The sequence below is a fragment of the Chiloscyllium punctatum genome, chromosome 47 (assembly GCF_047496795.1).
Source record: "Chiloscyllium punctatum isolate Juve2018m chromosome 47, sChiPun1.3, whole genome shotgun sequence".
In the NCBI taxonomy this organism is placed as follows: Eukaryota; Metazoa; Chordata; class Chondrichthyes; order Orectolobiformes; family Hemiscylliidae; genus Chiloscyllium; species Chiloscyllium punctatum.
Genome location: NC_092785.1, coordinates 18,848,692 through 18,920,780, shown reverse-complemented (window position 1 = coordinate 18,920,780; position 72,089 = coordinate 18,848,692). Strand labels below are relative to the sequence as shown.

The 72,089-nt window shown below is 43.7% G+C and overlaps 1 protein-coding gene across 1 annotated transcript; it reads right to left on the bottom strand.

Moving 5' to 3' along the window:
- Positions 1-30,899: 30,899 nt before the first annotated feature.
- LOC140468656 (probable G-protein coupled receptor 139) lies at positions 30,900-48,931 on the bottom strand. The gene is made up of 3 exons (XM_072564739.1): positions 48,794-48,931; positions 44,288-44,357; positions 30,900-31,825 (listed from the first exon to the last, which is right to left on the bottom strand). Exons 1-3 carry the CDS (start codon positions 48,929-48,931, stop codon positions 30,900-30,902), a joined length of 1,134 nt encoding a protein of 377 aa, XP_072420840.1.
- Between the last annotated feature and the right edge of the window lie 23,158 nt (positions 48,932-72,089).

The window sequence follows — 72,089 nt, the reverse complement described above, 5'->3', positions numbered from 1 at the left end:
AATTGTGGTCACTATTCCCAAAGAAATCCCCACACAACTTTGACCACCTGGCCTGGCCTATTCTGCAACACCAGGTCAAATATGGCCCCTTCCCTTGTCGGACTATTGGCATACTGCTCTAGAAACCATTCCTGGGTGTTCCTTACAAAGTCTGCCCCATCCAGGCCACCCAGGAAATTAAAATATCCCATCACCACCACCCTATTGCCTCTACATCTTTCCATAATCTGTTTACCAATTTGTTCTTCTACCTCATGCTCTCTGTTTGGAGGCCTGTAATGCACTCCCACCAATATAACTGCATCCAAGACATTGAGTATATTTAGGACAGAGATATATCGGTTCTTGTTGAGTTGGGCGAGCAAGGGTTGTTGAGGGGAAGGCAGGAGAATGGGGTTGAGAAACGTACCAGCCATGACTGAATGGTGGAGCAGACTCAATGGGCTGAATGGCCTAAATGTGTTCATATATCTTATGGTCTTACTGTCTTGTTGACTGTAGCGATTGGAGAAGGCAGCTTACTGTTACTGTCTCAGGGACACTTTGGCAAATGCACTAAAGACTAGGAGGTGTGTCGTGTGGAGTTTTCTGTTCCAGTTGGAGGAGATATGTCACTGAGTTGCTCGGAATTGTGGAACTATTTTCAGAGTTGGAATTTAGTATAACCTGCAATCCATAGTCAGAATAATTAATTACAGAATTAATCTCCCCAAGTCATGAATCAAGCTCTGAGTCTTTGGAACGTTCTGTCACACAGAGCTGGGGGGGGGGGGGGCAGAGCGCTTGTGTATGTTCAAGGCTGAGATTGCTAGATTCTTCATCAATAGGGGGAATACACGGTTGTGGGGGAGGCAAGTTCTACAGACTGCTCAATTCCTCATGGATGATCCGGTGGGAATTCGGATGCTGCATTCTAGCTCCAAACAGGTTGTTGCATTGGCTGATCAGCCATGATCCTACTGAACAAAGGGGCAAGACTGGAGGGACTGAATGGCCTCCACCTGTTCCTATTTCTTACGGCCTTACAGTCTAAATGCAACAAAGACTGGACAGTGACAGCTGTGTGAGAGAGTCTGGAACATCTGGAATGTAATGGCTGACCAGTCATTTAGTGCTGGTCTGAAATAATATGTGATCCAGAGCTGAAACAGATCGTGTCCAATGCAACAACCTGTTTGTAGCCAGAATGCAGCATCCGAGTTCCCGTTGGACCATACATGAGGAACTGAGCAGTCTGTAGAACTCTCCAAGCGAAAATCCAAAATTCACCTCATCACAAAAGGGACACGGCTCGATGGTGTCATGTGTTTGTTCGCAATACTGTGGAGAATTCACATGTTGCAACCACCAATTCCTGTGGCACTCCCACTGTGTTTAAATGGAAGATTCTGGAAAAGTACACCCACAGAGCTTCAACCAGGGAAATCACCAGCATCGCATTGTGACAGGATAACTCACACAGAAAATGCAGGAAGTATTTAAAATCGTCGACAAAATATTCTACTTGATTCTTGCGGTTGTCGGTGTGCCTGGTGAGTAATTATAACCACTTGAGTTGTGTGAGGGAGCTGTTTCTGTTCGATGGCTGGTCAATATTTTATCCTCATGTTCTGGTCACCAATATCTAAATACCTGATCAACTTTATCATCAAGTTCAAAGTTTTCAATTAACTTGGCAGTTTTGTTTTATTTTCTCAAATAAGAATCAAAGGAAAACAAACTGAAATTTACAGCTGACCTTACAGAGACTTCACTATTTGAGTTACTGACTGCTGGGAGGGGTGGGATTTCTTTGAATAGCTCAGTGTTTAAGATTTATAAAATTTATAAATCTTGATTTTTTTGGAAATCGATAAAAGTGAGTAGAGTGATGGTTTTAAAAATGTTTAAATGAGATCTGTCATAAATTCATAGAGCACTGAAACAGGCCCTTCAGTCCATCTCGTTCATGCCGACCAGGTTTCCTAAACTAAACCAGTCCAATTTGCCAGCATTTGGCACGTACCCCTGGAAAACCTTCCTATTCATATACCATCCAGATGCCTTTTAAATGCTGTAACTGTACCAGACTCCACCACATCCTCTGGCAGCTCATTCCATACACGTACCACACTCTGCAAGCAAAACTTCTCCCTTTTTCACTTTTAAATCTTTCGCCCCCTCACCTGAAAGCGATGCCCTGTAGTTCTGGACTACTCCATCTTGGGAAAAAAAAATACCTATCTGTTTATCCTGCCCATGCCCCTCATGATTTTCTAAACCTCTTTAAAGTCACCTCTCATCCTCCGACGCTCCAGGGAAAGCAGTCCCAGCCTATTCAGCCTCTTCCTATATCTCAAAACCTCCAACCCTGGCAACATCTTTGTCAATCTTTATTGAACGCTTCTCGTTTCACAACATCCTTCTGAAGGAGACGAGAGTTGCATGCAATATTCCAACAGTGGCCTAACTAGTGTTGTGTACAGCCACAACATGACCTCCCAACTCCTATACTCAAAGCTTTGACCAATAAAGGTAAGCATACCAAACACTTTCTTCACTGTCCTATCTACCTGTGACTCTACTTTCAGGGACACATGAAACTGCACTCTAGTGTCTCTTTGTTCCGTAATACTCATCAGGACCTTACCATTAAGTTTATATGCCGTGCCCTGATTTGCCTTTCCAAAAATAAGCACCTCACGTTTATCTAAACTAAACTCCATGGCCCGTTGGTTCCCACTGGATTAAATTACTTTACTACAAAACGTTAAGTTATTCTAGAGCAGTGTTTTCCCAAGTGGTAAGGCTGTGCTGATGTCTGGGTCCGTCGATTAAGGAGCTGTGAGATGTTCTTGAATGAAGTGATGTGCTCTTCCTGTCACACGTGGGAGATGAGCAAGAGTCTCCATATTCCTGATGATTTTACTGCAGGAATTGTCTTTGGTTGGGAACCCTAACCGATCGCATGGAAGGATTGGAGCAGCAGTTAAAAGCAGTGGGAAATTTGCAGAAGGTATGGAATGTGATGGATGGCTGGGAAAACCGTAGATAAAGTCAGATAACGGATAGCCTCCAGGAAAGTAGAAGAAGGAAGCAGGTAATGTAGGAATCCCTTGTTGCCATTCCGATCTCAAACAAGGATGTTGTTTTGGAAAGTATAGAGGCTGATGGACTCTCAAGGTAATGCAATATGAACCGCCAATTTTCTGGCACCGAGACTGGCTCTAATGTAACAATGTATATGTCAGGTTCCAAGCGATCGACTGTGACAGGAGAATCTCTATTCAGAGGAACAGACAGACGGTTCTGCTGCTGACAACGAGAAATCAGAGTGGTGTGCTGCCTTCCTGGTATCATGACCAAGGATATCTCGGAGAGGACGCAGAATGTTCTCAAAGGGGAGAGGGACCAGAAGGTGGTCATTGAAAACACTGGAGCTAAAAAGGTAGGAAAAGAATGGGACGAGGATCTGAACGGTGAATATAGGAAACTAAACAGGAGGTTCATAGTAACTGGATTAATCCTGGTGCCGTGTGCTCGTGAGAGGAGGAATAAGAAGGGAGAGCAGATGTATACGTGACTGAGGGGTTGATACAAGGGACAGGAATTCACATTTCTGAATCATTGTAATCAATTCTGGGGTAGAAGGGAGCAGTATAAGAAGGATGGGGTGCACCTGAATTGGAAGGGTGTCAGTATCCTTGCAGGGAGTTGTGCTGATGCCACCGAAGAGGGTTTAAACAAGTCCGCAGGTGGGGTTGGTCCCAGGGAAGTAGTGAGAAAAGGGAGAAGTCATATCCATTCTGTCAGAAGTCACGTGACACCAGGTTATAGTCCAACAGCTTTATTTGAAATCACAAGCTTTCATAGTGGTGCTCCTTTGTCAGGTGAAAGGTCAAGATTAATTTAGGATATCTAGTCTGCATGGACAAGTTGGATCAACAGGTCTGTTTCTGTGCTGTACATCTCTATGGCTGAAAATTGTCAAGGCAATCAAGAGCAAGGCAGAGAACAAGGTCGGACTGATTAAACTGCATTTATTTGAATGCAAGATGCCTGACAGGCAAGGCAGACGAACTCAGGGAATGGTTGGGAACATGGAGGTGGGATATCACGCCAATTACAGAGACGTGGTTCAGGGATTGACTGGACTGACAGCTTAATGTTCTCAGGACAGAGATATGAAAGGAAGGATAGAAAGTTGGATGGTTGGGGCAGAGAGGAGGGGCAGTGGTGTTTTAGCTTTGGGATAACATCACGACTGTACTTAGGAAGGATAATCTTGGGGGTATGTTATTTCAGTGGAACTGAGAAGTAAGCAAGTGATGATCGCATTGTTGTGATTGTACTATAGAATCATCCCCCAATAGTCGGAGGGAAATTGAGAAACAAATTTGTGAGGGTATTGCAGTTATTTGTAAGAATGATAGAGCTGTAATTTGAGGGGATTCTAACTTTATACAAGACAAGCACATAGATTGAGACTGTCAAGAGTTTCGATGGTGAGGAATTTAAGTGAGAATGAGGAAATTTCCTCATTCAGTATGTGGATGTACTTCTTAGGGAAGGAGCAAACCTTGATGTACTCTTGGCCACAGCAAGCGATTGAAGTGACAGTGGAGCAGCATTTTGGAGCCAGTGATCATAACTCTATTTGTTTTAAAATAGTTATGGAAAAGACCTTGTCGAAAAGTTGAAGTTCTAAATTGGAGGAGAGCCAATTTTGATGATATTAGGCACGAACTTTCAAAAGTCGACTGGGAGAGGCTATTCCCAGGTAAGGGCATGGTTGGAAAGTGGGAGGGTTCAAAAATGAGATAATGATGGCCCCGGAGCACTATGTTCATATTAGTGTGAAGGGGAAAGCTGGAAATTGTGGATGGCTAGAGAAATTGGGGCTCCGGTCAGGACAAAAAAAGATGACTTATGGCAGTTATAAATATTGAGATTAGGGAATACCATCCAGGAGGCTGAGGGCAGTAGGAGTTCACACAAAAGGGAACTCAGGAAGGCAAAAGGGTGACATGAGGTAGCTTTCGCAAATTCCCCTTTTAGTAAGGGGAATCAAAAGAGACAGTACAAATACACTAAGGGCAAAAGGTAATGAGGGAGAAAATCAGGATTACTTGAAGATCAAAAAGGCTGCCTATGTGTAAAACCACAGGAGTTAGGTGAGATATAAACCAAGTATTTCCATTCAGTATTCATGGTGGAGAAGGATATGGAAGCTAGAGCACTTCGAGAAATATGCAGTGAGATCTTGACAAGTGGGAGCAAGTAAGGACTGCAAATGCTGGAGATCAGAGTCAAGAGTGTGGTGCTGGAAAAGCACAGCAGGTCAGACGGCATCTGAGGAGCAGGAATATCGACGTTTCAGGCATAAGCCCTTCATCAGGACGTGCTTGTCTTGATAAACCAAATATCTTGACAAGTGTCCATTTTACAGAGGTGGAGGTGCTGGATGTCTTAAAGCACATCAAGTTGGATAAATCGCCTAGAACTGATCAGATGTGCATGAGAACTCTGTGTGGGAAGCTCGGGAAGAGATTGATGGGCCCTTTGCTGAGATAGTTGTATCATTGATAGTCACAGGTGAGTGCCGGAAGATTGGAGGTTGGCTAACGTGGTGCTGTTATTTAAGAAGTGTGGTAAGGAAAAGCCAGGGAACTTATAGACAGGTCAGCGTGCTGTCAATAGTGGTATGTTGTTGCAGAGGATTCAGATTGAGAGGATTTACATGCATTTGAAAAGACAAGGACTTATTAGGAATAATCAACAGCATGGGACATTGTGTCTCACTAACTTGATTGAGTTTTTTTGAAGAAATTCTAAAGAAGATTGATGAAAGCGGAGTGTTGAACATTGTCTCTACAGATGTCAGCAATACGTTTCACGCGGTCGACTGGTTCGCAAGGTTAGGTCACATAGAATCCAGGGAGAGCTAGCCTTTTGGATACACCCAGTCTCACCGCTGTAATGCTGCATATCCCATGGCTAACCCAATTAGCCTGCACATCCCTGCAACACTATTGGGCAATTTAGCATGGACCAATCCACCTGACCTACACACCCTTCGACTGTGGGAGGAACCAAGAGCACCCAGAGGAAACCCACACAGATACAGGGAGAATGTGCAAACTCCACACAGATAGTTGCCTGAGGGTGGAGTCGAACCCAGGTCGATGGTACTGTGGGGCAGCAGTGCCAACCACTGAGCTATTGTGCTGTATTTAATCTTACTAACTAGTCTACCACGCTGAACCTTGACAACGGCTTTTGCCCTTATCAATCTTCTTGATTATTTCCTCAAAAGAAAACTCAGTCAAGTCTGTGAAATGATTTCCCTCATACGAAATGCTGCCATATTGGATGTGCTCATGAGTATTGGTCAAAATGTAGATGATTTTGTTAAGTATTTCGATGGACTCAAAGTAACACAATTTTTAATTTGTATTTTAACTGTAATCTAAGAATAAAGTGTGTTTTCCTTAAGGCCTAATGGTTTGACCAATTGAGTCACATCTGGAACACAGCACCTCGTCCTTGCATTTACAACATAGAACATAGACCATTCCAGAGCAGAACAGGCCCTTTGGCCCTCGATGTTGTGTCAACCTGTGAAACCAATCTGAAGCACATCTAACCAACATAATTCCATTTGTGTCCATAGTAGTATCCAGTGGCATGGTGGTTCAGTGGTTAGCACTGGTGCTTCATAGCAGCAGGGTCCCAGGTTCGATTCTGGCCTTGGGCAACTGTCTGTATGGAGTTTGCACATTCTCCCCGTGTCGGCATGGGTTTCCTCCGGGTACTCTGGTTTCCTCACACAGTCCAACAATGTGCAAGTCAGGTGAATTGGTCATGCTAAATTGCCCATGGTGGTAGGTGGAGGGAAATGGGTCTGGATGGGTGACTCTTTAGAGGGTCAGTGTGGAGGGGTTGGGCTGAAGGGCCTGGTTCCACACTGTAGGGAATCTAATCTAAACTAAATTACTTTAAAGCTGGTGAGTCTATTAGTGTATATTCCCCTACTACTCTCTGAGTAAAGAAGCTACCTCTGTCATCTGTCCTATATCTATGACCCCTCAATTTAAAGCTATGTCCCCTTGGGTTAAACATCGCCATCTGAGGAAGCAGGCATTCATAGTCCACCCTATCTAGTGCTCTGATTATCTTCTGTGTCTCAATTAAGTCACTTCTCAACCTTTTTTTCTCCAATAAAGACAGCCCCAATTCCCTCAGCCTGTCCTCATTTAGGCCTTCCCTCCATACCAGGCAACATTTGAGTAAATGTCCTCCAAAACCTTTCCAAAGCTTCCACATACTTCCCTAAATGTGGTGACCAGAACTGTACGCAATACTCTGAGTGCAACCACACCAGAGTTTTGTACAACTGCAACATGACCTCATGGTTTTAAACTCAATCCCTCCACCAATAAACGCGAACACACTCTACTAATAAAAAAACTGAAATAAGAAAGAAGTTAGGGTCTTAGTAACCTCCTTGATATATTTTGAGGAGGCTTGTTCTGGTCCATAATAATACAGACTGTGTTGGATGCACTGAATGTTCAATCATCAACTTCCAGACCTTTCCTTCTTTTCTCTTACAGTTAACGTATTGGCGATTGTGATTCTTTCCAAAGGAAAATGCGACCTCTCCACCTGCACCACTAATTACCTGGTGGCCATGGCAGCAGGGGATCTACTGGTCATTATCACTGAGGTCATCCTGAACCGGCTCAGGAATTATTACTTCCCACGATGCTTCTTGGATATCACCCCTGTGTGCAGTGTGATCAATGTCCTACTGTGTGCAGCCACTGACTGTTCTGTCTGGTTCACTGTCATGTTCTCCTTTGACCGGTTTGTGGCTATTTGCTGCCAGACACTCAAAAGAACGTATTGCACGGACAGAATGTCAATTATGGTTCTAACAGTCACTGGTGTTCTGCTATTTTTGAGAAACATCCCCTTCTACTTTGCAATTGACCCTGGGGAGGTCATCAGCAACATGCCATGGTTCTGTTACCCAAAGCCAGGCTATTACAGTGAACCAGGTTGGAAAGGATTTGACTTATTCGATAAGATCTTGACCCCGTTGCTCCCGTTTGCTTTAATTCTGTTGTTTAATGCCCTGACAGTACACCATATTTTAGTGGCCAGTCGAGTCCGCAAGGGACTGAGGGGTCAGAGCAAGGGATCAAATCACAGAGACACAGAGATGGAGAGCAGAAGGAAGTCGATGATTTTACTCTTCACCATATCTGGCAGCTTCATCCTTCTTTGGTTAGTGTATGTCATCGACTTTGTGTATTATAAGATAACAGGAGAAAAACCAATGAATTATAATAATGTCCGAGTAGTTTTCCAACGGGTTGGGTATATGCTACAGACTTTGAGTTGCTGCACAAACACATTTATTTATGGGGCAACTCAATCCAAGTTCAGAGAGCAGGTCAGGAACGCTAGGAAATATCCATTTGCTTTAATTACTCATTTCGCTCAGAAAGGAAACAATTAACATCTCCTCATTGTACAGGCCTTGGGTGAAACTTTTCACTGAAATCCCCAACAGACATAACAGTTCACCAGGAGGCAAGAGCTGACAGCCAGAGGATTGGCACTAATGGTGACGGGGCAGAGATAGAGCGCAGTGGAGCGGTGGGGAAACAGCAGCCACAGTCTCCCATTCACCAGTTCCATTCTCGCCTCATCTCTGCTCGTAGGGATTACTTGAAAATACTTTGGCGAGTGCCTCTCCCTTCGAGGAATCAGAGTAAATTCGAAGAGCAGGAGTAGGCCATTCAGCCTCACAGTCCTGTTCTGCCATTCAACATGCTGATGGCTGATCGTTGAGGTCAAGTCCATAAACCCCTCCTCTCCCATATCGCGATCCCCTTAGCCACAAAAGCTATATCTAACTGCATTATAGACATAACAAATGTTGGGCCTTAACCACTTTCACTGGGAATGACCTCCACTGGACAACTCCTCTCTGGGTGAAGATGTGTCTCCTCATCTCAGTCCTAAAGGATTTCCTCCTTATCCTTAAGCTGTGACCCCCTGGTTCTGGATTCCCCCACCATCGGTAACATCTTTCCTGCATCGAAGCCATTTTGCCCTGTTTGAATTTTGTGTTGTGTGATTATCTCCTTACTCTCCTAAACTCCAGTGAATACACTCCTAACTGACTCGACCTCATCTCCTGCTATACCAGGGATTAGTTTGGTAATCCTTTCCTGCACTCCCTCGATGGCAGGAACATCCTCAGATAACGAGATCAAAACAGCACACAATATTCCTCTGGGCTGCTGCCTGAACTGCCCTCACTCTCTGTGTCTCAGACATACTTTAAAACGTCTGGTGTGTGTTCCTCTCTGGACAAGGCCCCTGTGGTCCTTATTTGGGTAAGCCTCATCCCAGGCAAGGGTTTGTGGCCTGGCACAGCAATGAGGACACGATGATTGAACATTCACTTGGTTAGAGCTGCTTAATTTTACATCCTGCTCCTCCAAACGTGGTCTCTCAATCTCTGACTCGCTCTGTCCCTCTCTTTCTCACTCACTCTCTCTCTGTATCTCTTTCTCCTTCTTTTTCTTTTTATTCTCCCTTTGTCCCTCTTTCTCTCTCTCTGGCTCTCTATCCCTCTTTCTCTACCCCGCACTGTCCCTTTCTGTCTCCCTCTCCCTTCATCTCTGTCTCTCTTATGTCTGTCTCTGTCTCTCTCTCTCTCTGTCTGTACGTCATGATGATGTCTCACTCTCTCTGTCCCTCTCTGTTTCTCTCTCTGACTTTCCATTACTCTCCGACTCGCCTTCTCTCTTTCCCTGTCTCTCTTTCTCTCTGTGTCTCTATCTTTGTCTCTTTCTCTCTGTCTCATTCTCTCTTTCTGTCTCTCTCACGACATTTCTGTCTCTCCCTCTCCATCTCTCTCTCTCTCTGTGTCTCTGTTTCACTGTCTCTCTCTGTCTCTTTCTTCTGGCTTTCAGTCTCTCCCCCCCCTTTGTGTCTCTGTTTATCTCTGACTCTCTCTCTGTCGTTGTGAGTGCCTCTCTCTCTCCCTCTCTCTCTCTCTCTATCTCTGTGTGTGTGTGGTCTGGCCAACCTTTGAATGTGTTGCGATTTTCCCAAACTGTGTCCCTGTTCCCTTCTCTCTGTTTCATGGTTTGGAGTTAAATATTGCTTCACAATGCTCCTGCAAATTGCTTTCAGTTGATTTGATGTGGAAAATAAAAATTAAAACTGTTGTTGCTAATTCTGCCAGTTTCCATCACACTGTCTTTGTTTCTTTCTGAGTGTTTCTTTCTTAACTGAGTTTAAAATCTGATATCTCTCCCTAACAATGAACAAAACCTCAACATTAAATGCTATGGGCAAATTCTGACAGCTAAATCTAACCCAAATGTCACCAATCCCACTGAACCTTACTCCTCTCACTATTACATTATTAACCTTCACCCTATCGTGAGAAAAATAAGCTTTTAGACAAATTCCAAACCTGAATATGTTCCTAATCCTAATGTAAACTCTAAATCTATTAATTTATTAACTTGATACAAGTTGGACCAGTGCCCTAACATTAAGCCTAAATGTAAAACTGAACCCAACACGAACCCTGATGCTAAATTTCTAAATTCAAACAGCAAAAAATGCTAAATCTAGTCCTAAACTCAGCCTTAAATAACCCGAAGGCCGACTATAATCTTAACTTTAAAATTAAAGTGAAATGGAAATCTAAGCCTGACAAAAGTCTGTGACCCTCATCGTAACACAACTCACACCATGGCATAAACTTGAACAATATTTCAAACTCTTACCCTAGCATTGAATCTAACCCAAACTTCAAAGTTAATCTCCAATTGATTGAAAGTCCCAGTGGCATTCCAGCTTGCATTGAAATGAATGTGGGGCATGAGCTGACCCGGAAGCTGACCATCCAGCTGCTGTGAAGTGACCGCCTCACTTGTCACATGATGCTGGCCAGGTGGACCTGTGTGACCCCATGGTCATCTCCATGTCAACTACAACTATAGGGAAGGGGCAGGTAAGTGGGTGTGAAGGAAGGACATTAGTTACAGAGATAGACTGGAGAAGGTACTTTTAATTCTCTGGGTGGAGTGAGTTTCGAGAGGAAATTTGATATAGATGTTGAAATTGATAAGAGGTATAAGACTGGAGGAGTGGAGACACTGCTCCCATTGGTGGAGTGATCAAACACCAGAGGACCCAGCTTGAAGGTAGTTGAAGAGAGAAGCAACAACAAAATGACGACAATCTCGTTTTCCGCTTTGAGTGGTTAGTGTCAGAAATACAACACCTGTCAATGTGCTGCACGGAGATTCATTCATGTCGTTTGAAATGAAATAATCAAGTGTTTGAAACGATAATATCTGAACTGAAACTTTGAAGTGATGAGATGTGGCTGGATTGTTAATCCCAGGTAATGTTCCTAGGATCCGGGGTCAAATCCTACCATAATGGAATTGGAATTCAATTTTTAAAATCTGGAATAAAGACTCTGATGATGACCCATGAATCCATTGCCAATTCTCGGAAAACCCATCTTTGACTGCAGAGCCACAGCATCTGACTGACAATTGACTGCCCTCTGGATAATTAGGGTTGGACAATATATGCTGACCTGGCAGTTTTGGGGTCCACTGTCTCAGGGAGGATGTACTGACTCTGGAGGGTGTTCAGAGGAGGTTCACCAGAATGGTCCCAGGAATGAAAAGCTTAACAAATGAGGAATGTTTTACGGCTCTGGGTTCATCCTCGATAGAGGTTTGAAGGGTGAGATTGGATCTGATTGAAACATACAGACTAATGAATAGTCTGGACAGAGTGGACATTGGAAGATATATCCACTAGTAGGAGAGTTTTGGACCAGAGGGCAGAGCCTTAGAGTAAAGGGAAAATCTTTCAGAACGGAGATGAGGAGAACGTTTTTCAAGCAGAGAGTGATAAGTCGGTAGAATTCATTGCCAGAGAGAGTTGTGGAGGCCAGTTCATTGAGTATATTTAAAACGGAAATAGATAGGTTCCTGACTGGCACAGGGATGTAAGGATGCAAGGGAAGAAGCAGGAGAATGGGGTTGAGTAAAATATCAGCCATGATTGAATGGTGGAGCAGACTCGAGGGGCTGAATTGCCTAATTACTTCTCTTATCGTCTTCTGGTCTAAGGAGTGTAGTTGAAAAATCACCAGAGCTAACTGATAACAGGTCTCGGTTTTTAGAGAAAGCACCATCCCTTTACCGCAGTATCTCAGCACTCCATCTAAATTCCTGGCAGAAAGACCGACAGAGAAAACACTCCTGATACAAAGATCAGTGCAGAAGAGACAGAACATTCTGGGAGACACATAAACTAGCGATAATTTTGAGAACTAAATTGTATTGATTTGGGATATAAGTGGGACTTGTATTTATTGGAACAGCATACCATTAGAATCGTGCATTCTTTCGGATAGTTAATAGTTAGAGGGGAATTGTTCAGTCTGTTAATCATGTTCACTGTACAAGTAGATAAATAAATTGTTTCTTGTGGATTGTAACTAAGGGATTTTCTTTTCCCTGAAACATGAGAAGTTTCTGAAAAAGATGGATTACAACCCTCCACACACTCTTTTTAGGCGATAATAGTGTGAGGCACTCCCCTTTGGGCGAATGGGTTTGAATTGTCGGGGGCTGGGGTATCAACCTCCTCTTTGTAACACTTCCCTAACAGCACAGCAGCTCCAGGATTACGTCTTAAGCTGAGGAATTCACTAAAGCAGCCACCTCAGAGAGAAAACCATGTGAAAACAGAATAAGTTAACTAACTTTTAACCAGATCGTTCATCAACCCGCACTCCTGATAAACTGGCAAAAAATCTATACCTTAATATCTTGTGGGTGGCACAGCAGTTAGCACTGCTGCCTCACAGCGCCAGAGACCTGGGTTCAATTCCCGCCTCAGGCGACTGACTGTGTGGAGTTTGCACATTCTCCCCGTGTCTGCGTGGGTTTCCTCCGGGTGCTCCGGTTTCCTCCCACAGTCCAAAGATGTGCAGAATTGGCCACGCTAAATTGCCCGTAGTGTTAGGTGAATGTGTAAATGTAAAGGAATGGGTCTGGGTGGGTTGCGCTTTGGAGGGTCGGTGTGCACTTGGGCCGAAGGGCCTGTTTCTACACTGTAAGTAATCTACTCTAATCATGATCTACTGTGATGTTGGAGCATTGATGGTGAAACTAAAGTATAACAGCGATGTGCTTACCCCCTGCGTTATAGTTCTATTCTGTACTGTGTTTTTTTTAAGGAAGTGTGTTGGTGTTTTCCTAATATTGAGGGATTTCTTGATTATCCAGAATATTTGATCATCCGGCACATCTAATCCATGATGCCAGTTAAATAAAAGGTTTGTTGAACTTGGGAATGAACATGGAGGTCGTACTGGAGCACAGTTTCTGAGGTGTGTAAACAACTCGCAGCAGCATGTGACGTTCACAGGTTTTACTGGTTTCTCCTTCTCAGTTAGCGAACTGAGGCTGCAAAATGTGCAAATTTGCTGGAAGGATATCTTTCCCACGGAACATTGTTGTGTGGGATGTGCTGTATACCCAGACACAAACAGGAAATGGTGAGCTACTGTCTCTAATGGCTCAAAGGGATGTTACAATTACAATTACACAGCATGGCATGGTATTGTTGAGGACTGCCCCTTCAGTGTAAGGTTAGAAAGATTTTAGGAACCATGTTGATGCAAGTGAGCAAATGATAGGTTAGGAGGGTTATTGCGAATTCAGAGACCCAGTTGATGCTGACCCAGGTTCAAATCCTGCCAATGGCAAATGGTAAAATCAGACAGTAATAAATACATGGAATCAATTCATATGATGCAGGAGTGGAATAAGGCCATTCAGCCCATTGAGTCTGCTTTGCCATTTGATAAAGGCTGAAATGCTCCTCACCCCTGTTTCACAGCCTTCTCTTCATAACCCTTCAATTAAAAATCTGCCTCACTCCTCCTTAAATACACTCACTGTCCCAGCATCCATCACAAAGCCCACCCTTTTGGAAATGCAATTTCGCCTCAAGTCTATTTTAAATTTGCCAACCCCTCTCCTGAGCCTGTGACCTCTCATCCTAAAATGCCCACAGCAGGAAGCATCTGCTCCATATCTATTTACCCAAAGATTTGAGTGAAGGAGGCAGGACGGGGTGAGAGAGTAGTTACTGACACGTACAATATCCTCAGCTTTATTCATCAGGGCACAGAGTACAAGAGCAAGGAGGTGGTGTTGAAGTTATACTGGACCCTTATTAAACCTCAGCTGGAGTATTGGGTACAGTTGTGGGCTCCATACTATAGGGAAGATGGGAACACATTGGAGAGAGGGCAGAGGGGATTGACAGGAAGGTTTCCAGGGATGAGAAAGGAATGCTGAGAGATTTGGGAGGAAGTTTCAAATTGACGACTAGCATGGACAGAGTAGATTAGGGGAAGCTATTCTTGCTGACAGAAGACAATATGGGATCAGTTTAAAATGATGTGCAAATGAGGAAAGGGGAGTGGGAGGGAAAAAAAACGTTTCCAATCAGCGAGGAGTTAGAGTGTGGAATGCAGTACCTGGAAATGTGGTGGTGAGTGGGTCTATTGAGGCATTCAAGGGGCGACTGGATGGGCACTTGGATAGGAGTGGTGTACAGGGATATTGGGTAAAGCAGGAGATTGGCACCAGGGGATAGTAGCGGGGCAGGTATGATGGGCTGAATAGCCTGTTTCTGCTGCCTAATAGTTCGGTGATTCTATTGTGTGATTCACCTTCAGGGAATGAAACCTGCCGTTCTCACCTGGTCTGAAGGATGTGTGACTCCAGAGCCACTAGGCCCTGACCTGCCCTCTGAAATGGCCATGGTAAGACAGTCAGGTCAAGGGCCATTAGATATTGGCCATCGAGAGACAACCACATCCCATGGTCAGGTTAACACCAATGCTCATTGCCTCCCCCAACTACCGAGTGGGAACCCTTTTCATGGGGTTCTCCATGAGCTAGCAGGAATCGAGGGAAGGGGCTAGCCTTTGGTTTCAGAGCAGGAGAGGGTTCCTCCATTGTCATGGGCAGACTATATGCTGTTCAAGCCTTCTGCATGTTTGACCAGGACAGTGACAGTGTGCTGGAGACTGAAGGAAACCTGGAGAAAATGTCACAAACAAATCCCTACTTTCCCACAACCCGGGCTGCAGAGAGTGTCCCGACGTTGGGAGGACAATTGAGGAGAGGTCCAGCTGGAAATTTCCCGCTCAACAGTTTCCCGATGAGGTAATGCCAGAGGTTCCTCAAACAGAATGGGCACTGGCCAAGATATCGGGGTGGAGGCAGTGAGAACACAGTGCCCGCTAAGACTCTGCCTGCACCTTCTGAAGGTGCTGGAGCTGAAAAGCTGGGCAGTTTGTCTCGGGAGGTCAGTATTGGTCCCTGTCCATCAGTATCTGCAGATCAGGGAGTTTTACCGCAGCATCAGGATGAGAGATAACAAACTGATCCAAAGTTCAGCAGCGGGAGAGTGTTCTGATCGGAAGGGAGCAAGGAAACAGAACCTCACAAACAAAACTTGGTGGATAGTGTGGACTGCTGTAAGTGTAACAATGATATAAGTACGGGAGGGGCAGGAATGTGGATGATGGGTTTTAACTCTGATAAGTGTGCGGTAATGCATATAGGGAGGTTAAACAATGAAAGGGAGCACACAATGAACGGTAATACACTGAGAGTGGTAAAGGAAGGGCAAAATCTTGGTGTGCAAGTACTCAGGTCCCTAAAGGCAGCAGTACAGGTCGATAAGGTTGTAAAGAAGGCAGAGGTATGGAATGCAAAAGTAGTTATATAATGATCGAACTGTATAAGACACTGATGAGGCCACAACTAGAGTATTGTGCACAGTCCTGGTCACCACATTGCTGTGGGGAGGGTGTAGGGGAGATTACCCAGAACATTATCAAAGTTGGAGAATTGGAACTATCGGGAGAGATTGGGGTGGTGTTCCTTTGAACAGAGGAGGCTGAAGGGCAACATGATTGCTGTCTATAAAACTGTGATAGAGGGCTGGAGGAACCTCAGGGGCGCATTGATTCAAGCTGAGTAACAGAGGATTAGACAGCACAGGAGGAAAAGCATTTGTTCCCACAGAGTGCGGTTGGCATCTGGAATTCACTGTGGAATTGGTTGTCAAGGAAGAGACCGTAAACTCCTTTAAATAATACCTGGATCCGAACTCGACAGGTTCCCAATGAGGTAACGCCGGAAGGTTCTCAAATGGAATGAGCACTGCCCGAGATGTCAGGGTGAAGGCAGTGAGAGCACAATCCCTGCTTAGGCATTGTCTGTAGGTGCTGGAGTGGGGTGGTGATGGGACAGGAAGGTGGGATTAGAAAGGGCATCTGAGTGCCTCAGATGGGCCGGATCAAACCCATCTGTGATGTAACATGTTTATGGATCTATGGGTTACGCTTGGAGTACCAGATGTTATAAATTGCTGAAAACGAGCAGGAAATTCCAAAGCTTTCACTGAGCTTTCACAGTTCTGGGGTGCAAGAAAGCAAGCTTTGAAGGGAAACAACGATTTACTCTGAGTGACAACGGTGTTCACTTTGTGTATTTTACTCGGGTGTGTGCAAGAAGCTGTATATAACAGTGACGTTGCTGTAATCCTACTTTTTAGAAAGAGAGAGAGAGAGAGAGAGACAATTAATGGTGGTTTAACCTGAGGGGCACCATGTTTCAAGTGAGGGGTCATTCCAACAAAACAAATCCACGTCATCTCCCTGTGCTGTAGTACTCCTACTGACATGGTGACCTCTGTCAGTGCAGGGATTGAACCTACACTGGTGGTATTACTGTATATTGCAAACCAGACATCCAACCAACCAAGCTAACCAACCCCTCTAGAATTACAGACAAGACCCTGGGCTGTGTTGATAGTGGGGTCTGCGCATGCTTTGCACATTTTTCACTGAAAAATGATCAAGGGGCCTCTGAATTCTGCCTCAATTCCCATGGGAACCCATTGACCAAACAGCACAGCCTTCCCTGGACTGATTTTAATGAGCTAGTTATGTGTGACAGTTGGTAGATCCAACTGGATCTCCATTCCAACAAAACAAATCCACGTCATCTCCCTGTGCTGCAGTACACGCTCCCATATGGCATGGGCAGAGGTTCCAAACGATTGACAAGATCCCAGACACTGGAGGAGAAGTGAACTATCCAGGATTTTCCCAACAGTAAGTGTTAATGAGAATTGAGGGCATAGCTCTGGGAAAACGTGAGAATGTTTTGACAGAGTTTTAAATGGTGATAACTCAGAAAGCGTCATTGGGGATCTTAATGGGTTCTAAGTCAGTAGGAACATTTTAGAAATCATAAAGACGATTAAAACCACTGATTTTAAAAAATCTAGAGTAGAGAAAACGAGTTTTGAATGATATATGATTAAAGTGTTATATGCATTTATAACACTTTAATTAAAGTGTCATAAATGCATATAAATTATGCTGCAATGCAATGGTGTGTGATAAATGATTATATGTTGTAATAAAGCATGGGTTAAGTGCTGGCAAATAGGACAAAATTAGTTTAGGATATCTGGGTCAGCATGGACGTGTTGGACCGAAGGGTCTGTTTCCCTGTTGTACATCTCTATGACTCTGTGTGGTTGACTCTAATCTGCCCTCTGGGCATTTGGGGATGAGCAATAAATGCTGGCCTAGCCAGTGATTCCCTCATCCTGTGACAGAATTTTAAAACAAAACCAATATATTATGATAAATGATGACTGGGATTGTAAACAATGTCACAGGAATTTTCCAAGAATGGTAAGATTATAATGTGCAGTAAATTGCTCCAGACGAATTTGACTTGTTATAAAGGGTTGTGTGTTGTCGTGAAGTATTAATGGTTATGAAGGTTTGTATTGAACTAAAATAATTCAAATTAATATAAAGGATTACATAAAATGATATATTCTTTGAATAATTGCGAGATTATTAATCAAGTGCACAACTTGACAAAGGAATGGGTCTCGGTGGGATAATATTTGCAGAGTCGGTGTGGACTTGTTGGGCCGAAAGACCTGTTTCCACATTGTAGGGCTTCCATAAAAGAATCAACCAGGCTCCATAAGACAACAAGAAATAAGAATGGGGGTAGGCTGATTGTCCCTCCAGCCTGCTCCTCCCTTCATTTGGACTATGGGTAATGTGGTAAACCCCACAGCTCTCTGTGACAAGGTGTTCCAAAGACTCTCAATCCTCTGAGAGAAGAAATTCCCCCCCATCTCACAAATGAGCTCATCCTGGTTCTATTTCGTAACTTAAGCAAAAGACAATAAAGGGTTGGGAAGTCCTATAAATGATTAACAATTGTTATAAATGGTATAACGTATTTTATATTGCTTATAAACAATTTGAAAGGGTTCTATTGATAAATTAAATAAGGTTTATGTGGAATCATGAGGCATTATAAAGCTTTAAAATAGATGATCATTCTTTGTTCAAAGTTATCATAATCATCGTTGGAACATGAGTGTGGAAACTTTTATAATGGGTTTAAAAATAAAGAATGGTTCTGGTCTTTTTAATGTATTTGAAACGTGAACACGACATTATCTAATGCTATGGTTGTTACAAACATTGCGGGGTCTTCAAAGGATCATGAGAGGTTAGAACAAAATGCAAAGTGCTATAAATGATTGCAATCTTCCTGAAAACCATGCAGAGGGTCATGAATACATTAAAGAAAATCTTGGACAATATTAAATCCCTAATGGATTGAAAATAATTGGACACTGAATCTGCCACAAAAGTTTGGATCAATTCCTTGTGAAAACATACAGAGGATCACTGGAACAGTCATACTGGATCACTGGAAAACTCCTCAGGAATGCAGATGTGATGTATGCTGTATGACACACAGCTGCACAGGTACACGACACAGTTTTGCCTGAGGAGAAGGAGATACATTTCAGACACTTTACTGAATACACTGGGGGGAATCTGATGGTTTGTGGTGAAAACAGCGTTTAGTGTCTGTCCCTTTCTTTCCACTAGATGGTAGCGGTGAGCCATGTCCTCAACAATGACAATGGAAATAGTCTGACCAAAATTCTCTTGACACATTCCTGTGCACTGTACTGAATAAATCCAATCTTTCCTCCCTTTCTAATTCTGCAATAGCAAACATTGGGCAGGACTGATCAACAAGTGACAGTGAGGAGCTACAGAGAGTTGGAGATTCATCTTCCCCACTTACTTGTGATGATAGATGTTGCAAAGATAAGACGAGAAAGAGCAGAGAACCAAAGATCAAGAAGTGGCTACTCTAGAGGGACATTTGTGGGATTGGGACAACAATCGTTCCACAGGCTGCAATCTTTTTTCCCACTTATTGTTCCCTGTGATGTGGTTGTAGCTGGCTTTGCGATATTTATTGCCAATTTTTATGTGTCTTTGGGAGGACAGTGGTGAACCATCTTCTTGAACCACTAAACTAGGTCAGTGGGCAAAACGATGACAGATGGAGTTCAATAGAAGAGAATGTGAGTTCATTCCTTTTGGACTGAGGAAGGATAGATCAGCGACTTTCTCCATGTAGGAGAATAAATATAATGGCTGCACAAAGAGGGTTTAAGCTTCAGGTGCACAGATCTTGAAAATGCCCCACACAGGCACAGAAAATAATCCAGTATGTTAATACAATGCTGGCCATCATATCTAGAGGATTTCAGTACAAGAATGCAGAAGACATTCTGCAGTTATACAGGACCCTGGTTAGACTCCACATAGATTATGGCATATTTGGGTGACCATACCTCAGGAAAAATATATTGGAGGGAGTGCAACATAGGTTTTCATGAACTTTACCTGGACTTCAGGGCTTATGTCACGTGGATAGCTTATGCAAATTAGGAATGTTTTCTCTACAATTTGGAAGGTTAAAAGACAATCTGATCCAAATAATTAAGTATAAACAGGAAAAGATTGAGTAGGTAAGGATAAATGATTCCCACCGGCTGGGGATTCTAGAACAGTAGAAGAGCCAGAGAATTAGGACCTGTGCATTCAGGACAGATGTTAGGAAGTGTTCCCACACACAAGGGATGGTACAGGTCGTTGTTGTGTAAGGTGACAGCTTGCGTTTCTCTGTGACCTCACGCTGTAGAAAATTGCACTGTAGAAGATCACTATAGGAAATCTCTACCCGCTCAGCAGAAAGTTTGTGTTAGTCAAACAGCCTCCACAATCCGTCAATTGTGTTTTTTGCCAATTCGTGCTGATGAAACACGCGTTGCAGCAGAACGACCTGTAGACTTTTGGAACGCACATCCACAAATGGCTGTGGATGCTGCATCAGTTGTTAATTCTAAACCTGAGAAAGATAAATTTCATGGTAAACAAAGGCATTAAGAGATATAGGCCAAGGGCAGGGGTATGGAGGTAGGTCCCTGATCATCAATGATCTCATTGAATAGCAATAGAAATTCGAGGGGCCAAATGGTCTCCTCGTGCTCCTATGTTCCTAAGTCCTATGTTCAGACTGTTGGAACGGGCGATTCACAATTTGGATCCCGAGTGAATGAGGGATTGGGGTTCTGAATGGACACATGGGTGAACAGATGTATGATCTGATTGGCTGTTTAAGCAGGATGGTGCACGTCAAAGACTGAGGTTGGGCTTGAGGAGGGAGACTAGGGATAATTTACCTTCACTGCAGACAGATATGCTGCAAATTTTAATATCACTCAGAAGGTTATTGGTCCTGGAACATGATTTGAGTGACTGGAACATGGCCTATGATGCTAGGGGCAGCAGTGTTTGCTTAATAGAAACTGAGGGGAGGTTGGAGGTGAGATACCAGAATGTCAGGGGTGGAGGGGAGAAGGTGGGTTTCTATTTTGAAATGTTGTGTGATCCCTTTATATATCAATTCAGGAGGCAGGAAGCGGGGGGTGGGTGTCCAGGGATCATTCAGGAATCCGTCAATATCCCAAAGTGGGTATTTACAGATTTTTAGGGAGTGAAGGAGAGAGAGGGAGCAATTCCAGGAAGTGTCTCCTTTATAGAGATGGGTTCATGATCCTGCTGCGAAGGACTATCACGATTTCACACAGGAAGGATGCCAGTGTCTGCCGCATTGTCACTTTGTTGGAAAACTTTATTTCCGGCTTTGACGATGTAAAGAATTAGAATCAAATGGATAGAGAATGGAGGATGTAATATATCTTTTCCAAACGTTATCCTTCCTAGGATACCATGACCCTCTCCTTCCCGCCCCCGCCCCCCTCCCACCCACCCCCCCCCCCCCCCCCCCCCCCCTCAACTTCCCTTATGTCCGATACACCAAAGGGATCGGGGATGGTGACTCAGTGTTAAGAGCGCTGGGTCAGTTATAGAGAGACCTCAAACCCACACACATCCCACCATAGAATTTAAATACAATTGATGAAGAAAACCATTTATAATTGCATTTTAGTCTCTATCATGCGATCTGTCTACGTTTAATCCATTGTTGGGGGAGGACCTTTGAGTAATGTCCAATAGGGGGTGCTGATGGTCCAATTGCTGGGTAATGGGACTAGTATGGGCACAGTGAATGTTCAGTGGTACACGCTCGATGGGCCAAAGGGCCTCCTCTGTACTGTATGATTCCACGATTAGGGAAGGGACTGGTTTGGGTTTCTTTGACTGACAAATCCCTGCGGGAACACGGGAACCCGGTAACACTCCACGGTCCTTCGGAAGAACCAGAAGTTACCAATATCTCTGTCCTTTCCGCAGTATGACACCCCATCCCACTGCATTTACTCATCCCCAATCATTCAGGATCACATCCTGGTCTCTTCATGCTCTCTCCTTTAAAACAAAAACCTTTAAGGGATGCGAAGGTCCTGGGTTGACTCGGCAGTAGTTGGCCTCCCCATCTGCTCAGAGAGTCAAGCACATTGATGCCCCCCTGGAGTTCTGGGTGGTCCTGATTGGAGAAAGATGGGAGAGCTCCTTCCTTGGACAACATCAGTGAACTGGATGGCTTTTATAACGATGGTTAAAAGGTCACCATTAGACCAACTTTTTCCTGCATCACTCCATCAGTTCTTTAGCTCCAGACCTTGCATGTTCAATTCTCAAGCTCTTACCCACTATTCTTCATCATGTGACTACTCCCTTCTCAATCAGGAGTAGTTACTGGCCTAAAGGAGAGGGCTGCCCTCTAACCCTCCCTGACAATCCCTGGGCGTATCCAGGGATCCTAAGCCCTTCTCGTCTTAATTCAATATAGAGACATGAAGGAGATATAAGATCAATCTAAGTTTCCCTTTGCTGGTAAAATTGGGGTTTCTCTGGGTTGTTCCTTTAGTAACTAAGAGTGTCAATAATGCGGATGGATATTTCAACATGCTTTTGAAATGGTCTCTGAACTTGGACTGGGTCACTGTATAAATTATGTGTTTGTGCAGCAACTTTACCCCACCAGCATAAGTCCAGCATGCAGGAAGCTGTGTACAGAACCACTGTAGGAGTTGGGATTTGTTCCTGCAATGTAATAATGTATGAAGAAGAGAACGAATACGAACTACTGGAGCGTAAAGTTGCCGGATAAAGAGAAAAGTATAATCATCGACCTCCTTCTGCTCTCCACTTCCGGGCCATTTTGATTCTGTCTTTGTTCTGATCCTTCAGCCCATTAGGGACACCACTGGCCACTAAAATACATCGGATACTGGATTAGTGGTGCTGGAAGAGCACAGCAGTTCAGGCAGCATCCAACGAGCAGCGAAATTGACGTTTCGGGCAAAAGCCCTTCATCAGGAATAAACTCAGAGCGTTGAAAAACAGAATTAAGCAAATGGGCGCAATGGGGGTAAAACTGCATTAAACAAGTCAAATCCTTTCCAAGCAGGTTCAGTACAATAACTTAATCACACAGAACCACGGTACATTGTTGATTATTTTTACAGGTTCAAATGTCACATAGAAAGGGATATTCTTGATGCAGAGCTGAAAACAAGTCGTTGACAAGAGTCAGACCAGCAGTTTTCGCTGTGCAGTATTTTGCTTTGAGCTTTTACTTAAGGCAAAGATGTATTATTATTTAAGTGATTTATGCTGTAAGTAAACCATAGCAGTGATGTGTACACCTTCTGAATTATGTTTTTATTGCTTAATGTTTGTTTTTACATTGATTATGCAGACCTCTTGCATATCTAGAATATTTGATCAACTCCTGGTCTCATAACCGTTGGCGAATCATGGTTTACGGTCTTTATAAAGGCTGTACATTTCTGACTACATCGATTTCACAGTGACCTGATTCAACCCATACCACTCATAACGCCCCCTACAGTGAGTGATCAGAGCCTTCACCTGTGATCCAATCCATTCTGGGGATCGGAGCAATGGAAGAGATCATCAGGGATCAAACCAAGTTTGGGATTTAGGGACAATAAGGACTCCTGCGTTTGTATTTCTTCCTGCATTTGTTGTTCCTCGAATATCATCCCGCACCCAAACACATGCAACATTTCACCGTACGTCATAAACAATTCCTGATGAAGGGCTTTTATCAGGAATGTCGATTCCCCTGCTCCTTGATGCTGTCTGACCTGCTGTGCTTTTCCAGCACCCACACTCACGACTCTGATCTCCAGCATCTGCAGCCCTCACTTTCTCCATATGGGCCAAGGGTTGGGAAATGGATTATAACAGTTCAGTGGTTGTTTTTGGCCGGCACAAACTCAATGGGCAGAATAGTCATTTTCCATCTAAACCTAAGTGCCAGTGCCCAGTTCACTGGATACAAATACCCATTTTCAGGTGGTAGTAGACCTGACCCCACAATGACTAAACAGAATCTCCTCCTTTCTCAGAGGATTTTAAAAATCTGGAGAATTAGACAGGGCAGACTTCCAAAATATGAAATTACGCTTCCATGGTTCTACGGAGAACCAAAATTACACAAACCTGGCGACCAATAGTCTCCCTACTTGGTACACCAGCATACAGACTAGCCAAGGAATTCTACCAGAAATTAAAACACCTAATTGAAGATTCACACAACTCCGTTCACTCCACCCAAGATTTCATGAACCCCAAGACACCAAGATAGAAGAAGATGAAATAATGGTCTCCTTTGATGTTACAGCCTTTTTTTTACATCAATTAACATCGACCTGGCCAAAGAAATACTGGCCTCACTGCTCGGATAACCAGGGCTACAAACTCCAGACAGTACCAACTTCATCAGCAAAGATAACATCCTCAAGCTCGTGAACCCGTGCCTCACCACCCATTTCACATTCAATAACAAGATGTACAAACAAGTCAACACCAATATCAGGGCCCACAGTGGAAAAAAATAATGCAGAGACTTGAAGAAGCTGCCCTCCCATCCATCCAACCCCCAAATTTTGGGTCCACGACGTGGGTGACACCTTTGTCATCACGAAACGGAACAAAATAAAGGAAACATGCAACACTGTCAACCATACCCTGACGGGCATGAAACTCACAATAGAGGAGGAGAGCAACAACAGACTCCCATTCCTAGACCTGACTGTTGAACATACATATAATGGAGAGCTTCAAACCAGCATCTAAGGGGAAAAAAAGCAAACACAGACCAAATACTTAACTCCAGTAGCAATCATCCCAACACCCACAAACCAAGCTGCATCAAGGCATTATTTCAACGAGGTACATCACACTGCAGGACCCAAGAACTACAAACAGCAGAAGCAAAACATCTATACAACGCTTTCAAGAAAAACGGGTACCCAATAAACACAATCTGCCGATTCCACAGAAACAACTCAAACAAGCAGCCAAAACACAACCAAAAAAACTATTTGGTTGCCCCTATTCGGTACGAAAAGTTTGCCCCTCAGGACTCTTTTCGATCTTTCCCCTCTCACCTTAAACCTACGCCCTCTAGGTTTGAAACCTCCCCCCTGAGGAAAAGACCTTGTCTGTTTGTCTTATCCATGACCTTCATGATTTAAAAGGTGATCTATAAGGTCACCCCTCAGCCTCTGATGATTGAGGGAAAAAACATCCCAGCCTATTCCATCTCTCATTAGAACTGAAACCTCCAGCCCCAGTAACAGACTTGGTTGGTCAGGGGGCTCGATTGTTATGGAGACAGGGAGGAGAATGGGGCTGAGGGACATTTCAGACATGATCAAATGACAGAGTAGGTCTTGATGGGGGCTGAGTGGCCTCATTTGCTCCTGTATGCTATGGTGTTTTGGATTGTTCATGGTGTGTTAATGTTTTAGCATATATCAGATATTGTATTCTTTCATCAATCTCATTATTAACTGTACTCTCTGCCTCAGACAGACTCGCACACATCAGACCCATCTGCACACCGCACATTCTTTTCTGTGATAATACAATGTCATAGAGTCATAGAGATGTCCAGCACGGAAACAGAGCTTTCGGAACAACTCGTCCATGCCAACCAGATATCCGACCTAATCTGGACCCACCTGCCAGCAGCCAGTCCATACCCTTCCAAACCCTTCCTATTCAAATGCCCAGGCAGATGACTTTTAAATGTTGCAATCGTACCAGCCTCCAACCTCCTCTGGCAGCTCAGTCTATATACCTCACACCCTCCGTGTGAAAACGTTGCCCCAAGGTCTCTATTATATCTTTCCCCTCTCACCCTAAACCTATGCCCTCGAGTTCTGGACTCCCCGACCCCAGGGGAAATACTTTGCCTATTTATTCTATCCATGCCCCTCATGATTTTATAAGCATCTATAATGTCATTCCCCCCCACCCCAGTCTCCAACCCACCAGGGAAAACAGCCCCAGCCCTGTACAACCTCTCCCTGCAACTGAAATCCTCCAACCCTGGCAACGTTCTTGCAAATCTTTTCTGAACTCTTTCAAGTTTCACAACACTATTCCAATAGAAAGGAGACCAGAATTGCACGCAGTATTCCAACAGTGGCCTAACCAATGCCCCGTACAGCCACAACATGACCTCCCAACTCCTGTACTCAATACTCTGACCAATGAATGAAAGCATACCAAACGCCTGCTTCGCTGGACTTGAAACATTTATTGTTGCAATTATCCTAATCTGCTTTCCTTCTCCATAGCTTTCCAGGAGGTGATAGCTTTGTTTAAAATCAGCATGAGTCTATTTGAATAAAGTGCATTATCTGCGATTGCCCCAATGCTGATTTCAACCAATAATATAGTTTAAGTGAATTCAAACTCCCAGCCCATGCCGAAACTCAACCTGATGCAATGCCTCAAACTGACAGAACAAAGATCTCTCAAAACAGGTTGGGCCTTCTATGAACGCAGCACTTTCAGCAGAACCCATAAGGGCATAACAAGCAGAAATTAAGCCATTCGGCCCATTGAGTCTGATCTGTCATTCGCTCATGGCTGATAGGTTTTACAACACCATTCTCCTGCTTTCTCCCCATAACATTTAATCCCCTTGGCAACCAAGGACCTATCTGTCTCTGTCTTAAGTGTACTAACCGACCTACCCTCCACAGCCCTCTGTAACAAAGAATTCCATCGATTCCCCACTCTCTGGCTGGAGATGGTTCTCCTTATCCCCCTTTACTCTAAGGCTGTGCCCTCACGTCCTCGTCTCTCTTGCCAAGGGAAACATTTTCATAATATCCACTCTGTCCAGGTCATTCAGTATCTTGCGAGTTTCAATTACATTCCCTCCACCCCATTTTTCTAAATTCCAGATCCACAGTTCTCAAATATTCCTCACATGTAAAACCTTTAATCCCTGGGACCATTCTCGTTCAGAAGTACTCCAACTGAGAAAGGATGGATCAGAGTACTTTCTCGATGATAAGAATTTAAATACAGTGAACGTTCAAAGAGATTTGGTCATTCAAGTGCATGGATCAATACAATGTCAGAAAATAATCAAGGAAGTTCCTGGAAATCTGGCCCTTATATCTGGAGAACTAGAGTACAAGGATGTGGAAATTATGCTACAGTTATACAAAACCCTGGTTAGACCCATTTGGAGGCTGTGAGGAGATGTGGGCATAGATTGGTATAGGAGGGAATGTAATGAAGGTTTCCAAGAATGATACTGAGATGTCAAAGAGGGGAGATTATACAAATTATGTCTGCTTTCTCTAGAACTTAGAAGGTCGAGGGGTGGTCAGATCAAAATATTCAAGATATTGACAGGAAAAGCTGGGAGAGATAAAGATTCCCACTGTTTGGAAATTCTCAAACGAGACGGAGCAGAGTCTGAGAATGAGGGCCCAGAGTGTTCAGAAGAGATGTTAGGAAGCACTTTGACACACAGAGGAAGAGAGAGGTTTGGAACTCTCTTCTATAAATGCCAAAGGATACAGGGTTAGTTGTTAATTTTACATCTCAGGTAGATGTAAATATTTTTTTTGCTCAGAAAAAAGTATGAAAGGCATTGTATCAAAGGAAGGCATGTGGATTCAGGCCATAGATCAGATATGTTCACGATTAATGATAGAACAGGCTTGAGGGGCAGAATGGTCTCCTCCTGTTCCTCATTCCATTGAGACTAGTCATGGTCGTCGAAGCCTCAGTTTCATTTTCTTTCATAATGATTTATCTACAAAGTCAGAGGAAACAGAAAACAAGAGAACTGTGGATGTTGTACACTGGAAATTGCTGGAAAAGCTCAACAGGTCTAGCAACATGCGTCCAGAGAAATCAGAGTTAATGCCTTGGGTCCAGTAACCCTTCCTCAGTACTGATAGTAACTGGGGAAATGTCAGTTTATATGCAGAAAATAGGGTGGGGCAAGGGGGTTAAAGAATAAATGATAGATTGGGGATAGACTCCAAAGAGAGAAAGGCTAGTCTCAATGGAATGAGGAACAGGAGGAGACCATTCTGCCCCTCAAGCCTGTTCTATCATTAATCGTGAACATATCTGATCTATGGCCTGAATCCACATGCCTTCCTTTGATACAATGCCTTTCATACTTTTTTCTGAGCAAAAAAAAATTGGTCAGATAAAGGAGCTGGTAATGACCTTGGAGGGAGAACAGCTGTTAATGAAGACTGCTAGTGTCAAGCAATAGGTCATGTGGAACAGCAGACTATATGATAACGAGACCTTTTGTGTATGGTAGGGGGCTAGGGCATGGGAGAGCACAGGCCGTCAAATTATTGAACTCAATATTGAGTCCAGAGGGCTGCAGGGTCCCCGAATGGAGAATGAAGTGCTGTTCTTCCAGCACGCACTGAGCCTTGCTGGAACACTGCAGCAAACCTGAGACAGAGATGTTGGCCAGGGAACAGGGTGGTGGGTGAGAGTGGCAGGCAACTGGAAGCTCAGGTCCTATTTTGCAGGCAGAACGTAGTTGGTCTGTGAAGTGATCACCTAGTCTCCACTTCACTTCCTCCATGTACACTGTAGAATGCGGTAGACTAGATTGGGGTAAGTGCAGGTCAATCAAAGCTTCACCTCAAAGGTATGTTTGGGCCTTTGGGTACTGAGGAGGGAGGAGGTAAATGTGTTTGTGGGAGAAGGTGTTGTGGGGCTGTGGGGGATGGTGGCATTGGGAGTGAAAGGAAGAGTAGACCAGATTGTCCCAGAAGGAAGAATCCCTGCAGGAGCTGGACGAGAGGTGAACATGTGTCTGGTGATTTTATCGCGCTGGAGGTGGTGGAAATGGTGAAAATACAGTGCAAAGCTTTTCCACTGTCCCCAAGACTCAGCGGCATTCTGAATAGTTTAAGAATAACAAAAAGTACAGGAAGGTTTCACTTAAAGAGAGTCAATCATCCCCGAGCCAATTCACCATCAATGAGGCCTGCCTCGCCACTCAGAGCCAACCACCCCTGAAGTCACCAACCTTCAGGTGCCATCTTTTGCCGTTGGGCTGATTCTCCTCCGTCCCCACCTCACCATCTGCGCCAGAACCAGCGACGTCAGAATCACAATTCTCATCGCTGGTGCCCACCCCGTGGATATCTCCGTGATGCCATTCTGCTGCCAGTGCCAAACCTGACCAACGGTGAAGTGACCAATCCTCAGGCTCTGCCTTTCCCTACTGACCTCGCCCACATCTTGTCCGCCCACCGTGGCAGCGGTCCCTTCCGATGCCAGCTCCCATGCTTCATCTACCCCCTGTTCTGCCCAGCCCCAGGATCTCCTTAATTTACTTATTATTAAGAAAGGGGAAAAGGACATCCCTGGATGAACCGATAAAGGCGAGCAAAATCAGTAAATTGTTCTCCTTGTGCAAGGAGAATGGTGTACGTCAGTATGTTTTGAGAAGACCCTTCAGCAAGAAAGGTCAGAAGCCAGACCTCCTGACATTCGGTGTCTGGTAACTCCCTGATTTCCTGAAAACAGGCGGAGACCCTTCTCCCTCAATACTGTGCTCAAAATAACCAGGAAACTGCAGCAGGACGTGGCCAGCTTCCGGCTAAAGGAATGAAGGAAGGCAAGGAGAAACCTCAGGAAGTGATCACGAAGACATGGTGTCTAACCTCAAAAAAGGGCATCAACACTGAAAGGAGAATCTCGCCAAAAGTGACAAACTTGGCGCTGTAGACAAAATAAACGGATGCAGTTGAACAAGCAAATGGTTTCAGCAGTTGTTCAAAGACCCAGGAATGAGTTACGGTGTGACCTTAGTCATGGCACAGTTACACAGTCAGCAACTAATTATCAAATCAGAAATCACACGACACCAGGTTAGAGTCTAACAGGATAAGTTGAAATCACAAGCTTTCAAGAGTACTGCCCCTTCATCAGGCGATGTGAGGATGATGATCAAATATGTTATCGACGAGGCCCGACCCCCTCAAAACTTCTTAAGAAAATCAGCTAGATCCGAACGTTTTCTTAATTTAAAGGCAAATGTTGAGTATATATTTTAGTCGTGTTGTGGCTGGTCAAACCACGCAGTTTTACACAAAACTAGAATTTATTTGCAAAGTACCATTGAAAAATGAACAAAGGAAAACAGAATTTAGTGTAACAACTTATTTGAAATGCAAACCGACTCAATTTCTCAATGTAATGAAGTTCCAATCCCTGCAACACCAAACACCACACAAACACACCACTTGGCAAAAGGTAAATTAAAACATAGGTTCTTACAGGCAGGAGAGATTTCACAGAGAAAACATCTGTTGAAGCAAAAAGCTTGTTTACCGCAGCAGTTTCTCTGCCACCTCTAGTTTCTGACTGCTTGCAAAAATAACCCAAACTAGAAAACAAATGAAGTGGGAGAACTTTCCACTCCCCTACCATTGTTAAATTTGATATTTCCAGACATATCTGCACCTCTGCCAATACAACACCTCCTGAAAAATCCAATGACACAATAATCTTGTTCAAGGGGGAGCATCATCACAAATAGAATCCTGAAGATTTTTACTTTCTGTCTCTCTGCATAAAACCCTTCCAAAGTGAAAGTGGTCTGGAAGGAAGAGAAGGAGTGGCTAATCTACACGTCTCTGTGTTCCACGAAGAATTGGAGCTTAATCCTTGACCCCTACACCCCCACTTCCTTTTACATGTCATCCCTCCAGTGAACCTCTTACGCTTGTTACATTGCCCTCTGGCCAGTGGGGCTGCTCCTGTGAATGGAGTCCTAGCCTACAATGGACAAAAACTGCTTCATTCAGTAGAGTTCATCAGTAGGAAGTTGCTTCAGGGCAAACCAACTGCGCCTCATCCTTCTGAGTCAGTCACAGCTCTTCAGAGTTTCAACTGCTACATTCCTTCCTCCCACTCTCACTTTGACCCTCACTTTGTCTCATTGCACTTACGAACTGACATTGAAAGGCCTAATCTCCTGTATTGATCTCGTACATAGATGCCCTTCCAACACCATGCCCCAACCATTGCTGAAACGAATCAGTTAGTACCATTTCATTTATGAACAGGAGGCACAAGGTTTACATCTCTGGCCTCCCCATCGGGATTTATCCCGAGGATATCTCAGTGCAGCCTTGAGCTGCTCTCTGAACTTGGACTGGGTCATCCCATATATAAATGTGTTAGTGCAGCAACTTGCATTCACCAACATGACTCCAACTTGTTGGAATAAGATTGAGGAATGATTGTCAGCTTTAGAATCTGATCTGGGAATTATGTTAGAAATGAAGTTTATCACATATATCAACCACAAAAGGAGAAAGTTGCCCGATATGGCAAAGAGTAAAATCACAGATTTCCTCCTGCTCTCCATCTCTGGGTCTCTGCGATTCTCTCCCTTGCTCTGACCCCTCAGTGCCTTACGGACTTGGCTGGTCATTAAAATGTGTCTGACTGTCAGGGTGTTGAACAGAAGAATTAAAATGAAGGCAAAGAAAGGGGTTAAAACTGTGTGAAACCACCTGAATCCCTTCCAAAGGGATTCAGTGTAATAACTTGACTTTGAAATACAGAGCCATGGTATATTGTCTACGATTGCATAAGACTTATATCGAAAGTAGAAGGGCACATGGAGTAAACAGAACAGAATACAGGTTGTTGCTAAAACAATAGCTGCATTTCTCTCTGTGCAATATTTAGTTTTCAGTTTCTGGCAACAAATGGCGATGAATCTATCAAATGTGAAAGTGACAGTGAACCAAACAGAACAGGATGTCGCTGCTACAGACAAGACATAGACTACACTGCACACTGGAGTGATATCCAAGAAGGAAAGTGGGAGATAATAATTGTTAATCTGCCTCAGTATGACCTCCGTGATAACGACCAGTAGATCTGCTGTTGACATGGCCATCAGGAAGCGAGTGATGGCCGTGGAGAGACCGCACTTTCCCTTGGACAAGATCACAATTGCCACAAGATTAACTGCAGGGGAGAAAAAAGAAGAGAAACTGAAAATTTCTGTTCAAGTATTCTTCACTTTTCGTCCCAAGAAAACATTTGAGTATACTTGAGTATAAGAGCTGACAGGTCATGTTAAAATTGTATAAGACATTGCTTCAAATGCATTTAGAATACTGTGTACAATTCTGGGTGCCACATTACCAAAAGGAAGGTTTACGAGGATGTTGCCTGGTATGGAAGGTGCTCGCTATGGAGAGAGGTTGAGTAGGTTAGGTTTAGTTTCATTAGAAAAAAGGAGATTGGGGTGGGACCTGATTGAGATTTACAAAATCATGAAGGGTATAGACAGGGTGGATAGAGACAAGCTTTTTCCCAGGGTGAAGGATTCAATAACGAGAGGTTGTGCTTTCAAAATTAGAGGTGGAAAGTTTAAGGGGGATACACATGATAAGTACTTCACATAGAGGGTGGTGGGCTTTTGGAATGCGTTGCCAGCAGAGGTGGTAGAGGCGGGCACAGTGGATTCATTTAAGATGCGTCTGGACAGATGCATGAGTGGGGGGAGGTGGGGGGGCAGAGGGATACAGATGCTTAGGAATTGACCGACAGGTTTAAACAGTAGATTTGGATCGGCTCAGGCTTGGAGGGCCGAAGGGCCTGTTCCTGGGCTGTAAATTTTCTTTGTTCTTTGTTCTTTGTTTTGGCAACAAGGAAGTGGTGGGCTTTGGGCAGATATTAAAAGTTAACTGTGCAAAGTTCTTAGTTCATTTCCAGGTTTGCACCACACAAGGGAAGGTTGCCTTCCGAAGGCTATTTCACGTGTCAGAATTACTATCAAACCGAAAGCACGTATGTTCACTTTAAAATAGAAACTTTTTCCTGCATTTTGAAGTCAAGTGCAGGTTCAGCTGCCCAAGTGGAAGGGCCGGGAGATGGTTGTGAAATGGAGACCTGATTTTTCAGTTGCTGTTTTGACAATTCAAATTTAACCAATTAGTTTACATTGTGCCCAGGATACTAACCCCAATCGCGTTTGAATTTATTACTTTCACATCATCGGACCAATGAGATGGTACAATGCTCGGGGGGGTGCAGGAAAAAGACGAGCATTTTGAAAATTGGCCAGAGAGAGCGACTGCCATCGATCAGCTGAGCAATTGCCATAGAGCCAGACAGCTAACTGCCCATCTAACATCTTGATCTCGAAGATATTAGGAACGACTCTCTATCAAAGGCACCTTTTCATACTCGCACTAAAAAGAAAGAAAATGACCCAGGGCACTCAGCAGATATATGATTGAGGTGAAAACAATGACTGCAGATGCTGAAAACCAAATACTGGATTAGTGGTGCTGGAAGAGCACAGCAGTTCAGGCGGCATCCAACGAGCAGCGAAATCGACGTTTCGGGCAAAAGCCCTTCATCAGGAATAAAGGCAGTGAGCCTGAAGCGTGGAGAGATAAGCTAGAGGAGGGTGGGGGTGGGGAGAGAGTAGCATAGAGTACAATGGGTGAGTGGGGGAGGAGATGAAGGTGATAGGTCAGGGAGGAGAGGGTGGAGTGGATAGGTGGAAAAGAAGATAGGCAGGTAGGACAAGTCAAGGAGACAGAAACTGAGCTGGAAGTTTGAAACTAGGATGAGGTGGGGGAAGGGGAAATGAGGAAGCTGTTGAAGTCCACATTGATGCCCTGGGGTTGAAGTGTTCCGAGGCGGAAGATGAGGTGTTCTTCCTCCAGGCGTCTGGTGGTGAGGGAGCGGCGGTGAAGGAGGCCCAGGACCTCCATGTCCTCGGCAGAGTGGGAGGGGGAGTTGAAATGTTGGGCCACGGTGCGGTTTGGTTGATTGGTGCGGGTGTCTCGGAGATGTTCCCTAAAGCGCTCTGCTAGGAGGCGCTCAGTCTCCCCAATGTAGAGGAGACCACATCGGGAGCAACGGATACAATAAATGTATGATTGAAGGCAGCAGAGAAGGCAGAGACTGTGTGGTCTTGAGATTAAGTTAATGTAATGTTTAACAATTGTTTTATTGGAACAGCATTAGTGTAGAAGTGGGGTCAGATAGTAAATAGTTAATAAAAGGGGTATTTGATTCGCGTATACCTTCTGTTTAGTGTTCACTGTTAGAGTTAGGAAAATAAATTGGCACACTTTCTTTAAATGATGAAAATAATGAGTTCTCTGTCACGCACTCACATTTTAAAAGATTACGAGGCGAGTGGAGTTTGTCTGGGTGACTGGTTTGAATTAACCTTCCGAATTGGATCAGTATGGTTTAATGAAGGCTGTTAACATCCGAGGGAATTTGGTTTTGGTATTCAACATCTGTTGGAAAGCAATTCTCTGTTTCGGGGAATGCAGAAGCTGTAGTGATGTCTGCAGAGATGAGGGGAGAATAGAAGCACCTTAAGCACATAACGTGTGTCTGCAGGATTCGAGTACACTTCTCTTGGCATCGTAAACCGTATTCTCCGCAGATTCCCCAGATCTCAAAGGCCCATGTTTTTTTTTTAGATTAGATTAGATTACTTACAGTGTGGAAACAGGCCCTTCGGCCCAACAAGTCCACACCGCCCCGCTGAAGCGTAACCCACCCATACCCCTACATCTACCCCTTACCTAACACTACGGGCAATTTAGCATGGCCAATTCACCTGACCTGCACATCTTTGGACTGTGGGAGGAAACCGGAGCACCCGGAGGAAACCCACGCAGACACGGGGAGAACGTGCAAACTCCACACAGACAGTCACCTGAGGCGGGAACTGAACCCAGGTCTCTGGCGCTGTGAGGCGGCAGTGCTAACCACTGTGCCACCGTGGTTGTTAATGTTGTTAATTTGGTTTCATGTTTGAATCATATCAGCTTGTGGCCATTGGATAACCGTCATAAGATATAGGAGAACAAAGAAACCTATTCATTCCATTAAACAGTTACTCAACAATCAGAGTCTGAATGAGAGATAAACATATTTAAAAAACAGGAAGTAACGATCAAGTGGCAATTAGAGATAAGAATGCAAGGGGTGAGGATGACATCAAACATCTGCCGGAGGATGTGGACAGGTCAACTGAGGAAGCAAAATGAAGAAGGGTGCAGAGAAATGCAAGATTATGCCCTTTGGCCAGCAGGATAGAGGAGCTGAATATCATTTAAATGGAGAGAGGCTGCAGAAAGCTACAGCACAGAGGGATTTGGAAGTCGTTGTGCGCAGATCACAAAAAGTAGTTTCCAGGTTCGCTGGGAATAGGGAAAACAAATTAAATGTTTTTTTTAATTTCAAAAGTCATGGAACATAAATGTAGGGATGTTTTTGCTAAAATTAAACAAGGCACCAGTCAGTGCACAGCAGGAAAACCATGAAGGTGATTGGTCTCCTTATCGAAGGAAAGATACATTGCACTGGAGAGTGTCCAAAGGAAATTCACTCAGTTAGTACCAGGTATGGTGTGACTGATTGGGAGGATTGCAGAGACTTGAGGTTTCACGGTTTGGGAGCATTTTAGAGACTGGAGGAGGTTACCAAGTTCGGGAAGGGCTAAGCACAGGAAGATGGTGCAGACTTAGGGAGGTTTACAATGGCAGGAAGGGCTTTCAGGAAGCTGGAGAGGAGGGGGAGCTGAAGAAAGTGACAAAAACAGGAAGGGTTATTGGGAGTGGGTGAGGTTTGAGGGAGCCCGCAGCGGTTGGATCTGGAGCAGCTATGGGAACATGGAGAAGGCAAAAACAATGACTGCAAATGCTGGAAACCAGTTATATTTCCACCCTTCAGGCACTCTACCTGTTTTCCTGATGAAGGGCTTTTGCCCGAAACATTTTCTGAATTACACTACAATTCATATCTGTGTATCCTCAGCTTTCCTGGTTATACAATCCTCTGAGAGACAGTCTGCAGAGAACAACAGGATCCATTAAACTCCACTGTGTGGCTCAAGGTAAATGATAAAGGTTTAATTCTCAGCCACGTGGAAGCCAATTCCTGCATTTCAATTCTTACTTCAAAAGAATGAGAAAAAAATCCAAACAAAGGCTTCTATAATTGTGATGGTTCGTCATGATGAAGGAACTTACAGAGGTGGAGAGGTTTGGAGAGACTTGAAGAGGTTTCACGGTCTGAGAGCGTTTTAGAGACTGAAAGAGGTTATTAAGACAGGGAAAGGTTAAGGACAGGAACATGTTGCAGACACAGGGAGGTTTAGAATGGCAGGAAGGTTTTACGGGAAGCTGGAGAGGAGGGGGAGCTGAAGGAAGTGACGCAAACAGGAAGGGTTATTGGGAGTAGGCGAGATTACAGACAGACAGCACAGTTATGGGAACATGGAGGTGGTTTTACAATGAGGAAAAGGAAGAGCCACAAGAGATTATGGAAACAAACACGTGGTGTGAACTGAAGGGAACCGGGGATGGAATCACACAATAGCCAATGAGAGTACACGTGTTAAATAAATCACTCCCCAATTCACCAATCATATGACAGCCAAATCGCGTTGACGAAACACGTGTTATAGGCGAACGACCAAAATCAGCAAGCGGACTGGAGAATGGGATGAGCTTTACTGGGAGCTTGTACAGACACGTTGGTTCAAAGGCACCCTTCTGCCCTGAAGTCGCCTCTGGTTGTATGACTTGCCTTAATCTGAGATGAGTCCTTATCGTCCTACACTCTACCATACGGGGAAACAACCTTTCAACTCTTTGCTGTCAAGTTACTGAAAGAATCTTGTCCGTTTCAATAAATTTGCCTCTCATTCGCTTAAAATCAAGCAAGTTTGTTTCCTCTCTATTCCTGTAACAGGAGGTTGCACGAGAACACTACCACCGTGTTATCACAGAACAGACCTTATTCTTGAAATTGTGACAGCTGCTTCGTGACAGACCAACGAGTAGAAACAAACGATCATTATTTACCATTGGCCATAAATTTGAACCCCTGAATTCGTATCAGTGTACCCTCAGCTTCCCTGGTTAGACAATCCTCTGAGTGACCGTCTTGCAGAGAACAACAGGATCCATGAACCCTCACTGTGTGGCCTACGGTTAATGATAAAAGTTTAATTCTCTGCCACCAGGAAGCATTTCTCAAAACTGCTACTTCAAAAAGAATGAGAAAGAAAATCAGACGAAGGCTTCAGTGATTGTGAGGGTTCATCGCGATCGGGAGCCAAATCGCAGAGACTTGAGGTTTCACGGTCTGGGAGCATTTCAGAGACTGGAGGAGGTTACCAAGTCCAGGAAGGGCTAAGCACAGGAAGATGGTGCAGACACAGGGAGGTTTACAATGGCAGGAAGGGTTTTCAGGAAGCTGGGGTGGGGGGGGGGGGAAGCTGGAAGAAGTGGCACAAACAAGAAGGGTTATTGGGAGTGTGTGAGGTTTGAGGGAGCCCGCAGCGGTCGGATCTGGAGCAATTATGGGAACATGGCGGTGGTTTGCCAATGGCTGAGAGTCTCGAGCCACAGGAGATGACAGAAGTAAACACGTGGAGTGGACTGAAAGGAACCGGGGATGGAATCACACAATAACCAACTGGAGGTAGACGTTGTAAAGAAATCATTCACCAATTCACCAATCATATGACAGCCAAATCGCAGTGACGAAACGCGTGTTATAGGCGAACGACCAAAATCAGTAAGAGGACTGGAGAATGGGACGAGCTGGATTGGCTTTACTGGGTGCTCGTACAGACGCGTTGGTTCAAAGGCACCCTTCTGTCTGCCCTGAAGTGGCGTTTTGGTGCATGATTCCCCTTATTCTGAGATGATTCCCTCAGTCCTTGACTCTGCCACTCAGGGGAAACCACCTTTCAACTTTTATGTCATCAAGTTGCTGCAAGAATCTTGTCTATTTCAAGAAAGATGCCTCTCATTCGTCGAAACTCAAGTAAGCGTGTTTCCCCTGCTGCAAGGGGAGGAAGCCCAATTGCTTTAATCTTTACTTACACCCGGAGCGTATAAAGAAGGACGTGGCCATACACGTCTACAAATCATTGGTCAGAATGCATTTGGAATAGTGTGTTCTCTTCTGGGCACCTTATTGAAAGAAGGATGTTAAAGCCTGGGAGAGACAGTCCAGAGTAGATTTACTGGATTTGCACGGGAATTACTCAATTTGTCTTCAAGGTATCCTGTCTGGAACTGGTGCCTTCTCTACCTGGAGTGTTGCCCGTCTATTTAGCATCCCTCCTTTTGTCTGTCAGTGTACTGTTTATTTGCTCAACACGCACATTTAGAGCTGGGTCCACCATTTTCTGATTTGGTTAAAAACAGAAAAAAAGTGCTAATTTTGTGTCATCTTTCCAAACCCTTTACTATTCATAGTTTACTAGGCCTGTTCCTTCTGAGCCAAGGTCTATTATTTGCTCACCTTTTACGACTAACAGGTTTGAGGAACACTTTGCTATTTGTTTTAGCACAGCATGAAATCCTTTCCTCATGCTTCCTCTTAACCTATCTTATTCCACCCTTATCCTTGCTACTGCCTTTGAGATAATCTTTCTAATTTTTATTGTTATTCTTATTCTGGTGTGCATCATGCACGTTCTGTTTGTTACTTATTTACCCATCACTATCCTTCACCATCCCGATAAGCTAGTTTTGGATACTGCTATTTATTACTCTTATGTACCCAGGTTGCTCCCTATTCATCTCTCTTTTGAAATCACCCCATTCGTCATCCATGGCTTTCTTCACCAACATGTGTTTCAAATCAACCTGTCAACTTCAATTTTTAAATCCTTACAAGCTGCTCTTTTCCAGTCTGGAATCTTAATCCTTGACTGATCTGTATCCTTTTCCAACTTCGCATTGAATCTCATTGTATTAGGATGACTATTTCAAAAATACTCCTGCAAATCAGAATTTCAACACTTTGTGTCATTTCCAAGGACTACGTCCAATACAGCTCCATCCTTGGTAGGACTGGAAAGATATTATTTGAGCAAGTTTTCCTCCATACACTGCAGGATATTCTGCACTTCAATCCTCCACACTCTAACTTTTTCCCAGTCTACCAACGGATAATTGAAATCAACATCTATTATAATCCTACTTTTCCTGCAGATTTCCGTAATCTGCCCACCAATGCTCTTGTCTATGTCCTCCCCAATATTAAGAGGTCTATAATAAATATCCAACTGCTCAGGAGCAGAGAGTTTATAAATTCATACAGCGAAGAAACAGACACTTTGATCTTACTCAACTATGTTGACTGTGTTTCCTCAAACTCTCGTGTGCCTGTATCTGGTCCATATTTGTCCAAACATTTCATATTCATGTACCTGTGCAAATGTCCTTTTAGATGTTGTACATGTATCAGTCTCTACCACTTCCTCTGGCAGCTAGTTCCGTCTACACACCATCCTCTGTATGCAAACATTGCCACTCAGGTCCGTTTCCCCTCACACATTCAACCTCTGCCCTCTAGGTTTAGACACGCCCACCCTGGAGAAAAGACCTCGGCAACTTTTTCAGACAGAAAGTTAAATGGACTTGGCTGCTAAAGCAAGTTGGGAGGCTGGTACAATTACATCATTTAAAAGGTCCTTGGCTGGGTACATGGAGAGGAAAGGTTTAGAGGGTTGTGGGACAAGTCATGGCAAATGGGACTCGATTGATTTAGGCTTTTTGGTTGGCATGGATCAAATGGTCTATGTCTGCGCTATGCATCTCTATGGCCCTATATTGGTGATTATCATGACGACCAAAATTTTTTTTTTCTTCATGCATTTGTCCAATTGTCTTTTAAATGTTGTAACTGACCCTGCATCCACCACTTGCCCTGGAAGTCCATTGCACACACAGACCACCCTGTGATTAAAAAGAAAATGCCCCTCATTTATTTTCAAATCTTTCTCCTATCACCTTGAAAATATGTCCCTTCATTTGAAATCCACCACCGTGGCAAAACGACATCTGCAATTCACATTATCTACATCCTGGCGAAAAGCCAACTGCAATTCACATTATTTACATCCTTCATGATGCTATAGATCTCTATGAGGTCACTTCTCAACCTCCAATGCTCCAGTGAAAAGGTCCCAGCCGATCCAGCCTCTCCTTATAACTCAAACCCTCCCTTCCAGGCAACACCCTGGCATGTCTCTTCTGAACCCTCTCCAGCTTCATAATATCCTTCATACAACCTCTATCAGGTCACCCCCTCAGCCTCTGACACTCCAGGGAAAACAGCCCCAGCCTGTTCAGCCTCTCCCTGTAGCTCAAATCCTCCAACCCTGGCAAAATCCTTGTAAATATTTTCTGAACCCTTTCAAGTTTCAGAACATTCTTCCTACAAGAGGCAGACTAGAATTGCACACAATATTCCAAACGTAACTTAACCAATGTCTTATGCAGACGCAACATGACCTCTCAACTCCTATACTCAATGCTCTGACCAATAAAAGAAAGCATACCAAAGGCCTTCTTCACTATCCTGTCTTGCTGCGGCTCCAATTTCATGGAACTATGAACCTGCATCCCAAGGTCTCTTTATTTAGCAACACTCAGCAAACCTTACCATTAAATGTATAAGTTCTGCCCTGATTGCCTTTCCAAAATGCAGCAGCTTTGCATTTATCTAAATTAAGCTGTATTTGCCAATGCATGGCCGATTGGCCCATCTGATCAAGATCCCATTGTACTCTGAGGGAACCATCTTCGCTGTTTTCTTGTCATCTGCAAAATTACTCATCATACCTTTTATGTTTACATTCAAATCATTCATATAAATGACAAAAAAAATGTGGTGGACCCAGCACCAATCCTTGTGGCGTTCCACTGGTCACAGACCTCCTGTCTGAAAAGCAACCCGCCACCACCACCCTCTGTTTTCCACCTTCATGCCAGTACTGTATTGACATGGTTGACTCCCCCTGTATTCCATGAGATCTAACCTTGCTAACCAGCCTATCACGAGAAACCTTGTTGAGCAACTTACTCACACAAAACCAAGCTGCCTATCCCGAATCATTCCTTGCCTCTCTGAATGCATACCAATCCTATCTGTCAGAATCACTCCCAATAATCTACCCAACAACACAGTCAAACTCACAGGTCTTCAGTTCCCAAGCTTCTACTTACATCTCTTCTTGAACAAAGGCACAGCATTCGCCACTCTCCAATTATCTGACACCTCACACCTCATTATAGATGATACAAATATTTCTGCAATTTCCTCCATATCTTCCCAGCAAGTCCTGGGATACACTCGATCACGTGCTGGAGGTTTATCTACCTTTCTATTTTCTAAGACCTCCAGCACTTCGTCTTCTCTGCTGTGGAATATTTTCATGTCGCATATCCGCTTTTTGCCTACCTGATCTCCCAAGTGAGAATGGTCCTACACTCTTTATACTCTCAAGAAATTTACTAACTCCAGTTATCTCCGTTTAATATATGATTCATTATTTAATCTTAAGTAGAACTTCAATATCTTTATTGATCCTCTGTTCCCTAATCCTGCCAGCCTTTCCTTTCACTCTAACACGAACATAACGACTCTGAACACTCATTCACATGCTATTCAAAGCCTCCCACTTTTCAGATGTCCCTTCACCCGAGCAGACCATTCAAATCAATTTTTGAAAGTTCTCGTCTCATTCCATTAAATTTTGCCTTACTCCAATTAAAAACTTGATTTTTTTATGGATGGGTTGTCTTTTCCCAGAATTAATGAACTTATCATCATTTGGCACAAAGTGTTCCCCTTCTGTCACTTCAGTTACTTGTCCTGTCTTATTATCAAAGAGAAGGTCAACTTTGGCTCCGTCTCGAGTAAAAATATTTACATATTAATAAAGAAAACTTCCTTCCAGGCATTTAACAATGTTTTCACTGTCCAAGTCTTTAAGACTTATGGTAGCCCCAGTCAATGCTTGGACAATTAAAATCACAAACTTCAACAACTTTATCATTCTCACAAATATCTGAGATCAATTCCTCAAGTTCCTTCTGACTGCTGGGAGGGGCGTCTCTGGTACAATTTCATCAAAGTAATCGTTCCTTTTCATTTCTAACTTCAATCAAAATATTTTCTCTAGTAACAGCAGGAATATTTTCTTTCACCAAAAACGCCACTCTGCAGACTCTTTTGCCTCTCTTTCTGTCCTTCTTATAGCATCTGGAATCCAGAACACTGAGCTGCCACTCCTGTCCATCCCTCAGCTCTGATGTCTGAAATCCCTGCTCCCAAATATGCCATGGAGACATCAGCCTCACCTGTGAGACGCCTTGCAATAAAATAAAGGCCACTCCATTCTTGAGAGTTACTTCATTCTCTGACTTGCTCTTCCCTATGTTTTTCTAATTGTTGTTTTCAGATTCAGAACCATCCTCATCTATCTTTTTATTGAGCTACTTAGGCTCTCTCCAACTCTGCACACCCTTCCCACTCCCACACCACCGCCGTCACTCCCCCCACCAGCCCCTCCCTCCGCCCCTCAATAGTAGACTTCGGAAATCTTCCCACTAGGATATTAGTCCTTTTCCAGTGCAGGTCGTTCTGCTATGGCGTGACAGTTGGTTCCTCTGTAAACCTATACTGCAGAAAATCACGCTGTACCAGATCACTATGGGAAATTGGTATACCCATTCCATAGGAAGTTTGTGCTACCCAAACAGTGTCCACAATTCGTCAACTGCTTATAGCCAATCCATGTTGGGCATCAGTGAAACCCATCTGTTTGAACGTATCTTTTCTGCCCAGAAGAGATCCGAAAGCTTTAAGAATCCGAATCCCTGAACATTACACCAGATACTGATTTAGCTCATTTTTCCTTTTTCGCACTGGGCACTGAGAGTAAACCAGAGATGACTAGTTTTGAAGTTTTTTTTCACTCTCAGTATATTTACTCTGTAACGCCTTAAACGTTTCCCCTGACTATATCATGCTAACCAATGTGTGCGATAAATTCCGGTATCTCACTCTCCCCTTTAACAAGATGCCTCACACTTTCTGAAACGTCCTTAATACTAACAACAGGAAAGGAGCAGAGATGACAGGAACAGAAGAGGCCATTTGCCCCCTCGGTTCCTGCTCTCCGCCATTCATCAAGATCTCCCCATTTGCTTTGATCCCATTCGTCCCAATATTTAGCCGCCTCTTGAACGCATTCGATGTTTGGCATCAACTACTTCCTGTGGTAACTCTACAGGCTCCACACTCTCTGGGTGAAGAAATGTCTCCTCAGCTCAGGTCCGCCCCCAATCCCCAATCCATCCTTAATTCACTCTCACTGCCACAGAATCTCCTGTCTCTGCCCCTGACAGGGGAGTCCCCGAGAACAATTATTCTTCGACATTTTGAAAAACTCCACCGAACATTGGGTTTAGTCTTCGTGCCCAGGATCTGATTGCCTCTGCTCGAGAGACGAATAGCCATTCGAACCCTCCGAATTACCTTGTAACCTTTCCTGACAGTCCCCATCTATCTGACTGACCCTGCAGTGTAATCACTTCTCTAAGACCTCCAGCACTTCGTCTTCTCTGCTGTGGAATATTTTCATGTCACATATCCGCTTTTTGCCTACCTGATCTCCCTAGTGAGAATGGTCCTACACTCTTTATACTCTCAAGAAACTTACTAAATCCAGTTATCTCAGTTTAATATATGGTTCATTATTTAATCTTACGTAGAACCTCAATATCTTTATTGATCCTTTGTTCTCTAATCCTGCCAGCCTTTCCTTTCACTCTAACACGATCATAACGACTCTGAACACTCATTCACATGCTATTCAAAGCCTCAACGTCATTAAACCTAAAAAACAGCTTGCAGCAGCACGGTAAACATAAATGAAACTGTCTTCTTTTGACTAAAAGTGTGACTCAGTGGTTAGCACGGCTGCCTCACAGCACCAGGTACCCGGGTTCGATTCCCCTCTCGGGTCGAAGCTGCAAATCCACTCTCGGGTCGCTGTCTCTGTGTGGAGTTTGCACGTTCTGCCTGTGTCACTGTGGGATTCGTCTAGTTGCTTCAGGTTTTCTCCCACAGTCAAAAGATGTGCGGGTTTGGGTGGATTGGTCGTGGCAAATTGCCCCAGAGCATCCAGGGATGTCCAACCTCCGTGGGTTAGGCCGTGCGGATTGCAGGGTGGCAGAGAAGTGCTCTTTGGAAAGTCGGTGTGCACCCAAGGGGGCGAAATGGCCTGCTTTCACGCTGTCGGTATTCTGAAGTGTTAATACTGAGCGTGCAAGAAATAAAAAAAAAGTATGTCTTGAATAAAATCAACCACTTGACTGAACGATTTAATTAAAGAAAACGAGTCAACCTCATGTCGTCCAGCTTTCAATCTGATAATAAAATTTCACTCTAGCGCCATCCAACCGGCAGTCTCTGTAAACACAACTCCAGCTTTAAAAAACACTCTTCAGCGATATTAGAAAAACTATTCTACGCAGACGATTTTACAGGAAAATAAAAACACCAATCCCGCTGCGTGTAAATTGAAGGAGAACACTCCTCTGTATTACTTCAGTGGTTACACTCACTTACCAGGGACACCAATAATCCCCAAGATCATGTAATATATCTCATTCGCTTTAGCAATCCGTTCATGCATTTCCTGACAGAATTAATCAGTTTCTTCACAGAGTCAAAAGAAAACAAAATTGTAATGAAACTCAGAGGTGACAGAGTGTTTCATTTATATCCTGTGGGAATCTCCACAGGGACATTATAATCTCAATATTTCACAGGATTCATTTTAGACCATGCAAACAGATCACGACTGACACGCTCAGAGCTCATAGAGATGCACAGCACGGAAACAAACCCTTCAGTCCAACTTGTCCATGCTGAACAGGTACGGTGGGCAGCACGGTGGCACAGTGGTTAGCACAGCTGCCTCACAGCGCCAGAGACCCGGGTTCAATTCCCGCCTCAGGCGACTGACTGTGTAGAGTTTGCACATCTTCGTTGTGTTAGCGTGGGTTTCCTCCCACAGTCCCGAGTGTTAGGGAAGGGGTAAATATCGGGGTATGGGTGGGTTGCGCTTCAGTGGGTCGGTGTGGACTTGTTGGGCCGAAGGGCCTGTGTCCACACTATGATCTGATCGAGTCTAACTTGCAAGCAATAGGCCCATATCCCTTTAAACTCATCCTGTTCATTACCCGTACAGATGCCTTTTAAATGTTGTAATTGTACCAGCCTCCACCACTTCTTCAGAAAGCTCAGTCCATACACGCACCACCCTCTGTGTGAAAAAGTTGCCCCTTAGGTGATGTTAAAAGCTTTCCCCTTTCATCTTAAACCTATGCCCTCACGTTCTTGACTCCCCCATTCCAGGAAAGTTACCTTGTCAATTTGTCCTTTCCATGCCAGACATGATTTTATAAACCTCTATGAGGTCACCGCTCAGCTTCTGAGGCTCCAGGGTAAACAGCCCCAGCCAATACTGTCTCTCCCTGTGGCTCAAACCCTTCAACCCTGGCATCTTCTTTGTAAACCCTTTCTGAACCCTTTCAAGTTTCACAACATCCTTACAATAGGAGGGAGACAAGAATTGCACGCAATGTTCGAAAAATGACCTAACCCATGATCTGTACAGCCAGAACATGAGCTTCCAACTCCTGTACACAATGCACTGACCAATAAAGGCAAGCGTACTAAGTGCTCTCTTCACTATCCTGCCGACCTTGGAGTCCTCTTTCAAGGAACTTTCAAGCTCACATTGTGAGAATATGTTGAAAAGAAACATCCATCAGTGGAACAAGTGGAAACCATTCGGCCCCTTGAGTTTGCTACTCCATTCAAATGGATCATGGCTTATTCTCTGATTCCGGCCCCCTATTCCCACACTCTCCCCATAATTGTGCTGTTAGATTGGGCTCCCGAAAACAATGAATGGTTCTGATCACACTGGTTAATGTATAATCATTGGAGATGTGGTCACGCAGCAGTAACACTTTTCCTTCCAATATCACCAGCTCCAATCACAGATAACACATCCAATTCTGTGAGATCCAAACCCGGTTTGATGATCAATTCACTCAACGTTCATTTCGAGCTTTTGTTGCCCCTGGGTTTAACCAGGACAGTTAGACAACGTGGATCGGGCGTCAGCACAGTGGCTCGGTGGTGAGCACTGGTGTCTCACAGGACCTGGGACCACGGGTTGATTCCACCCTCGTGCCCCTGACTGTGTGGAGATTGTATTTCCTCCCCACGGTGTGCATGGACTTTCTCCAGGTGCGCTGGTTTGCTTCCACTATCCAAAGGTATCCAGTTGGATTGGCTGTGCTATTCCTGTTCAGGGACCTCCAGGTTAGGGTGGTGAGCATGGTTATGGACGGTGGGGAATTGGAATATTTTTCAGACGTTTGATGCTGACCTTAATGGACTGAATAACGTCTCTCTGTCCTGTACGAATTTCATGCTTTAAATAGATTTTCAACTCAATAGACCACATAATGCCAAAAGGCTTGTCATTTCACGTGAATTTGAGGAAAAGGAGAACGATGGAGTGTGAGGGAGGAGTGGGGAAGTGACCTGGAACGAGAGAACGTAAGAGCAAGGAACAGCAGGAGACCATTCAGCCCCTTCGAAATTTGTGTTGTCTGAAAACAGAAAAAAACTGTGTTTAATGAAACCCGCTGGATGTGGTGATATACCCCACAAACCTGTGTTTGTGGGAGAGGTGATGTATCTGTGCGTCTGTGTATATTTCTGATTGGAGGTGAGTGATCAATGCTCGACAATTCTGTGTGTTTGTGTGAGATTATGTGAATTCATATCAGTGTGTGAGTGCACAACTGAGTGTGTTTGTGTATGTGTGACACAGATATGCAACACAGAAACAGGCCTTTCAGTCCAACGTGTCCATGCCGACCAGATTTCCAAAATTAATATAGTTCCATTGGCCAGCACTTGGCCCATATCCCTATAAACCCTTCCTATTGAAATATCCATTTCTGATTCCTTTTAATTGTTGCAATTGTACCAGCCTTCACCACTCCCTCAGGCACCTCATTCCATACACGTACCCTTCTCTGTGAGACAAAGTTGCCCATGAGGTCCTTCTTAAATCTTTCCCCTCGCTCGTTAAACCTATGTCCTCTCGTTCTGGACTCTACCACCCAAGAAAAATGACCTTGTCTATTTACTGTGTCCATGCCCCTCATGATTTTATAAATCTCTATAAGGTCACACCTCCGCCTCTAACGCCCCAGGGTAAACAGCCCCAGCCAATTCAGTCTCTCCCTGTGGGTAAACCACTCAGCCACTTTAAATCTAACAGACAGAGAAGATCACCCCGTTCTGTATTCAGTTTAATCTCAAGAGGCGAAAAACAATCCCAGGTTTTACTATTGAATCTAAATATGAACAATTTTATTTATTGAATTCAACAGAGAGCACTAACACCACAACTACGACCCACTCTTACCTCTTAAACCTATACTTTACCTCACACTCTACAATACTGGTCTGATTAAAAACAAACTAATGAAGATTTACAAAAAAAAATCACGTTTCAAAACCAGACAGCTGCGTCGATTCTCCTTTGCAGAGTTTCCTCTGTATTTTCCGATGTCATCGTTTCTTTCAATTACTGCTGCACAACTTTCCATCTGGACAGGTACGTTTCAGAGAACTATTTGGCTAGCAGGCTGAACTTACTGGTGCTCTTTGCAGTTGGTCCCACTAACTGTTCAGAATGTCCGGTTTCATATCCCAAAACATCCGATCAATTCATTGGTTTGTTGGCAAATTCAAATTTGAATGGATTTTGGTCTCAAGGGCATAATTTAAAACGGTTGGCCAAATACGAATTTACCATTGTACCATGGCAACACAGCACCAGCTATTTGTGTCAACTAAATGTATTTTTGAATGCTCAGCACATACTATGCTTTCAGTCCTTGCCAGTTTCCTCTCTTTCTTAAATGTACAGTACACTCACGTCTTCATAACACCGCTCCCTTAAGAAAAAAATGAACCATCACAATGAAAAGATGGCTTCATTTTTTCTTTATTCCTTAGCCACATTATCATGACATAATGTCTTTAATCTAGGTTCATGTTAACGTCTTCCCACATAAATATAACATTGAATAGATGCTAACCTTATTTATAATTTATCACGATTAAATCGACAACAACGCATCTGTAACTGTCATCATATGACTGGCACATGTACAATTTATAAAATCTATGCTATAAGACCCCAAAGAAATAGTCTCATATTCTTGTCTTAATAGCATTCCATGAATGTAAGTGGATTGTCATTGGTGTACACAATCGTCTCCGATACATTGTTTGTCACAGACACGTGAAAATGTTGTAAGGGCAGGACCAAGATCAATAGTTCTGTTCTATCGTGGAGTATTTCCTCTTGTGGATGTTGAGGTTCTTTGAAAAGTAACCAGTTGGCAGTTCAATCCCATCATGACCTTCCTGCAGTAATACAGCTCAAACTCCTATGCCACTTGCATCAATGTCAACCTCAAACGTTTTTGAAAATATTGGTGTAGCTGTAACTGGTGCGGTGGTTAATATTGCTTTGAAATGGTGGAATGTCTCCCGGCATTGCTCTGTCCATCAAAACCTTGTGTTCTTTTTTCATCAAATTTGTTAATGGTGTAACTACACTGTTGCAGCTTGGAACATACTTCCAATAGAATCCGCTTCTTCCCAAGAATCGAACCATCTTTTTCTTTGAGGTGGGTCGTAGAAATTCCTCGAGCTCCTCTGTTTTCACGAGTTCAGTCTTGTTTAAATTTATTACCAGTTTTGCTTCTCATAGTCGTTCAAAGTTCCAATCTATCTTTAAAGCATGCACCCATCTATCAAAATGTTATGCTTAATTCTTTCCAACTCAACATACGTCTGACCTGACTCCTTCTTTATGTTTCTGAACTGCTGTCTAGATGCTTCTGGCACCATTTAATAAGCACTCAACACAACCTGTTTGACCTCTTTATAGTCTCTTGACCCCTCATCTGACAGTGCAGCAAATGCCTCACTAGCTCTGCCTACCAGTTTTGTCGAAACTGGCATTACCAAGAAATTCTCGGACAACGCCATCTTCCTCGTCAGTTTTTCAAATGAACTATAGAAGGCTTCAGCATCTTCCTCATCAAAATCTGACGGAGCTTTGACATATTTGTATGTGTCACTATCTTCTCTATTAATCTTCATCCTGTTGACTTGATTTTGCTGAATAGGTCGCAACTTCTCAAGTTCAAATTCTCTCTCACCCTTTGCTCAGCCAAGAACCGTCTCTCTCTCTTTTGCTCGTCTCTCTCTTCTCTCTTGGTCTTTCTCTTTCTGTCTCCATCACTCTTGCCCCTCTCTCTCTGTTTATCTTCCAACTCTATTTTGCTGAATTGCAATTTAAGTTTTCTACCACTATTGCATCTGTCTGTTTCTCTGATATACTTAAATATTTGAGTAATTCCTTTACAATTTCAGTTTTACTTTGATCCTCGATTAAACGTCTTTGATAATTCTAAAATTATCACCTTTTCCTTTCCAATTAATCTTTCTTGGCAAACTTGAGAATCATCTTCAAATCCCCGAACCTATTAAGCAATTTTAAGAGCCTTCTCGCTTACTTTTAATTTAATCGACCACAGGTTACCTAAATGGCACAAATTGTCTCACCTACATTTGATTTGAAGATCTAGACAACCAACCTGCATGTGTTTAAATCTATGGGATTTTTTCTCACCCCAAATCTATTCTAATCTCTCCAAATCTCAGGCTGGATTTGTCTAAACCTGTTCAAATCAAAAATCCGAGACAAAACTGTCCAAAGCTCAGCGACAAGTCCCCAAACTGCTAAAACACGGACAACCCCCTGCTTAATTCAAACGAGTAACACTGAAAAGATTTATCCCATGCAGTAAACTGTGAACATTCGAGTGTCCAAGAAGTGTTTATAGGAAAAAATGACAACCTTATTTATTGAAGTATAACAGAGAATTATTAGCTCACAACTATTTGCAATCATTTACAAATCTTTGCTCTCAGCTATGTTTTACTTTCCCTTGTACAACACTGGTCCGATAAAACCACTGATTTCGATTTAACAAATTGTTCAAAGTTCAAAACCAGCCAGCTGTCCAATCTTCTCTTCCTCTGTAGTTTCGCTTTCCAGGTCACTGTCGATGTTCTTCTCTGTGCAACTTCCTTCTTGAGACAGGGAGTTCTTACTAGTACCTTACATCTGATGGCCCTTAGACAGTTCTCTCTCAACTATAAACGTTTCCCTGCTCCTGTACCCCAATACCTCGGATTATGTTATTGCTTTTTTATATTTTCACTACACTAAATTCAAACTTGATTGGAATGTTTTGTTTGGATATAATTTAAGCTGTTTGGCATAATTCGAGTTTGTTTTACTTTTGTCTCCAGACAACTACCTACACGAGCTGCTGATCTTTCACTTTACATTACATCTTGTTGAGAACGCTTGGTGCTGTCAGGTAGTTCTTTCAACTTTTAACTTTCTTAAACGTACAGTGCACTTCTACACCTTCAAAACAAAGCCATTTTCTCCTGCTCCCTGCTCTAGAACAATGAGCACATCCCTGAATACTGCTGGCAAAGCAGAACTCCACAGCTGGACACTGCTGGAAGACATATTGCTTTGTAACTGATGTGTTTCTCATTGCTATATCTCTCCGAAAATTAAAATACACAGCACAATTGTTTATCTACTAATAAATCTCACATTCGAGAATGCTGACCATGTGATTAAAGCAGGTTACATGAAAATCTCCCTGATTTTCTCTGCGTCATTATTGGTAGTTTGGCTGGATTTTCTTGAACTGTGTCACGCTGAGTACAGTGTGAACAGAAGGAATGGGAATAAAATAGGATGATGGAGGGAATGGGAGCAGAGGTTATGGCGCAGGATTGCTGACCACAGTGCTCATAGCACAAGACCATCATTGGTTGGGCCCAGCATTTACTGCTCCGTCTCTAATTGCCCCCCTTGAGAAGTTGAGGTATGCTATTTCCTTCAGCTTCTGAAGACCATGTGATGTAAGTGGGCCCACATTGCGCTTAGTGAAGGAATTCTAGGACTTTGACCCATAGATAGTACAGGAATAATAATATACTTCTCAGACAAGATGTTGTGGGACTTGGAGGGGATTATTGTGAGTCAGGGGTCTGTCAGTGGAGCAGGATGGGAACAATGGAGCAAGCCCCCTCGTGAATCCAAATGCTGCATCTCCCACAATCGCCAGTCTGCATTGTTGATATCAAACCCGAGACAGATTAAGCTGACTTCTCAAGGTGATGTGAAGGATCCCACATTTAAGCAGAACAGGGATTGGGACTTAGGTAACGCTAATGTTCTGACTTATATTTCACTGCCACACGACTTCAGTCCTGACGGGTAACCCTTTGCAACCCTCTGGAATGAGCCAATGAGACACTCAGAATTGGAACACAGAGCAAAGCGGTATGTATAAAGGGGCAACTCTGCAACTCTGTGTGTGCCTACACAGGCGTGTGTGTGTGTGTTTGTGTGTGTCTACACAAGGGTGTGTGTGTGTACAGGGATGCGTGTGTGTGTGGCTACACAGGGGTGTGTGTGTGCGTACCGGGCTTGTGTTTGTGTGGACTGGAGTATATGTATGTGTGTATACAGGGTCATATGTGTGTGTGTCTACACAGGGGTGTGTGTGTGTACAGGTCTGTGTGCGTATGTGTACAGTGGGGTGTGTGTGTGTGTCTACACAGGGGTGTGTGCGTATGTGTACTGGGGTGTGTGTGTGTCTACACAGGGGTGTGTGTGTGTACTGGGGTGTGTGTGTGTCTACACAGGGGGGTGTGTGTACAGGTGTGTGTGTGTCAACACAGGGGTGTGTGTGTACAGGGGCTTGTCTGTGCGTGTGTCTACGCAGGGGTGTGTGTGTATGTGTACAGTTGTGTGTGCGTGTGTGTTTGCACAGTTGTGTGTGTGTGTACTGGGGTGTGTGTGTCTACACAGGGGTGTGTGTGTATGTGTACAGGGGTGTGTGTGTCTACACAGCGGTGTGTGTGTATGTGTACAGGTGTGTGTGCGTGTGTGTTTGCACAGGGGTGCGTGTGTACTGGGGTGTTTGTGTGTACTGGGGTGTGTGTGTGTCTACACAGGGGTGTGTGTATGTCTACACAGGGGTGTGTGTGTATACAGGCGTGTGTGTGGCTCCACAGCGGTGTATGTGTGTACAGGGGCGTATGTGTGTGTGTGTCTACACAGGGGTGTGTGTGTACAGGGGTGTATGTATGTGTGTGTGTGTACAGGTGCATATGTGTGTGTGTTTGTCTACACAAGGGTGTATATGTGTGTGCGCGCATTGGCATATGTGTGTGTACACAGTTGCGTGCATGTGTATCAGAGTGTGAGTCTATGGACGGAGGCATTAGTGTACAGAGCTGTGTGCCTGTGTGTACAGGAGTGTATATGTGTGTGTACAGGAGCGTGTGTGTGCGTATACAATGGTATTTTGGTGTGTGCATGTGCGTACACATGCGCAAGGGGTTGTTGTGTGTGTACAGGGGAAAATGTGTGTGCACTATATTGTATGTCTGTGTGTGAACAGATGAGTACATCTGTGTGTTTGTGTGCAAGGGTGTACATCTGTGTGTATATATGGCTTTGTGTGTGTGTATACAGGGAAGTGCGAGTGTTTACAGGGGCATGTGTGTATAGGGGTGTCTCTGTGTATGTACGGGGAATGTGTGTTTGTGCAGGGGTAGGTGTGTGTGTACAGGCGTGTGTATGCGCGTGTGTGCTGGGATATATTGTGTTGAGGAATGTTTGTGTCTTTGTGGGTGCGTGTGTGTGCTGTACAAGGGTGGATGTGTGTGTGAAAAAGGATATGTGTGTGTTCAGGGACGTGTGTGTATCTGTGTGTCCGTGTGTACAGGGACGTGTGTGTGTGTGTGTGTGTGTTTGAGTGTACAGGGACATGTGTGTGTTTGTGTGTGTGTACAGGGACGTGTGTGTGTTTGTGTCTGTGTGTACAGGGACGTGTGTGTGTGTCTGTGTGTCTGTGTGTACAGGGACGTGCGTGTGTGTCTGTGTGTCTGGGTGTACAGGGACCTTTGTGTGTGTGTGTGTGTGAGTGTGTGTCTGTGTGTACAGGGAGGTGTGTATGTGTGTGTGTGTGTCTGTGTGTCTGTGTGTACAGGGACGTGTGTGTGTCTGTGTGTCTGTGTACAGGGACGTGCGTGTGTGTGTACACAGGGGTGTATTTGCCTTTTGCAAACTTGACGTCTAGAGAAAGAAGCAATGATTTTTCTCGAGGTTTGAATGGAGCAGCTCAGTGCCATGGAACTCTCTACTCCACTTGTTTCCCAAGGATGGGGAGACTTAGACATGCAATTTGTGAACGTGGAATTTCAATAATTCAATTTGGGATGCTGCAATACTAACCAAATCTTGCTGGTCTCCCAGTGGAAAAAAAACATCCTTCAGGTGAGAGTTATAGACTGACACGTGCCAAGATCAAGGAGAACGTGCTCAGGAACTCACCACATCTCAGGGCCGTGAGTCAGATCTCCAGATGTGCTCTCACCAGCATCTTGTATTGCAGCAGTGAGACTTCCCTACTCTTTGACTCCAACACCCTTGAAGTAAGGACTAATATTTCATGACCCCGTTCCTGAATTGCTGTTGCCCCTATGCGCGAGCTTTCTGTGGTTCTGCACAAGTTCCCCCAAGACCCTTTGTGTTGTGTCGCACTGCTGCTTTTCTTCGTGTAAGCAATAGTTTTCCTTCGTTCTCCCGTCCAAAATGACCTTCAGACTTGCCCACTTTATACTCCATTTACCTACTCTTTACTCACTCATTCAATTGATTGATATCTTTCCGTAAACTGCCTGCATCCCTCTCACAATCTGCCTCTCTACCTTTCTCTCTCAATGCTAATCTGCAGGTTGAGACAACAGTTAGAAATGTAAATGCGATGAAGGCATGTATTTTGCGAGGACTCGAATTTTAAAGCAGGGATGTACCTATGCGGCCCCTTGAGAGTCTGGTCAGAGCACATTTTGAGTATTGTGCGCAGTTTTGGGCCTATATCTCGGGAAGGGTGTACTGGCCCTGAAGCGTGTTCAGTAAAGGTTCATGAGAATGGTCCCATGAATGAGAAACTTAACAAATGAAGAAAGTTTGAGGACTCTGGGTCCCTCCTCGATGGAAAATAGAAGGATTTGGTGGTGGGAGGGGGGATCTAATTGAAACAAATAGAATAATCCATAGTGTGACCTTGAGTGGATGTTGGGAAGATGTGTCTATTTTTAGGAGGGACTTGGATCGAGGGCACAGCCTTCGAGTAAAGGGAAGACATTTTAGAATGGAGATAAGGAGTAACGTCTTCTGCCAGAGGGTGGGGAATCGATGGAATTCATTGACACAGAAGGCTGTGGAGACAAGGTCTTTGAGTATATTTAAGATTGAAATAGATAGGTTCTTGAGTATCAAGGGGATCAATGGTTATGGGGTAAAATTGGAGGATAGGTTTGAAAACTTCCCAGCCATGATTGAATGACAGAGCAGACTCAATGGGCTGAATGGCCTAATTTCTGCTCCTATTTTTAACGCCCTAATGATGTGTATGTCTTCTGCAAATTGGGCTCCAGCGCATTTACTTCCATCATTAAATTGAAAGTAATCAAATGTATATTTTGGCAAGTTTTTGTATAATGTGCCATGCATGGCCATTGCTGAAGTTCAGTTGGCCGGACAGCTGGCTTGTAGTTCAGAGTATCGCTAGCTGTGGAGGTTCAAATCCCATCCTGGCTGAGGTGACCTTGATGGAATCTCCTCGCTCCCTCCCCTTGCCTGAGGTGTGGTGTCCCTCAGGTTAAACCACCAACAGACACCTCTCTCTTATGAAAGAACAGGACTATGGTAACTCTGCCTCATCTGTAACGTCTGATGTGAAATGACTCTAACATAGTTAATTGTGCATTTTATTCCATTATGTAATGTATATTTTTGCAACAGAAAATCGTTGATTCATTTAAATTATCTACTTTTTATTTAACAACTCAGTATTAACATTCAAACATATTCTATCACAACTGTGTTCTGACACAGTGTTGTAAAAGATCACTTTGAAAATATTGCAATCCTCATGTCCCTGTGGGGATTCCCAGAGAGTATAGATAATGGGCTTCATTAACTCCAGAGCTGAATTCAGGTGGACTGTTTTTTCGAGGCAGAGTAGTGCATCAGCAAAATGCACGGAATAATTCTGATTGCCAACAAAATATATTACGTGATCCTGGCTGTCATTGGTATTCCGGGTAAGTAGGTGTACACAGATACTGAGTAAATATGCTGCCCTGTTTTTACAGTGGGACTGATACTGCCTATAAATCTTGATGCAAATACTGCATTGCTTTTATCGTTTGACGAGTTTTGAGAAAGTTTGGGGCTGATGTTCAGGTTCTTGGTGTAGGTTTGCTTCCTGAGCTGGGGGGATCATTTTCTGATGTTTCATCACATTACGAGGTGACATCTTCAGGAAGTCTCTGGATGAAGCTGCGCTGGTATTTCCTGCTTTCTATGTATACGTTTGAGTTCCCTTGGATTTCCAAGGTTTTTGACTTATTGATTTATTGCCTTTTATTGACTTTTTGATTTCAGGCATGACCCTCATCTCAACCCTCCTTCTCCTTTGGTGCTGCTTGACCAGCTCTGCTTTTGTCCAGCTCCATGCTTCAGCAACTGAATGTAGTTTGCGAGATTGTGTTTAGTACAATATGCATTGTCGAGAACCACTGATGCCTCGTCAGCCTGAAACAATGTTAGTTATCAGAAAGAGAAATGGCTGGAGAAATTCTGTAAGTCCAGCAGCAAACGTGGAGAGAAAGCAGAGTCAACGTCTCGAGTACTTTCTTCAGAACTGAGTCTGTCCAACTTGTGAAACATTAACCCTGCTTTCTCTCTCCGCGATTACTGCCAGACCTGCTGACCTTCTCCAGCAATTTCTGTGTATTCAATCAGATCTTCAGCATCCGCACTTGTTTGTGATATTCTCCAATCGATCCGTTATGGCACGGGATAAACCCCTCTGCTAATTTAAACCCTACTCACAGAGAAACTCACCTCACGCCTATAATCTGTCGAACTTCGAGAGACAAAGAACTATTCTAGATGTCGCTATTTTAAGTTAAACATTAACAATTTCATTCTTCCCGTCCATAGAGAACCAAAGACAACTACTTACAACTCATTGCTCTTAAATCTATCTTTTGCCTCCTGCGCTGCAATACCGGATCAATTTAAAAACTCTTCAAAAATGCTTAAAAGTGCTTAATTCAAAATCGATTGGATTTTGTTATCTGGGGCGTAATTTAATCGGATTGGCCAAGGTTAGATTTGCTTTTGTATCTTGGCAACTGAGCTGGACTATTGTCTTTACTGTGAAATGATGCATTTTAAATTCTCTCAGCACAAACTACACCTTCTGAAATCCGTGCCAGATCCAGTACCTCTTAACAGTACAGTACAGCAGTATATGCCACCTTCAGAACAAGGGCCATTACCCACCTGAGATTATAAGAGCAGGGAGGTGATGTCGGAACTGTGCAGGACCTTGATGAGGCCACAGCTGGAATGCAATATGCAGTTCTGATCCCTGCAATATTGGAAGGGTGGGATTGCACTGGAGAGATTAGTGGTCAGAGCGATTCACCAGAATGTTGCCTGGTATGGAGTGATTCAGAATGGAGAGAATCTGAATAAATTTGGGTTGTTTACGTTGGACCAGAGAAGACTAAGCTGGAACTGATAGATGTGTTTTCCATTCTGGAGTTATAGAGATGCTGCTGGTGTTTAGATGAATGGGTGGGTGGGGTGGGGGGGGGGGGGGGGGGTGGAGGGTGGGAGGGAATCTGACTGAAATTTACACAATGCTGAGCGGCCTGGATAGAGTGGACGTTGAGAAGATGCTTCCACCAGGAGAAGAGATGATGATCTGAGTGCACAGCTTCAGAGTGAAGGGAAGACTCTTTAAAGATGAAGAGAAATTCTTTTAGCCAGAGGAAACCAACTCCGTGGGATGCATCATGCAGAAAGCTGTGGAGACTAAGTAAGTGATTGTTGGTAGGGCAGACTGAGATAGGCTCTTGATTAGTGAATAGATCAAATGCTCCAGGGAGAAGCCAAGAGAATGCGATTGAGATACATGTCAGCTGCGATCTTGGAAATGACTCAATATGCCAAATAGCCTAAATCATCTTCTTTTCCACATGGTCTTATGGTCTTATTATGCTTCCACATTTTGTGTCATCTATAAATTTCAAAATTAAATGAATATCCAAAATAACAGCATTGGAACCATTATAGACCAGACCAGACTCCCCCCACCCGCCACACCCTCCCCCACTCCCCCGCCTCCCAAGATATTTAAGAGTTAGAGTAGATCCTAACTTTTTCGTAATTTAAAGGCAGCTGTGAGGTGGATATTTCAGGAGTGATGCAACCATTCGATCAAACCTCTCAGCTTTCAGCAAACCAGAATTTATTTAAACTCTGCACTAAAACACGAAGAAATAAAAGTTGAATTTAAAATAACTTCACTATTGGAAAACCTAACCAACGTGACACAGGAATTTAACTAAGAAGGTGTTCCGATCCAGTCACAACCCATACACACACCCCTTGGCAAAAAGATTAATTAAAACACAGATACCTAAATGCAAGAGGGAGCAACATCCAGTGATTTGTCAGAGGGAAATTCAGTCGGGGATCGTCTGCAGAAGCTTGCAATCATCCTGAACTCGAGCAGCTGGTGAGTGTCAGAGCAAAACCAAACTAGATTAGTTTAGATTACTTACAGTGTGGAAACAGGCCCTTCGGCCCAACAAGTCCACATTGACCCGCCGAAGCGCAACCCACCCAGACCCATTCCTCGACATTTACTCCTTAACCTAACACTACGGGCAATTTAGCATGGCCAATTCACCTAACCTGCACATCTTTGGACTGTGGGAGGAAACCGTAGCACCCGGAGGAAACCCACGCAGACACAGGGAGAACATGCACTCCACACAGACAGTCGCCTGAGTTGGGAATTGAACCCGGGTCTCTGGCGCTGTGAGGCAGTAGTGCTAACCACTGAGCCACCGTGCTGCCCTAGGATTAACCCGAACTGGGGGATCTGGCTACTCCCCCGCCATTGTTATATCAGGCTCCTCCCAGACTCCTTGGCACCCCGACCTCTCATAAAAACAACCCAAGCCCTAAGGACGCTTTTTAAAATGAAAGCACCATCAAAGTACTCTATTGTGGTGATCTCCCGTGACAAACCTCAATCAGAAAACCCGTCACCACAAGTTCATTTTCTCAGTCAGTTTTTTTTCCATGTTCCAACTGCCCTTCCTTTTAGTGAAAGACATGAAAGTGATTCTGGAGTATCTATTTGATACTGCCTGCCTCCCTCTGCTCATTTAACATCTCCTTATGACTTCAGACCAAACGTTTGTCTCCCCACCCTATTAGATTAGATTACTTACAGTGTGGAAACAGGCCCTTCGGCCCAACAAGTCCACACCGCCCCGCCGAAGCGTAACCCACCCATACCCCTACCCCGACATCTACCCCTTACCTAACACTACGGGCAATTTAGCATGGCCAATTCACCTGACCTGCACATCTTTGGTCTGTGGGAGGAAACCGGAGCACCCAGAGGAAACCCACGCAGACACGGGGAGAGCGTGCAAACTCCATACAGTCAGTCGCCTGAGGCGGGAATTGAACCCGGGTCTCAGGCGCTGTGAGACAGCAGTGCTAAACACTGTGCCACCGTGCCGCCCACAAATCTGCTCTGGGATGTGATCGCTTATCCAGCCCCTCACCCAGGTTTTGCTGTGGTGAGGGGGAGTGCAGGGGGTGGAAGGGGTGTTTTGACACAGGATTTGTATTCACTTGCATCATGGCTTTACCTCATCCTTTTCTCCTGCCACCACCCACCCGCCCAATTTTCACATCCAGATCAAACCGAGATCCATTCTCTGACGGAAGTTCCTTCTCAGGACTTGTCTCCTTGCACCCTCCCAATTTGGATTCTGTCCCAAGTTTGGTGAAAGCATCATTCAATCAGTTCAAGCAAGCTGCACAACCTACCTCTCTGTGTCCCAACTGTCTCTCTCTCTCTGACTCTGTTTTTCTCTCTCTTCTTTTCGGACTCTGTCTGAGTCTGTCTCTCTCTCTATGCCTCTCTGTCTCTCACAGTCTCTCTCACATTCTCTCTCTGTCACGCACTCTCTCTCTCTTCCTCTCTCTCTCTCCGTCTCTCTCCCTGTCTCTCTTTAGTTCTCCGCCTCTCTGTTTGTCTCTCTCTCTCTCTCTCTCTGAATCAGATGTTGGGTGACTCATTACCCGTCCGGCCTATCTGTTTTTAACCGCCAATGCTGTTGGACTGACCACCTTACCGAGCGTCAGCAATGTTTCAAATGTTTTACTCTCTGGCTTTGACAGGGAATGGAGGAAATGAGGTTTTTCACTGGAGTTGGAGATCCCACTCTGTAACGTGACCAACGGGTTGCCCCACAGCCCTGGGTCCCTGCAGCTTTCCTGGGCCAATTGACAGTGACCCAGAGCATCGTCCTCTCGAGACGCTCTCAGTCCCTCATTAAAGCACTTACATATCGACTGACCTGCCTTCTCGCTCTTTAGCCTCATTCATCTTACTGCAAAATGATTCACATAATGATGAATGTCCTCTTTTCAAATATCCCCTCCCTCTCTATGAACATCGCCGATGTGAACCAGGTCAGATACAAATGTTTTCGAACTGACAGATTCACTCAGATTGTCTCTCGACTGGTGCTCCCGGAGCAGTTGTGTGTTTCCATTTATTTACATGCACTTTTTTTGCGTAAAATCAGATTGCCGTCTCTCCGAGCATTTCTTTTTATTGTCGAGAGTTTGCAGCTAAAGAGCTGGAGGTGTCAAATGAGTCTGAGGCATCAGGGGAAATGGGATCTTTGATTGAAGACCCATCTATTCAGATCAAAAAAGTTGGAAACAGGAGAAGGCCTTTCGGCCCCTCGAGTCTGCTATGCCTTTTAATAGGATCATGGATGTTCTGACATTCCTCTCTTTCCCATACCCTGATTGATTGAAAATCTATTTGTCTCAGACATAAATACACATAAGGAGTCTGGCCCCCACATGTCTCTATGGCAAGGAGTTGCAAAGACATACTCTCCTTTGAGAGAAGAAAATCCTCCCCATCTCAGTCTGAAAATGGTGTCACTTGAGCCTGTGACGCTGGTCCCAGACTCTCCCATGAGGGGAAGCATCCTCTCAGCATTGACCCTGTCAAGCTGCTTCAGAATTAGGTATGTGTCAATGAGATCACTTCTCATTCTTCTCAACTTTAGTGAGTAGAGTCCAAATCTGTTTACCTTTTATGCATAGCACATTTCCTCTGCGACTGGGGATCATTCGAGTTTTCTGGTCCCAATAGCCATTGGACTGCTCCTAGCCCACCAGTGACTAATTAGCCCATTATCCATAGTTGGGAACCACTGGAAAATGTAGTAACGTGGTGAAATCTGGAGTGGAATTCTGGTCCAGGTAGTGTGCAAACTGAAGTGTGTCTGACCACAAATAAATTGGCCAAATCGCAGAGAGCTCTGAAGATGTGAATGTAAAAGGATCAATCCACAACATTGTCGGCCCCTTAGCCCCTCACAAGCTGAAAATGGGCCAGGTGTGAAAGGCAAAAGAAATCATTGCCCTTCGTCCAAACCAACAAGCGGTGCAATTGTATTTTCACTGATGCTGGGTTTCGCCTCCTGTCAGCTTCCTGCTTTCCCGCACCAGGCTGTCAATTGATATAAATACAAAGCCAGTTACATTTTACGATGTGGAGGTACCGGTATTGGATTGGATTTGTCAAGATCAGAAGCCACATGACAACAGGTTGTAGGAATCACAAGCTTTTGGAGCACTGCCCCATCATGCGGTGAAATTAAAAAAGGGGAGCATTTGGAAAGGTGGTGTATTCAAATAAAGATTTTGGACTATAAGTTGTTGGTTGGCGACTCGTTAAATTCGAGGTTGGAATATCATTCAAACTTATTACGATATCCAGCAGTAAGTGAACTAAGTCTTATCCCACAAAATCTCGGTTTGTCAGATCTGGGATTAAGCATGTGTGAGATCAGCCAAAATCATAAATGCAATGTTTATGTTTATAATTTAAAGCCACATTTTGTTTGGTACTAAAGTGAATATCAGACAGTATGTTTGGTTCAAACCTGTTCTCTTCTCTCCCCTGCAGTTAATTTAGTGGCGCTCTTGATTCTGTCTCAGGGAAGGTGTGGCCTGTCCTCCTGCACCACTTGCTACCTGGTGGCCATGGCCGCATCGGATTTGATGGTTCTTATTACAGAGGTTGTACTGAGGCACATCAATAGTTATTACTTCCCATTATCTTTCTTGGATTTGACTCCCATGTGCAGTATAATCTATGTCTTATCAACAGCCGCCATCTCCTGCTCTGTTTGGTTCACGGTCACTTTCAGCTTTGATCGATTTGTCATTATCTGCTGCCGGAGACTGAAACTTCAATATTGCACAAAGAGAAATGCAGTTGTAATTCTATCAACAACCTGCACCCTGATCTGTTTAATGCATATTCCTTTCTACTTTAGATTTCAACCTTATACAATCCTGTACAATCTACCATGGCTCTGTGTTTCAAAGCCGAGTTACTATAGTGAGCCCAGCTGGGTGGGATTTAAGTGGTTCCTCACAGTTTTTAATCCATTATTACCATTTGTTCTAATAGTGCTGCTCAACGCTCTGACAGTCAGACACATTATAGTGGCCAGTCGAGTCCGGAAAGGACTGAAGGGACACAGCAAGGGAGAGAATCGCAGTGACCCAGAGATGGAGAGCCGGAGGAGGTCTATAATCTTACTCTTTACCATTTCTGGCAGCTTTGTAATTCTGTGGTCCATATACGTGATAAATTTCATTTATAACATTGTTCCTGGAACTGGTCCCACAGATGGTGATCATTCTATACTCCTATTTGAACATGTCGGAGTCATGTTGGTGAATTTAAGTTGCTGCACCAATGCATTTATTTATGGGGCAACACAATCCAAATTTAGACAGCAGATCTTGGAAGCAGTGAAATGTGCTTTTTGCATAAAGCAACATCGTAATTATCCAAATTAAACAAATGCATGTCCTGAGTTTACAACGTACGGACGCTGTTTTAATATACTAACTGTGCATTAGAAAATGTCTCCATCGGCTGGTTTGATGGGTCGCTGAGTTAGGTGCTACTGGGATTGGCACAGCCGTAGAATAAAGGGAAGCGCCTTCTGAATGGAGATAAGGAGAAACGTCTTTACCCGGAGAGTGGTGGTCTGTGGAATTCATTGCCGGAGAAGGCTGTGGAGACTCGGTCATTGAGTATATCTAAGAGAGAGACAGTTAAGTTATTGGTTCACAAGGCGATCAAGGTTTACGGGAGAAAGCGGGAAAATGGGTTTGGAAAACCTATCAGCCATGATGGAATGGCAGAACAGATTCGATTGACCAAATTGTCGAATTTCTGTTTCGATGGTCTAATGATCATATGGTTCAGAGGTGGCAAAATTAATTACATCTATCCACGAGAGCTTTCTAGACCAGTATGTACAAAGTAACACAAGGGTGAAGGGTCCTAGATCTAATTCTGTAAGTGGAGTTGAGATGACTATTTCCAATTTTCCAATTGAACAAAGTTCATAAATGTTAAAAAATGATGACCACTACTCAACTAGACTTCCAGTTGAACTTTTCTCACCTTCAATAGCACGCCACTTTGCAAGTGAGGTTCAGAACGAGGGTTTACAAAGCGAGCTCCATCACATCTTATGCAGTGATCTCCCACGCAGAAAAGAATAAGACCCTCTGTATTCTGACACACAGTTAATATTTTACAAATAAAACGATCATTCATAATTTGAAATGGCTTGCGGATTTTGCAAACACCTTGAAATGAGAGCATCTGGGAAATTAAAATGTGGGAATTTTCCAGTTCTATTAGCAGGAATTTCTCCAGAACAACTTGTGTAAATTTGTTGTTAACTGCAATGAAAGACGAATATGTTAAATCCATCATAATTTTCAACGCTAACATTTACTTAATTCAATTCTGTACGGTTGTACTCTGAAACGTAAATATTACATACACAAAATCGCAGTTGTAATTCTGTCAGCAACCTGCACCCTGATCTGTTTAATACATGTTCCTTTCTACTTTATATTTAAACCTTAGACAATACTTCACAAACAGCCATTATAATAGTCAGTCAAGTCTGGAAAGGATTGAGGGACAGAACAAGACAGCTTGTGTTACATTGTCGTCAGTATATGTGATGAATTTCATTCCTAACACTATTCCTGGATCTAACGACTCTCTGAACATAATTAAATTTGAGAATGACATGGTAAACGATGAACACAGATTGAAGTTTTTGACATGTCAAATTTCCTGGACTACACAGCAATCCCAATTCAGGCAGCATTTTAAATGTTACATCAGTAAGCTTAGCTATGTCATATGCATCCAGGTATACATATTCAAACATTTACTGAGCTGACTTATCTTCAGCAGCATTACAGCTCTATTCTAATGCATCTTGGTCCTATGTGGAAATCATTCATCTCATTTCCAGGTTTAAACTTCCATCTCACTGGAATGTTTGCAAAGTTTCTGAACATTACCTGTTCCTGCCAAAACTTACGCTCAACTTTAACTAGATTTATCGTGAAACTTTGAAACTTGACATTTATGCCACTGCTTAGGACTCCCCAGATTCTGAAATTGCATTTATAGATACTTCAGTCGTCCAGAAAGTCAATCATTGCTGGAGGGTCGGTCCTTATGAAGTCCCTCATTTCAGGGAGTAAGCGTTGAGGGTGTGCATCACAATTTGGTGGTCAGTCTTCGGTAATGCAGCTCAATTCGACGGACAGTATTGAAGGACTGCTTCACTGTCAGAAGGTTAGTTTTAAGTGAAGGCCGCTTTATCTGAAGAAAACTATTGTGCGAGTGCATTATTGTCAGAAATTCGCTCCTAAACATGTTCCACTTTGCGAGAGGATTCATTGTGAGACAATGACTCAACAGAATGCGGTCAGATCTGAGGGAGAGCAACTAGATGAGGAGATGAGGACTGAGGAATTGCAGCTCTGTCAGAGGGTCAGATCTTCGGGAATGTGATGTGGTGGGGGCCAATACTGACAAAGTGCTTTACTATAAGGGTGCCAGAATTGAAGGAGTTCCACCTGTTAAAAGTTCAGTCCTGTGTCTTGCTGCACTGTCAGAGGGGCAGTTCTGTGGGATAGCCTCATCAGCAGACCGTCAGTACTGATGCAGACCCTCATGGAGGATCCTTTCTGAGGGAGTTTATCATGGTAAGGGGTCAGACTGCCTCATTTTAGGGGTTCCGTCTCCACAGTAAAATTGTTATAAAATATTAGTTCATTATCTCCCTCACTTCCTGTGCTCCCACACATCGGTTGCCTTGCCAATCTTTGATGGCAGCTATTAGCCTTTGGCATTAATGTATTAAAAATCCATTTGGAATCTCCTTAATGCCATCTGCTAAAGCTATCTCAGGTCCCCTTTTTTTGCCTTACCTGATTTCTCTCTGAGCTATACTCCTATTGGCTTTGTCCTCTCTTAATCTTGATCTCCACTGTCTATACTTGACGTATGTTTTCTTTTTTTTTACCAAACACTCAATTTTTCCAGTTATCCAGCATTCCCTATGCCAACCAGTCTTTCTTTGCACAGAAACAGAAGTATACTGTATCTCAACTCTTTTTTATCTTATTTCATTTCTTCCCAATTTCGATCCGACACTTGACCTGCAAGCTTCTGCACCCAAACAACTTTTGAAAGTTCTTGCCCAATATGGTCAAAATTGCTCTTCCTCCAATTTAGGACTTTAACTTTAAGATCGGGTCTATCCATTTCCATCACTATTTTGAAACTGAAAGAATTCTGATCGCTGCCCCTAAAGAGCTCCCCCATTGACACCTCAGTCACCCACTCTACCTTACTTCCCCAGAGTCGGTCAGGATTTGCACTTTCTTTCATGGGAACATCCACACAGCAAATCAGAAAATGTTCTTGTACACACGATACAATTCATGTCCATCTAATCCCTTAATACTATGGCCGACCCAGTCAATATTTGGAAAGTTAATATCTCCTACCATAACCACTCTATTATTCTTACAGAGAACTGAGATATCCGAACACATTTGTTCCCCAATTTCCCACAGATTACTGGGGAGGCTTGTCATATAATCCCAATAAAGTGATCATCCCTTTCTTGTTTCTCAGTTCAAGCCAAAAACCTTCTTTGGATGTAATCCCAGGAACATCCTTCCTCAGTAAAACTGTAACGCTTTCCCTTGTCACAAACGCCACACACCCTTCCTCAATTGCCCTCCTTTTCTATTATTCCTAAAACATTTGTATCCTTGAGAAATAAGCTTTTAGTCCTGTCCATCCATGAGCCACATCTCTGTAAAGGTTACAATATCCCAGTACGATGCTCCTAACCATACCCTGAGTTCATTTGCTTTCTCTGTTAGGTCTCCAGCAGTGTAATAAATACAGTTTAATTTTGCGTTCCTACTTCATTCCCTGCTTTGTCCCTGACTGTCCTACTCTTTGAATTGCTCATTCTCCCAACTGTACCAGTCTCAGACTGATCACTTTCCTTACTCTCTCCCTGGGTTAAACACCCCCGACCCCACCGTACCAGTATAAATCCTCCTGTGCAGCTCTAGGAAATCTCTCTGCCAGTGTATTCGCCCCCTTTCAAATCAGGTGCAAACAACCTTCTTAGACAGGTCACTTCTACCCCAGAAGAGATGGCATTGACACAATACACTGAACCCTTCTCCCCTGCAGCATCTCCTTCGCTACTCCGTCCTCGTATTTCCTCACTCGTAGCATTGGGAGGTATTACTACAGACGAGAATCTCCTTTAAAATTCTTGACTAACTTTCTATATTCTCCCTTTTGAATCTCATTCCTTTCCCTTTCTATGCAACTCGTTCCAATGTGTACATTGAGCTGCTGCTGGTCCCTCTCCATTTTGAGAACACTGTGTACTCTCTCGGAGATATCCTTGATTCTTCCACCAGGGAGGCAACACGCCATTCTGATTTTTTGCTGCAGAAACGTCTGTCTGTAAATCTGACTGGATATTCCCCAATCACAATCGATCACTTGGAACTTGACATTACCTTTGTTACATTAGAGTCAGTCTCGGTACCAGAGACTTGGATGTTCATGCAACATTCCCCTGAGAGTTCATCACCCGATACATTTCCCGGAACAGAATACTTGTTTGAGATGGGGATAACCACAGAAGACTCCTGCACTACCTGTTTCCCTCTCCCACCTTTCCTTAATGCATCTGTCATTTTCTTCCTTCCTATAACGTTCACCCATCAAACTCCCTCGCTCATTTAAATCCCGCATTTCCTCTAACTGCTATTCCAAACGATTCATGCGATCTGATAAGTTTTGCATCTAAAGGCACATTCTGCAGACATAATCTTCAGTAACATGGGGACCCTCCCTAAACTCCCACATCCAAAAGGAAGAGCACATCCCTCTTTGCTCCTGTCCCGATGTGCAAATATGCAACAGAGTCAGGGAGCATCAGTCTGGGTTGTGGCTACCATGGGTGTTTTACTTCTTGTCCTCACAGGACTGTGTGTTCTCTTTGTGAAACACGAATCTTTGAAAAAGCATAAACGTGCGATATAAACATTTGAAATTGCATGATGTTCAAAAGATTTTCTTTTCCTGAATTCAGTCACTGTTTGGCAAGTGAAGAAAAAGACTCCAACCAATTGATTAATGTCCCTGTAATTATGTATTTATTCATTGAAAATTTGGAAACACTTGTCAATAACTTTACTTATTAATTTGTTCCAAATTTCTGGTTTCAATTTGTAATCAGTCCACCGATTACATTTTGATTTTACCTCACGATTCGAGCACGCAGATCATTTTAAAGTTTTGAAAAATGTTCGTCGCTGACTGATGTCTTTCTTTTAAAAAATGCCATATTCAGTAATTTTACTGAAAGTTGGGAAGGTATTCAGTACTTTTTGTCTGCATGCTTCCCTTTCAGAATCCTCTCTATGGATACGGTCGAATCACTGAAAGATGATTCAATCCTTACTTGGTTTACAACGCCTGGATCTTATACAACTTAATAAAACACAAAATGAAAGCATTCCATATGTGTAACAGAAGTGCATTGTGACCGTTAATGGCAATATTGCAATCATCTCCGCAATTTCCAAAACAATCAACAGCACAGAGGAAATTACTTCCATCATACAAATACAGGGATGGGGCTACTTCGGATGCAGCACCGTGCAAAAGACACATTTAGAGTCACAGAGATGTACAGCACGGAAAGAAATCCTTTGGTCCAACCCGTCCATGCTGACCAGATATCCCAACCCAATCTCGTCCCACCTGCAAGCGCCCGGCCCATATCCCTCCAAACCATTCCTATTCATATACCCACCAAATGACTCTTAAATGTTGCATTTGTACCAGTCTCCATCACATCCTCTAGCAGCTCATTCAAGCGAACTTTCAAGCGAACTTTGTGAGAATATTTTGAAAAGAAACATTCTTCAGAGGAACAAGTGGAAACCATTCAGCCCCTTGAGTTTGCTACTCCATTCAAAAGGATCATGGCTGATTCTCTGATTCCTGCCCTCTATTCCCGCGGTCTCCCCATAATTGTGCTGTTGGATTGGTCACCCGAAAACAATGAATAGTTCTGATCACACTGGTTAATGTATAATCATTGGAGATGTGGTCACGCAGCAACAACACTTTTCCTTCCAACATCAGCAGCTCCAATCACAGATCTCACATCCAATTCTGTGAGATCCAAACCCGGTTTGATGATCAACTCACTCAACGTTCATTTCGAGCTTTTGTTGCCTCTGGTTTTTACCAGGGCAGTTCGACAACGTGGATCGGGCGTCAGCACATTGGCTCGGTGGTAGGCACTGATGCCTCACAGTACCTGCGACCACGGGTTGATTCCACCCTCGTGCCCCTGACTGTGTGGAGATTGCATTTCCTCCCCACGTGTGCATGGACTTTCTCCAGGTGCGCTGGTTTGCTTCCACTGTCCAAAGGTATCCAGTTGGATTGGCTTGCTATTCCTGTTCGGTGACCTGCAGGTTAGGGTGGTGAGCCATGGTTATTGACGGTGGGGAATTGGGATATTTTTCAGACGTTTGATGTAGACCTTCCTGGACTGAATAACGTCTCTCTGTCCTGTACGAATTTCATGCTTTAAATAGATTTTCAAATCAATAGACCACATAATGTCAAAGGCTTGTCATTTCAAGTGAATTTGAGGAAAGGGAGAATGATGGAGTGTGAGGGAGGAGTGGGGAAGTGACCTGGAACGAGAGAACGTAAGAGCAAGGAACAGTGGGTGACCATTCAGCCCCTCGAGCCTACTCCGCCCATTTGATATGACCATAGCTGACCTAATCTCTGACTCATTCTCTTGCCTGCCCTCCACAACCCTTCAACCGGTTATTTAAAAATGTCTTTGGCCTTAAAACGTTCTGTGACAGAGAATTCCTCAGGCTCCCCACTCTCTGGGTAAAATGATTTCTCCCAATCTCATTCTGCAATATCCTACCACCCCTGCCGCGCCCCCCCTCCCCCCCCACCCCCCCGCCACCACCCCATATCTACAGACTGTGACTCCTCTGGTTCCAGACTCCCGCTGGTGATCTGGAACATACTTCCTGCATTTTGTTCACAAATTCCCCTCGGAACTCCTCATTCTTCTTAATTCTCTTTCTGTCATTCATGTGTCTCCCCCTTGCTGTCTTTCCATCTCTCTCTATCTCCATCTGCTTTACTTTCTCCTTCATTGTCTCTCTCACTGTTCCTTTTTCTCTCACTGTGGCGCTGTCTCACTCTCTTACATGCTCCCTCCAATCTGTTTCTTTCCTTTTTCCCTCCCTTACTCTTTCCCTCACCTCTCGATCGCATCTCCTCTGTGCTCACTCTTGCAATCCATCTCTTCTTTCTACTTTCTTACCTTCATTCATTCGCCTCTTTACTCTCTGTCTCTTGTTTTCTTGCTCTCTTTCGCTCATTCTCTTCCTCACTCATTTTCTCTCTTGTTCTTCATCTCTCATTGCTGTCTTGTTCGCAGTCTTCTTGTTATCCGTCTCTCTTATTCACACACCCTGTCTCACTCCCTCTGATGCAATCTCTCTCTTGCTCTCTCTCTCTGTATCACACACACACGCACTCTCGTTCTTATGCTCCCTTTCTGAGTCTCACTCAATACTTCCCTTGTTCTCCCTCTCTCTCACACACACTATCTCATTCCCTTGTTCTCTTGCTCCCTCTCTTACTCTCAATCACTCTCTCGCTCAATCACTCACGATGCAAAAGGTGATATGTCAGGACAGCAACAATGTCGCTGTGCGGCCTTATTCAGAATCTGTCACAGAGTTTTCAGTCTGTTCAGTAGAGACAGGCCCGAAAGCAAAACCTTATAAAATTGGACAGCATCCTATTCTGGCTTTGAAATTTGTGTTGTCTGAAAACAGAAACCCGCTGGATGTGGTGATATACCCCACAAACCTGTGTTTGTGGGAGAGGTGATGTATCTGTGCGTCTGTGTATATGTCTGATTGGAGGTGAGTGAATAATGCTCGACAATTCTGTGTGTTTGTGTGAGATTATGTGAATTCATATCAGTGTGTGAGTGCACAACTGAGTGCGTTTGTGTATGTGTGACACAGATATGCAACACAGAAACAGGCCTTTCAATCCACCGTGTCCATGCCGACCAGATTTCCAAAATTAATAAAGTTCCATTGGCCAGCACATGGCCCATAACCCTTTCAACCCTTCCTATTCAAATATCCATTTCTGATTCCTTTTAAATGTTGCAATTGTACCAGCCTCCACCACTCCCTCAGGCAGCTCATTCCATACACGTACCATTCTCTGTGAGACAAAGTTGCACATTAGGTCCTTCTTAAATCTTTCGCCTCTCTCATTAAACCTATGCCGTCTAGTTCTGGACTCTACCATCCAAGAAAAATGAACTTGTCTATTTACTGTGTCCATGCCCCTCATGATTTTATAAACCTCTATAAGGTCACACCTCTGCCTCTAACGCCCCAGGGTAAACAGCCCCAGCCAATTCAGTCTCTCCCTGTGGGTAAACCACTCAGCCACTTTAAATCTAACAGACAGAGAAGATCACCCCATTCTGTATTCAGTTAGATCTCAAGAGGCAAAAAACAATCCTAGGTTTTACTATTGAATCTAAATATGAACAATTTTATTTATTGAATTAAACAGAGAGCACTAACACCACAACTACGACCCACTCTTACCTCTTAAACCTATAATTTACCTCTCACTCGATAATACTGGTCTGATTAAAAACAAACAAATGAAGATGTACAAAACAAAATCACGATTCAAAACCAGACAGCTGTGTCGATTCTCCTTTGCAGAGTTTCCTCTGTATTTTCCTATGTCATCGTTTCTTTCAATTACTGCTGCACAACTTTCCATCTGGACAGGTACGTTTCAGAGAACTATTTGGCTAACAGTCTGAACTTACTGGTGCTCTTTGCAGTTGGTCCCACTAACTGTTCAGAATGTCCGGTTTTATATCCCAAAACATCGGATCAATTCATTGGTTTGTTGGCAAATTCAAATTTGATTGGATTTTTGTCTCAAGGGCATAATTTAAACCGATTGGCCAAATACGAATTTACTTTTGTACCATGGCAACACAGCACCAGCTATTTGTGTCAACTAAATGTATTTTTTAATGATCAGCACATACTATGCTTTCAGTCCTTGCCAGCTTCCTCTCTTTCTTAAACTTACAGTACACTCACATCTTCATAACACTGCTCCCTTAAGAAAAAAAATGAACTATCATAATGAAAAGATGGCTTCATTTTTTCTTTATTCCTTAGCCATATTATCATGACATAATGTCTTTAGTCTAGGTTCATGTTAACGTCTTCCCACATAAATATAACATTGAATAGATACCAACCTTATCTATAATTTATCACGATTCGATCGACAATACGTCTCCGATACATTGTTTGTCACAGACACGTGAAAATGTTGTAAGGGCAGGACCAAGATCAATAGTTCTGTTCTATCGTGGAATATTTCCTCTTGTGGATGTTGAGGTTCCTTGAAAAGTAACCAGTTGGCAGTTCAATCCCATCATCACCTTCCTGCAGTAGTACAGCTCAAACTCCTATGCCACTTGCATCAATGTCAACCTCAAACGTTTTTGAAAATATTGGTGTAGCTGTAACTGGTGCGGTGGTTAATATTGCTTTGAAATGGTGGAATGTCTCCCGGCATTGCGCTGGCCATCAAAACCTTGTGTTCTTTTTCATCAAATTTGTTAATGGTGTAACTACACTGTTGCAGCTTGGAACATACTTCCAATAGAATCTGCTTCTTCCCAAGAATCGAACCATCTTTTTCTTTGAGGTGGATTCGTGGAAATTCCTTGATCTCCTCTGTTTTCACGAGTTTAATGTTGTTTAAATTTATTTCCAGTTTTGCTTCTCATAGTCGTTCAAAGTTCCAATCTATCCTTAAAGCACGCACCCATCCATCAAAATGACTATGGTAAATTCTTTCGAACTCAACATAAGTCTGACCTGACTCCTTCTTTATGTTTCTGAACCGCTGTCTAGATGCTTCTGGCACCATCTAATAAGCACTCAACACAACCTGTTTGACCTCTTTATATTCTCCTGACCCCTCATCTGACAGTGCAGCAAATGCCTCACTAGCTCTGCCTACCAGTTTTGTCGAAACTGGCATTACCAAGAGATTCTTGGACAACGCCATCTTCCTCGTCAGTTTTTCAAATGAACTATAGAAGGCTTCAGCATCTTTCTCATCAAAATCTGCCGGAGCTTTGACATATTTGTATGTGTCACTACCTTCTCTATTAACCTTCATCCTGTTGACTTGACTTTGCTGAAGAGGTCGCAACTTCTCAAGTTCAAATTCTCTCTCACCTTTTGCTCAGCCAAGAACCGTCTCTCTCTCTTTTGCTCATCTCTCTCTTCTCTCTTGGTCTTTCTCTTTCTGTCTCCATCACTCTTTCCCCTCTCTCTCTGTTTATCTTCGAACTCTATTTTGCTGAATTGCAATTTAAGTTTTCTACCACTATTGCATCTGTCTGTTTCTCTGATATACTTAAATATTTGAGTAATTCCTTTACAATTTCA

Bases quoted from the DNA above. Each gene is read 5' to 3' on its own strand.
- LOC140468656 (XM_072564739.1), bottom strand. From the start codon at position 48,931: ATGAAGATTAATAGAGAAGATAGTGACACATACAAATATGTCAAAGCT. The intron at 44,358-48,793 runs GTAATGCCAGTT...TAATTCTGTCAG, and splicing joins CGTTGTCCGAGAATTTCTTG to GAAATGCATGAACGGATTGC. The intron at 31,826-44,287 runs GTAAGTGAGTGT...TCTCCCCTGCAG, and splicing joins GGGGATTATTGGTGTCCCTG to TTAATCTTGTGGCAATTGTG.